Genomic DNA, 72,089 nt, shown 5'->3' on the forward strand with positions numbered 1-72,089 from the left:
CTTTTAAGCAATTGGGAATCATTCAGCGGAAGAATTTTAGAGATCTTTCAAATACTTTTCTTGGAATACCAAATTCCCTACGTTACCCGTCACAACAGTATAGTGCTTTGGTGTCACGCCTATCTTCAGGCTTTAAGTTTGTTTACGATATCTTCCAGCCGGTGAAGTAGGTACTTCCACTTTGAAAATTGTTGTTATCTTAGAAAAGTAACCTGGGCTCAGATGCGAACGTCTTGTTTGGGAATATGGATATCTTTGCCCATGCATGAAAAATTAATTATTCGAACACCGTGAGACTACGGAAATGCAACTTATTTCATTTAACTTTGAAAACATACAAAAAATTCGGAAAACTCACCATGACTTCTTTAAACTGTTACGGTAAATTATTATTAGCATTCTATTGTTCCAGGGTTTAATATAATTGGTTCAATGCTGCTGAAATTGTGTGTAAGAATCATAAACGGGCTGTATGAAATTATTGTCATGCCAATGGTTGATTTACCTGCTTTACTGTCTATCGTTACCACTTGTTTGAGTTTAAATACCCATGCCACTTTACTATAGATAAAACATTTATAACATTATCCTTTAATGTGTTGGTCAATGATTGTATTTATAAATATTGCACTGATATTTATAATTTATTTTCTCTTCTTGTCGAAAAGAACTTCATAGTTTTCCTAAGAATTGTAATATTGTAGACCAATATGGTATGACGGTATTATAATCTCGGCCATTAATCACTCATTAAGTAATAAATTTAGGTACAGGCACTATCAATAGAATGCAGTGCCATATTTGCGATTGAAAACCTGAAATTACTTATTTCAATCCATACATACACCTCCGACCGTGGTGAGTTAAATCTCACATGCACTTAAACAATTATAGGTATCTAGCCAAAATCAGAAGGCACTTGAGGTTGAAAATCATTATATTGCCGTCTACTCAGGACGTCTCGCCGTTATTTGTGCCGGTTAATCCTCAACTACATTAAATTTCTCAAATGTGTTCCTTGAAGATGAACAAAAAACGAATTGGGTGATTTTCGTCTATGATAAAACGATGGAATATAGCATAGTTTTTAGCGGGTGAATTCAGTTCTTAAATATTAATTGTGGATTAACATTTGTGAAGAATCATTCCTTCTTTTAGACTACCACAGCTTATCGGAGGAGCTTAGTGTACTTCCGATGAAATGGATTTCCTTTTCCCTCCATTGCTTCCTATGATTGCCATGGTTAACTTTTCACAGCACAGCTAATTCTGTGGTTGTATTAAAATGTACTGTAAAGATTAGTAGATATTTATTTATGGGAATACTCCTTTTTTAAAAATAAAGGCGAAAACAAATATTAGTTCCACATTCATAAGAAACATTTACATACTGGTAACAAAATAGATAAAGTTGCATACTCGTCATTGAGAATTGAAATATAATTTTGAATTAAAGAAGAATTTTGATTTGGAATGTATGAAAAACATTTTCTAATGGTATACCGGCACGCTAACATATCTAATTAGATTAATTAATGGAGACAAAATAGCAATATTAAATAATATTCCAAATTAAAAATGGAAACAATATTAGAAATATAGTATCTGTTACAGGCCAAATGATTGAACAAAATGATAAATTTTAGTAGTAGTTATTAATTAGACCTTGAAGCATCGATTTTGAAAATTTTTGCAATGGGCATGAGAAACAACTTATTAACGTGTACAGATATTCACACAGCAATAATTAGCATTCTAATATTCTTCAGATATTTTTAATTATAGATTTTAAAGGGATTCCGTTAAATTCGAAAATACGGCAATATAATCACAACTGTTGCCATATCTCATAATCTGGCTTATAGGCGAGTAGCAAGTTTAATTTTTTGCATGACATCTAATTTCATAGTGCTTCATATTAAATGTTACGTGTAGTTACTCGGAATGATCGGAGACCTGAGGAGGGGATCACTTTTGTGATGCAGTAATTTACGAAGAAAAGTTATCTTGTTAATTTTTCTACGTTTATGCAAAGAGGAAAAATTTAGTAGAGGTAACATTTCATGATAACTATAAAAATCTTTGTAAAGATTGAATCTGAATGCAATTTCACCCACGATTTGCTCAATGAACACATTCCATTGCATGATTATGGAGTTTATAGTAAGGTGACCAGACAGGAGATCAGTATTTACAGAGTGAGGTAACTAATGGGATGAACATAACTTGAAATGGCTATATATGTTTAAAGTTTTTACAGTATCGGATATGTAAATATGCTCTCTAACCATGATTGCATTTAGAATGTCTGTGTTCTAGTTTATTTATGGTGTGTAATTTACTGTATCCTCCCAACTTTTTCAAATTCTGGCTACAATGTTCCCCTCTTTCGAAGCTCAGTTTCAAGCATATTTGGATGATAGGATATCAAGCTCAAATTATGAATGCAAGAAAAGTGGTGAAAATTTTATGACACTCATTTTCATGGTAGCTATTTCAAAATTCAACCAATAAAAAAAATTGGAAATTTTTTTATCTCAAATTCATAACGCAACAATGGTATTAGCACCCATTTAGTCCAATCAATTATTATCCACATGATGAGACTTATAAGCCCAATGGGATAATTGACATCAAAAAGAATTGTGAACATTTCATGAACATATGAAAAAGTTGTGGCAAGAATTCAGTGTACATGCAAATAAAAATTGCCAGTTCACATAGGAAATTAGTTCCTTTACTTCTATTCAAACATAGAATGCACTACAAATACAAAGGTAACAGTGTTTCAATTTTGAGTGCAACCTCTTTATTTTATGAAAACTAATGAATTTAATGGTTAAACAAAGGGTCAATATATGTGGCACAAGTTTCATTGATTGAAGACCATATTGGGTCATTAAATTTGATTCCTTAAAGGGGAACTAGCAGGCTGTACTAACACTTATGAGTTAGGAGAGTGAGAACATCTCAAAAAGGGGAAATTGAAAGCAGCCAACAGAACTATAGGAACAGTAAACAGGAAGAGAACGAGACACCATATATGACAGATGAGATTATTAGGATACATGAGGGAAAAAATGGGGAATTATTACCAAGACTTACATAAGAAAGAAGGAAGTACAGAGAGAGAAATGATAAACCCTTGCGGGGACTTACAGGGTTAAAGATGCATGGTGGATACAGAGTGCAACATTATGGAGAGTTCGCAAAAGAGGGAGACGGGTGCAAAATGGTAAAAGCAATATCAGGAAGAGAGAATGGAAAATCCATGTACACTATCAAGTATATTGCAGAAAAATTATTAAAAGAGCCAGGGAATATTTAAGAAAGATGGAAAGGATAGATGGAAGATCCATTTGGTGGTGATATTAATCCTGCAAGCTGAGAAATAATATTGTGTTGATGGGAATAGCTTAAGTCCATGCTTACTTAACGGCAAGTTAAAAAGGTCATTAAGGATATTGAAATCCAATAAGTCTGCGGGGATAGATAAAATTGAAATGGAATTACAAAAAGAGGCAGATAAACCCATGAGACCAAGTGTTTGTGGGTTAAATGGGAGCATTTATGAATGAGGGATTAGGTACAAAGATTAAGTAATATCAGTGTTAGTTCCTATCCCAATAAATGAAAAGGCAGTCATAGCTGAGGACTGAAGTTATACATTTGATTTTACACACAGCCAAAGTGGTACTTAGGAGCATTAATTAAGGGATGGAGAAGAGGTTAATGATTACCTAAAGGATGATGCGTGAGGGCTCACGAATGGAGGGGTAAATGTGATGTGGTTTCTCTCTGTGTACATGCTAAATTCAAATAATTCCTATTTATCTAAGAGTCTATGTCATTGAAGCAAGATGAATGGCATAAACAGTAATCTTTTGAGAAATGTGTGTATGGAAGAATAGAAATATTGAAGTGGTCATAAATGATAATCGTAGAAGTGTGAGGCATGTTGGGGAGAAGAGGTTGGTTGGAATACATCTCAAGGAGATAGTAAAGGAAGAATGTGACGTTTCGATTGGCTAGCTAGATTCGACCTCATTAAGAAGCAATTGAAAGATCACTTTCATACAATTCTTGTGTACTATCTGTACAGCTGACGTATAAGATGGCTTGAACATGCACATAATGGGTTCAATATAGCTTGAACGTGCACCAATTCCACCCGAGGGAGCATCTCAAATACGCCCAAGGGAGAGATATTGGAATGGGTCATATTTTACTTGGGAAGTAATGTAGGCGAAGTTGAGATGTTCGGCAAGGAACGACGCGAAGGAAATAAACAAGAAATTAAATGTTCGTATTCACCATTAGGCTTGACCGTTGGCGACACAAACGTGTACGCTTAGCCGAACGCGCAAATACAGAGGTCAATCGCGATCGTGTGGTTCAGTGGTTTACCATCTATTACGGAAAGAAGATCCGGGAAGTAGAAAGATGACACTTCAGTGAAAACTGCATTAAGATGAAATCCCACACAACTATTTTTGTTAAACGCTTGAACACGTGCATATTTTTTTATAATAACCTATGATGAAGTTGTACAATTTACTCACCGATTTTCCACGGAGTCATCTCGGAATCCCTTTTTCTGAACGTATAATTCAAATCGCTTGTGAAAATATGCTTGGCTCTTTCACCTAAAACCTACGAAATGGAAGCAGAACAAAAATTAGATCGAAAAAGATTTTCTCTCTCTCACACATTACTAATATGATTTCCCCAGGCGTTCAAAATTATACATTCAAGTTTTCGAACTGATAAATGGGTCTCTTTACTTTGCTTCGCGGAGTGTACCGGTCCTTCGTAATCCTTGCAGGCTGTCTCGCCCCAAGCGAAATGACCGGAGGAGTGAGAGTTACATACTGCAGGCGAGAGGTAGTGCTGCGTGCGCAAATTCCCATGTGGAGGGGACTACACATTCTTCCGGCCGAGGGAACGAAGAGGTACGAGTATTTATTCTCGAGATGCGGGTTGGATCCATTCAACCTTGCATTTCAAGCTGACCACATGTGCAGTTTCGACGATTCAAACAGATCCACGCTGGCAACCGAGGTCACCATTCTTAGAGTCCTCATGACGGGAGGGCGTACCGATGCTTGCACGGAGCAAGTGCAAGAAGGGGCAACAAGTTAGGTGAAGAAGCCGAGACGGCGAGAGAGTATGAAAAGGTAAGAATCAAAAACAATTAAAATGGGAAGTTACGCCGCATGGCACACGGATTTCTAGCGGACTACATGAAATTCATTGATATTCAGATTGGAAATAATTAAATAACCCGTTGATTAATCTTTCTTTGTGTGTTATTAATAGTTTTCACCAGTTTCGTACGAGTATTTACTAAGGCAGGTCTTATATAGAAGTGATTTTAAATGCCTCATCATTGAAAAATCGTCAATATTTTCGTTATTTAAGTTGATGTACATTTAAAAGAAAAATTTCGGTAGTAGAAGACTTGTAAAATCATGTCTATTAAATTAAATAGCTTTATACCCTTAAATTGGAAGCGATAAACTTTTTATATTGCAACTATTAAACAGTGATGAGAGACGAGAGTAGTCGTGAGAGACATGAGTACGAAAAGTACATTCGTTCCAGTGTTTCTATTTATATACTGGGATCGCATAATTAGCCGAAAGTTTAAAAAAATCTAGAAAAGTATTTCATTTATCCAAGTTATTGGCAATATTTGTAAAAGAAATATTTGGGTTTTGAAGCTTGATACATTAATTCACTTGAGATATTAATATGTTTTACGGCAAGCGAAGTTCGCGCGCCTAAAATCAAAGCTTGACGTTTTCATCTGGGAGTCATTCGTCGCTGTTATCTTTGTTATAGACAGTAGAAGATCGAAATTCGTTCGAGTGGAGATCTGATAAGGGTGAGAGGTGAGTTTCTATATTGTTGTTCTTGTAAGTGTGTTTTTTCTGAAATGACTGATCCTTCGGAAAGTAATTTTGAAATTGATTGTAAATTATTAAAGGTATTACCTGGTTGTGGTGAGAAGGGTCATACATATTGATGTGGTAAACTGATGTTTTTAACTTCATGCTTTGGATAACTCATTGAATAACAGAGGACTGGGGTTCGCTACAGAAAGTTTTACCAAGGGGAAGAGTCTGCCATGAAGGATGCAGGACGACCTTCGGAATGAATAAGCATGACAGTAAAGAGGATAGGCGAGGTATTACCACACATGGGGTAGGTTGGGTGTGTTAGTTGCCGCGTGTTTATCTGCACTGCAGGAAAGTTTAATGTTACGGCGGGGAAGAGGTAGGGGGTACAATAATGGGGGCAACAGTAGGTCTCACGATGAAAAAAGAGTTCCTATCTTACCCTCTTTTCCATTTGAGCAACGGCAGTTTTTTGCGCCAAGAAATGTACAGAACAGCTTATTTCGGGGCCTAAGTAACCATTCGTCACAAAGGTTATGTGTTCCTCTAGATTCAGCATCAGGGTTGAGCAGCCCTAGATCAGGAGGATTGTTCAACCCAGTACCACGGGGGCTGGTCTTTAACTGTGGAGGCAATGGCTCTCGGTTTCCTTTATCTGACAGGGCGCCAATTCAGTGCCATTTAATTACCTCTCTACCAAACCCACGACCTAACTCTAACTCAACAGGAATGGCATGTTTTAAACCAAAATGGTAGACCGTCTCACAAAGGTATATGTGCTGTTGTTTGTTGCTGTACATTTGGAGAAGGAGATACCATGCAAAGGATATTTAGCTTTTGCTGTAGTGGGTCTCAGCATACCGAAAAGAAGGCAATAGAACAAGTGGTAATGTACGGAAATGGAAGTGGTCTTGAATTGAGGTAGGAAATGCTCCTTTTGAATCACGAAATCACTGAGTCATTAAGAAGTGAATTGCCCATATGTTTTTCCTGTTAATGGCACTCCTTATTTCACTTGCCTTGTCTTTCTTTTTGTGGTATAAATTGTGTGTGTGTTGCATTTCTTGTCCCAATATGTTAGTGTATTACTTTCCTGACATTTTAATTTTTTAGGAAAGTGATTTTCATTGGTAGCCAATCTCCATGCATACCATGTGCTCAAGACATAGTCACCTTTGTTAAATCAAGAGGAGTTTCAATGAACTTGTATTTCACTGTTCTCCAACAGCAAATCAATCCAAGTAGAAATGGTATTAGTTTATTGGCATCTTATGGAATTCCAATGCAAATCGTCGATAATTACATTTGGTCGTACCTAACGTCTCTTCTGGCCATCAGTGATGGAAAGCCAAGGACTAATTTTTCTGTAAGTACAAAAGACTCCTCTTTAAAAACCTGGCAACATAATCATTGGAAAAATATGGTATGATTTGTGGGGGTAAAGAGAGTGTGCCGCTAGAATGTAAAGTCTCTAGCTATTAGAAATGTTTTTGCCATTTTGGCACCTATGAAGTAAATAAAAACCATGATTGTCTGTTTTTAATATGAAAAAACTCAATAATAAAAGTGTAAATCCCTTTGTTACATAAACAATGAAAATGAATAAAGAATCCTGTTATGCCATAGGTCGTACTTTTTTAAAAATCTACTCATAAAAACTTTTGATTTTAAATGTTTTTTTTCTTCATTTTTCAAGGATGGAAGTATGGTGGATAAAATTTATCAAAAGGCTTGGGATGAAGTCTGGTCTCAACAGCTTGGAGCAGTCCTTCATCAGGATCTTCCAAATATTCTGAACCATCAGAGCCTATTTGATATATTTAACCAAGCTAAGAAAATAATGATCTCAAAGGAGCAAACAATTCTCCAAAGTTCTTTCTACTACTGTAGCATACAGTTTATTATATTGTAAAATTAAGTATTATGCGGTTTTTTGGAATATAAAGATATTTTTTTGAGTACTTTAAATAATTGCTCCTTTTGGGAGACATTAATGTTATGTCATTCCAAGAGAGAGTCTAATGAAGGGTTCTCTACCATAGAAGACTCGCGTTGATTAATAAGATAGCTCGGGCGACAGCATAGGGTGACAACATAGTGCTGGATACATCTTAGATTAGGATAGGGAAAGTAGATTATGAATACAAGGAGAAGGGTTTGTATTAAATGAAGAACACAGAGTATTTTTCCACTGTTCATTATTTAGTATGAAAATAAAGAACCGTTAAAAAAAGACTGCTCTTCATTTTATGAACTTAAACTTCCGCAAAGTTCAGCCTGGGACAATTGAATATAGAAGGGTGTGTATTTAGGGGAAGAGTGAATCTCTTGGCGCATTCTCCTCAGAGATATTGGCAATGCTCAAACCTTGTATTTAGAAATATAAGGTTCATTCATGTGGTTATTTATATCACAAGGCTAGAAATTTAAGTTTTGTATGTTTGTCATCATTCTGTGTGTATCAACGGGATTGCTTTGTACCAATTATAAAGATGGCATTTATAAAAACCACTCATTATGCTATTAGGTGCTAAGATGTAGCTTTCACACCACCACATACTAGATCCTGCCCCGCAAAAGTTTTGTACCAAATGGGGTATACTGGAATTGTAGCTGTAGGTGATAACCTCATGATAATTGGAAATACCATTAGAATGCTGTTGTTTGCTGATTTTTTAAAAATAATACTTGCTTGCTGAGGATTGTGATTGTCGTTTTTTTGTGTTATATTTCTATATGTTTGATTGCTGGTCAGTTATTAATATGTTTCTAAATTGCAGCATGTCCTTGGTAATTGAAATTTCTTTGAGAAAAACTTTTAAAGTTTTCATTGGAACCTGCATTGAACGGTATGCATATTTACATGCCATGATGCCCAAAAGCTTCTTCAAATCATGTGATGACTTGTACAATCTATCTTCTGGCATTCTCTTCACATTCCCCAGCCATTTCAATCTGTTGCATTTTATTTTGGAAACAGTATTAGGATAATCATATTAGCTCCGTCGTTGTGGCAAGATGAAGAAATGAGTGAGGGCTAGCACTTTGTCCTATTCATTTATTTTCCTCTCAGTTGAATTGAATATATATATAATCAATGTATATTATATATATATAAATATATATATATATATATATATATATATATATATATATATATATATATATATATATATTCTATGTATTATATATATATATATTCTATGTATTATATATATATATATATTCTATGTATTATATATATATATATATATATATATATATATATGTATATTTTTAAAAATAAAAATTCTCATCAGTTAATATTTAAAAAAATGTTTTCTCTTAATTGCAACTTCAAAACGTTGCAAATGTTTAAGTGCAAGTCAGTGCACTTAAACATTAGGAAAAGTTCATATTCTTTCGTCATCTTGTTGAGCTGCGTTTGGTGGCGTTTCCTTTAACATCTCTTTAAAGTACCCTCTTGCTTCATTCCGTAGGTAAGGCATCATTTTCCAGATGTCCCCTTTTATCTTTTCTGGCAGGCCAAAGCATGTTCTGGTTAGAGGCAAATTGGTATCTTGAAAATTTTCCACCGTCACACTTTCGTTTGGGAAGCTTATACTTTTGCCTCAGTTTGTCAGTTCGCCAAAGTTGGTAACCACTTGTACCTAGGCTGTTAGTGGAAGCTCGGATGCAGATGAAATTCTGGGCTTATTTGTATTCAGGAAGGCCTGGGCTGTTTTCTTGAAATCGTAAAACTCTTCTTCAATCATGCATGTAAATGGATCGTTATGGGCTCCGCTTGTAATTACTATGGCAATATCCTTCAGAGTGTGAGCCTGGCAAATGTTTTTCCTCTCCTTAATCAATGCGAAATCTCTGTCGCAGCAGAGAGAAGTATGCTCTTTTACTGGAAATTTGTGCACAATTTCAGAAAAGAAATTATTTGCTATTAGAAGTGCATCACTAACATAAACTGGTTTTTGTTCTGGCCTCCACAGTTATCTTACCAGCAGATGTTTCATTTTCCCCCTTAGGTTAGCCATGGTCAAATAGTTATAAACACATGATGAAATTTCTTTGTGAGCATCTCCCACCCAAGTTTTTTGACCAAATACTCATGCAACCAGTTCCAGTAACACTGTTGTGGATACCAAAGTTACAGCATGCAACTTGTTTAGAATAGTACATCTCAGAGTGAGTTAGTTGTGGGATGTACATTTGCTGCTGTAGATCAAAAGTTCCAAAGTATGCATCCAAAGATTAAGCATTTTTCTCATCATCACTCATTGCTTTAATGGCAGCGTCAGCTTGTCGATGGTGTTGATCGGCTTTGTATGGCAGACTGACAATGGAGCAACTAATGTCCACGTTGTTGCAGACTGGACGTTACAATGTTTTGACTTGCACTGCTAATTCTAGTTTTGTTTTCTCCCACTTGGGTTAGCACTATCCAGACAAACTGTATTGCCGTAGAAAGACATGGCATTTACGATGTGTTTTAGTATGAAAAGTAATATTTTCCAATTTTGGCATTTACAATGTTTTGGAAATGCACGATGCATATATGTGTGGAAGCCAACGGGAAACCACCACATTAGTCTCCCTAGAATACGCAGTCCTCCATTCAAATGCGACATAATGGCTTTCCTCCCGGTAAAATAGTCCCACAAATGTATCTTCGGGTGGGGGCCACTGAGAGGGAACATCAAAGTGGATAAATGCAGGATGGGGATATGGAACGTGAAATCATTGGAAGTATGCAGGAAGTTGGAAAATGCCAAGATGGAAATGGACAGATTGGGTATCAACATCCTAGGAGTGAGTGAGATTAAATGGGTTGAGACCAACAACTTCTGGAGCCATGGATACAGGGTGTTATACTCGGGAGAATTGCAGGAGTGGGCTAGAAGGGTCAACTCGTGCTGGCAATACATTCTACCTAAAAAGATCTGTTAATCGAAAAAACCGTTTACGTGACCTATCCTTTAAAACCCATTAAAACAATATTTAATATAAACATTTCATATCATTTAGAAGAGCTATGCCGAAAAAATTAAGAAAAAAAACTTTATTCCAAGGGGGGACCTTCGGGTTATCAATGCAATGCCTCTACCACACTACACACGAGCTATCACTATCCTTGTAAGATTTTGTTTTATTTAAGTTGCGTTTACTTTCCTCTGGTTAATTTATTCGAAGGATCTTGAGGTCATCAATCATATTCCTCATCATCCCAACTAATTATACCTAAAAAAACCTCAAAAAAGAATCTATAAAGATCAATACATAGAAAAACATGTTGAGAAAATTTTTAAAAATAACTTCTAATTTTAACATTTTACAATATAGACCAAACATTTTTTTGAGAAATTTAAAAGTTAATATAAATATAATTTCTTTTACGGGAAGTGAATCGAAGATCTTTGGGTTATTATTTCAACGCCTCAACCATACTACCAACGAGCCCCAAGGAATTAAAAACAAATAAAAATACCCAGATTTTTATTATCCGGAAGAGTACAGTAGCTTATATAATTTGATGCATTAAAATTTTTCTGGCCTATAAATCCGCCAATATTTCACATTTTTAGCCATAAACTGCCCTTCTTTTGTTATAGATTACACATTTAGGATTTTAAGAAAGCAAATCTGCCATTTTTTCAATTTCTCCTTGAAAAGTAGCAAACTTAAAAAACTCAGAATTAATCATCCGGAAGAGTAGAATAGAGTAATTAATGTGATGCATCACAATTTTTCTGGACTGTAAACCGGCGAATATTTCACATATTTAGTCTAAACTGTCCTTTTTTGGTAATAGATTAAACGTATATGGTGTTAAGAAGGCAAATCTGCCATTTTTTCAATTTTTCCTTGAAAAGTAGCAATACCTTTAGTCTTTGGCTTCCACGCAGCAAAGTAAATCCTAAAAATTGAACGTAACGGTGTTATAAGTGTTCATTGTTACAATAGTAAATTAAAAAGCCTAGAATTTATGAATCGGAAGTGTAGAATAGCGTAATTAATGTGATTCATCAAAATGTTTCTGACCTATAACTAATATCTGGTTGCAGTGACGAAAATAAATGCCAGGAGCGGACTTTTTTTTTTAATTCTTCTCCGCCAAATTAAAACGCAATTCAAGCCTCCGCATCGGTTTTCACACAATTATTAGTTTCGCTCCGTATTAAATTGATACGTAAGTCATCGCTGCGGTCTCCTTTCCTTCGGTTCCCTTCATGATGGACATGGATATACTATGCATACTTAGTTTTATCTTAGGGTAGCCCAATGAAACCAGTTAATTGAATGAATTCACGCGTCCCTTCTGTGTAACTAAGGGTATTTCATTAATTGCCTGCTATCCTTACCGAAATTTCCATTTGTTATCAAGCTCTCCAAACAAATTTATGGAAGCCTTTACACAGAATTTGTTTTGCTGCTATGTGAATGAAATATTTACCGCTCTTCATTTAGTCTACATTGATTGTAACCACTTCGTATTTTTAACGAGGTCAATTAAACATTGTGCATGCTTAACTATTAAGACCTAACGAGTATCTGGAATGAGTAATTTAATAGTGAAATTAATGTAGCTGATCAAGAGAAACTGTAGCCGACAAGAAACAAGATAACGAGAACATTGAAAGGGATCAGGCTGTTTGGAATGTGTGGTACCTGTTATGAACTAAATATAATAAGAGCCAAGAATGCGTGGGTATGTATTTCGTAAACTTATTTAAAGCCTTAAAACGCTCCCATATCAAGAGGCCAACGACCATACCACGATGAATACACCGGTTCTCGTCCGATCACCGAAGTTAAGCATCGTCGGGCCCGGATAGTACTTGGATGGGTGACCGCCTGGGAACACCGGGTGCTGTTGGCATAACATTTTTTACGCTTTTTTTCCGTTTAAAAACAAATTATAGTAGTTTTTTACATTTTCCACCAATTGGTACCTTAATTTCACAATTTTTAGCAGCCCTTTTTACTAATTTCAGATGTTTTCCTCTATAAGTTCGGACATTTATACATCTTCAAGGCTCTGATTCACGTGAAAGTTAATCTAGAAACTTACCAATCAAGATCTCGCACATCCATAACTGCACCACGAGGACTAAAGTTTAAGCTTTAAGTTTTTTTAATGAGAGAACTCATCCATGTCTTAGAAAATCAAGAAAGGATCCCAAATTTCCCTGAGATGCTGTCATGGTCACGACTACCTTCTGTTTGATCTCCCACTGAACTGGCCCAATAGTGCATTATATAAACCTCAAGTAAAATATGTGCTTTTTCTAACCTCGTCTTCGTGTACACAAAGGGACCCCATTTCCATCGACCAGACATCCATTCCCTTAACACAAAAAGCGACGGGATCTTAAAATGTTTCGGCAGAGAGAGGGTTTTTGGTAGTGCTTTTTACTTGCTAAGTTTGGCTAAACCTTATTAATGGAACAAGAAATGAGAACCAAAGGTGTTAGCTATAGCAGGCAACAGAAATGAGAAAATATGGAACCAACCCATCATTGCTCTCTTATTGAGAAGAAAATGTCACCACTTGATTACTTTTCCTGAACATCCTGTATGTCAATTCAACCCTTTTTTGACCATTGAAAATATTATCACTCAATATATTTCCGTTTCTTGGACCTTTAAGCTCATTTAGTGTCTAATGTGTGTGTGTGTCTCTTTCTTTGTCTGCCTTTGCAGGGAACAATCAATGAGCCTGGACTGGGGTTGCTGTCATGGTGGTCAAGCTAATGAGTCAGTCCAATCTATTGAAGTATCACAGGGCCATTTGGCCATATGGGATCTTGCTTATGAAAGACATGAGAGGCATTGCATTGATGTATCACCCATGGATGTATGGCATTTGTACAGTGTTTTTCCTTTCAAATTGCTGCATTTGAGATGACTTCATGCTGTTTCAGTAAAAGTTGTTGCAAGGTGTGTGTGTGTGCTCGTGAGAGGAATTTAAAATGTGCCCATTTATTCTCTTTGCAATTGGATGTAGAGAAAAGTGGCTCCGAACAAACTGCTGAAAATTCTGTAGTGTATCTTCTGTTTATTCCAAAGAAACTGCGGGAGGTGTCGAAAAACTAACCTTTTTGAGTCATCCGGTAATGTGCCTGACATTGCAATAATTTCCAAAGTGTAAAAATCACTTGCCATGTCCGGGGTGCCAGCTAAGCTTCACCTTTTACACAGTGCTCAGTTCATCCATAATACTTAGATATTTATCCATTCATCCATATTCAAGATGGCTGCTGTGTCGGGTGCCCATGTATTTTCCTCCCTGCTTCTTGTGTACTTTTTGCTAGTGCACCCTGGTTTTTCTGCAAGTTTTCTTTCACTGTTTAATGGTGAGACCTTTCCCGTCACTACCATCATTCATGATACTCATGATTCAGCATTTTTCCTATGCTCCAAAAGAATATTTGTTTTTCCCTATGCTCCGCTTCTTGCCTAAGTCTCGTCCGCTCTCTCTCCCAGAGATCCTGTGCGAACTCTGCAGGTAAGTCGTCTCTCTAAGACCCAAGGAAGGCCTGGATGTCTTTTGTGATCTCCTGAATGAGGCCATGGTGGATTATGTCCACTCACCAGGTATTTCGAAGAAGAGACCTTTCTGGCATTCACCAGAAATGACTCTTGCTCTAAATAGCAAATTCAACGCTTGGAAATTGTGGAAGCGTCACCACAGTCCTCATGCCTGTGCCTCTTTTGTGGCCCTTCAGCATCATACATGCTTTCTCCTTCGTTGTGACTACAAAAACTATGATCATGGAATATCTGAGGGAATTTGGGACCACTCCAAAAGATTTTGGTCACTAATCAACGCCAGACGGAAGTTACATTGAATCCCAATTTCAGTTTTTCATTAGGATGAGTGATTTCTGTGTAGTGACCATCCCTCTGCTTTTAATAACTACTTTTGCTTGATCTTCAACCTCACCTCTCCACATTGCCCACAATTCATCTCCCATATCTCAACCAATCCTCAGGAAGTTCTGAACTATTTAACTGTGTTACCCTCTTCAAAATCTACTTGATTTGACCATATTGGCTCTCTTTTTCTGAACTACACTGCTTCATCACTTTATATTCCGATCTCCATTCTTAACAACTGATTCTCCTCCAGTGGCATCTTCCCTTCTCAATGGAAGACTGCAATTCAACCCCAAAACTAAAATCTGGCCGGAATGTTTATTTCAAAACTACCATCCAATCTCCATATTGCCGGTGTTTTTAATAAATTTTAAGAGTATCATTCATGATCGACTTCTTCACTTTACCCTCCCTTACATCTCTCCCCATCAGCACGGCTTCTCCCCATTAGACCATGCCTCACTAATCTTGCCATTCTACACGGCCATATCACAAACTCTTTTGTGGTTAACTCACAATTGGATGTTTGCTATATTGATTTCTTGAAAGCTTTTGACTCCATTAACGCTGCTGGTCCATAAACTCAAAATATTGGTACAATATATATGGCATTTTCCTTTCTTTAATCCCCAGCTTTCTCAGTAAACAGCATGTTCTTAGTGATGGCATTTAGGCCACTCTTCTTTCTGTACGTTCTGGGGTACCACAGGACAGTGTCCTTGGCCCTCTACTCTTTTCACTCTACTTACACAACATTATTGACTATGTCATCTGCCTTGGATGCAGTATTTTGCTTAATGCAGACGATTGCAAAATTTTCAAACAGATTGATTGCCCATCTGAAGCAGTTTACCTACAATCTGCTCTTAATTCCATCACTGCTTGGTGCTCTGATTGGCAGTCATGCATTAATCCCTCAAAATCAGCTATTATGACCTTCTATTTAAAGTGAAAACCACTTACGCTTTCGAACACTCTTTCGAACAACCCTATCCCATCTGTCGGTTCTCACTGCGATTCTGGTGTAATTTTTTATGCAAAGCTCACCTTTCGCAAGCAAATTTAAATGATTGTCTGGAAAGCAATGGCAATAGTCGGCCAATACTCTTGCCCTTGGGATGGTATTTCTTGGTTGTGTCCTCCCAATTTCAGAATACTGTTCACCAATCTGGTTGATGGCCTACCCAACTAATTTAGAGTCACTCAACAGACCTCTTTATTTCTTCATTGCCATTTCCCGTTATCGCATCCCTTCCCACAAAAATACAACCTGGGACCTTACTCTCTCATCCCTTGGTATTTCACATCTCTATTGCCATCGATTGCTATGCGATATGATATTCTAGCACAGCATCTTCAACGGAACTCTCCATAACAACAACCTTCTTCCTCTCTTCTCAGTTTGTGTTCCCCCTCAACCAGCACGTAACTTGAATCTGATGCAGATTCCAAATTTATGACTCTCAACATTTCCTATTCCATCGACTCTCCGCTACATTTAATTCCCCAACCATTCAGTATCCTTCCCTGGACTTCTCTTCCTCACCGCTTTCGCCTCCTTCCTTAAATGCCAGATAAGCCATTTAGCCCTCTCTGCCTGCATATGTGCTCTCCTGCTATCTTGTAGCAGTTCTTGATTTTTTTATGTTAATTTTTCATTATTGTTTATTGCTCCTACTTCTTTTTTTTTAATGTATATTATATACTTTGCCTGTCAGCCAAAGTGAAAGCCTTTGTGCTGTTTTTGGCTGATTTGTTAAATAAATAAATTAAGGATAATAACTTCATGGAATGGAAATGAATTCAAAGTAACATCAAAAGTTATTTAAAAGTGTTTCATGTATGTACAAAACTATTGAGATAAAAATATTTAACTGCTGGTTGTGAAATTTTACCATGATGTTTCCCATTATAAATGTGATTCGAGTCCGATGCTGCCTTTGCTGTTGCCCAGGCACAGTTCACATGCATGCGAGTGTCTTATGGTTTTACAAATTAAAGTTTATTAATCCTTTTGCTATTGTCAACATACCTTGTCCATTTTCATGGTTGGCTGCTGTGAACCTATTTTGATCTCCCAGTGTAGTGCTGGGGACCAAAAAACTTTCTCTTTTTCTATTTTCCACACCCTTACTCCTTTCCAGTGTGCTCTTCCCTGTCCATTAGTTAATCATACTTTTTCCAATACTTTATTGCGATAAACATTTTATTTTCTTAAATGTCGCAGAGTTTATAGTCCCTCACACAAAGTCCATGTATCTTTGTTAGGTTCATTACCTACCAAGTACAAGGCGCTTGGTACTTTCATCGCCACAGTGCACTGGCGCACACGTCATTGATTGTTACTGAGTTTTTGGCCGAAAACAGCACACCAGTGATCCCCCAGACACCCTACTCCTGATCATGATCCAGTAAACTTTTTCGTATTTCATAAGTTGAAATCTGCCTTGAAAGAACGGTGATTTGAATCTGTTGAAGACATCCAATCATATCAGATTATTATGAAAGAAGCATTACTGGCGGCATTGAAAAGCTGCAAAAAATACTACAAGTGATGTATTTGCAGCCAAGGGCTGTAGTTTGAAGGCGATAAGCATGATTAAAGGGTACCTCATGAAATTGAGTATTTATTTGAACAGTTTAATTTTTTTTAAACAAATCTTGTAGTAGCCTACACATTTCTTAGGAATCGAGAAAATCTAATTTTTTAGCTATAGGCTCATGGTGTCTTGAATAATGTCGAATTTCAGTTTTTCTCCCTTATCACAAGTATTGAACAAGTGCCTTTTACTAAAAAAAATAAAAGAGTGTTTTGTGAAGATGATGTGATGGATATTTAAATTATAAGCATTCAATAAAGTGTGTAAACTGTTTGTAGATTAATATTCTTTCTAATTCTTCAGTAGCATGTGTTATCAACAAAAGTAGGAAATTCTGATAAATGGAGCCCCGTAGTTACTCCCTTGTCTTCCAAAACTGGTATAATTAATGGTTTCTGGCATAACTTTATGGAACCGATTCATTATAAATAAATGAAAGGACTAACTTTGTAGTTCCACACGAAAACTCTCCCCTCCTTAAAGTCCCAATCCTCACGGTGGCTGATGACACCGCCCCCCTCCCCTTCATCTAACCCTCTCTAATCCCCTGACTCACGAGAGCTCTACAATGTAGACTTCTCCCTCCCGCTCCACATTCCATCAACATCGCGGAGGGGACGCCAAACTGCCCTCCCCTCCGGCACGCAAACCCATCCTGACTTTACCTCTCCCAAACCTTCCTGATTATCTCAACCCCATCCCCGCCCTGGCTGTATATATAAGAAGGGCTGCAAATGTAGAGAGCTTACCTGATGATGAAGTTTTACTTCGAAACCCGGGTCGTGTGAATAAATCATTTTCGTGTGGAACTACAAAGTTAGTCCTTTCATTTATTTATTCCAAAACTGGGTCGAGCAACAAGGTTTTCTCTGTGCATGCTCTCCATTTTGACTCGTCCACTTCTGGTATGAAGGAAAATTGCCATTACCAAGAATTGTTATGAAGTAATCGCTGTGAGTTTTCATTTGGCAGCCCCTTGTGATGGATAACTTTGTAATCAGAGACCAATAATTACCATTTGAGTGATGTGAATGTGTCTCTTGTATCTGAATTTATGAATAATTTCAAAATAAAACGGTAATTCCACGTATAAAATAAATTTCAATGCAACATAGGTTTCACTGTGGTGCAGCATCATCGGGCCTGATAATACTGCATCACAGGGAAACCTAGGTCTCATTAAATTTTATTTTATATGTGGAATTACAAAGTTTTATTTTCGACTTAATTCATCATGGAGTATTTTCCAAAAAGTTATGCCTGAAACGATTGACTATATCTGAATTTCATTTTGCCAAGGCAACAGAGAGTTCAAAAGAAGATATTCGACTCTTTATTTTCTAAATATCATTGCAATTAGCCATAAATTAGTTCAATAGAAAGTATAAAAATACCTTACCTAAAAACAGAAATTATAAGAGACTATTTTGTGACTTTTTTTTGAGTAAATAGGAATTTTGGAACACTTTTTTAAAAAATGACAGAACTTAAGGAAATAATTGAATTTTTCCTGATTATTTTTTTAGTATTATATTTTTAAACTAGATTTCCTTATCCCTGAGGGCCTTGGCAAGTGTTTTTGCAACAATACCCGCAGGATAACAGAAAAGTCATTTATAAGTAAGTTTCAGAATCCTTTAAAAGGGAGATATTTGTCTTTGTGTGCATTTTTCCATATCTATGCACACAGGGACTATATTAAAGGCTAACAAGCTGAAGAATCTAAAGACCATAAACACATACTCTACGTAGTATGTATAGTCTATTGCCATCACGTACAGTTAGTGAAAGATAAAATTTCAGCTGTTTATCCAAAGAATGATTACAAGCAAATGAACTAAATTGGTCCCCTTCTTGAACATTCTTATTTACATCTATTGACTAATAGCACCAGATCTTACTTCAGCATTAAATGAAATTACATGTGACATTTTAACTGATTAATGGCAGAATTAGCTGAATATTGAGGCGGTATACTGGCATTCAATGTAGCAATGCAGAAATTAAGAGTTATTTCATTTTTACTTCACGATTTAATTTTATGAATAGATACACACTGTGGACATGTTTTTGTGTTTGGTCACTAAGGTGCTCACTGCTTAACCTATCACAGCCCTTTATAACTTCCATTCAATCCCACTATTCCTCTCACATGTAAAGGGCTAGCTCAAATAAGACAAAGAAACTCCCTTTGGAATTAAAAATAAATTTCAAATTCTTATTTATAAATGAAGTTCCATTTAAAATGAATTAACTGAAAAGTTTTGATTAACCATTAATAAGGAACACTGGTCAAATTACAATTTTTTTTATTAACCAATATTCTTACATGATGACATCTATGATTTCACAAAAAAGACGTAACTATTTAATCGTAAAAGAAGCACAATTCAACTAAAAAAATTGTCCATTCACAATTACTATTGATGAATAAATTCTATGGCATTATTACTTCAATTTCCAATTGCTTGAGCGGAAGATATGTGTCAGCTTCCATCTAAAAACAGAAGAGAGTAATTAAGGAAACAAATTACCTAAATAATTATGTGAATAGTGTAAGAAATTTACTTCAAGGAAAGACACAGCAGCAGCAGCATTTATGATGACATATATTTTCAGGATCATGAATGTTGATTTTACAAGGCCAATCCTTTAATTTGAACAACAAATAATAACTAATACACGGTTTGTATAAAAAGTACTGGGAAAAGTTTCGGAGAATAGATTTATTTCAGATATTACTAAATGCCTGTTCTTGTACTTCTTCAAAGTACATCCCTTGAACATTGACACACTTTGGCCAGCGGTTTTTCCACGACTCAAAGGCTCCTTGGTAGGCATATTCAGGAAGGTCCTTAGGGGTACGTGAGCAAGCTTCTTCGATGGCACTTAGGGTCCCATGGTGGTGTCCCCTAAGGGAAGATTTCACTTTTGGGAATGGGAATTAGCAGAATGGTTTCAGGCGTCACTTTATGGAAGCGATTCATTTCAGAAAAATAAATACTTGGTTATTCCACATATAGTTTTTTATAAATAATAAAAAAAATATGTGGAATAACCAAGTATTTATTTTTCTGAAATAGGAATTATTGCTGGTGCTGGTCTGAATTCAGCACTTCACGTACACTTCAGGAAAAATGATACCGATACTTTTCATGCAAACCTTGTTACACTAATTAAGACAAACAAAATTATAAATATGCATTAGCAATGTAGACATTCAGTCTACTGAGTTCAAAAGATAAGTGCTACGAACTCAGCCTCAGATCATATACTTCTAGCATTAGTTCTCCACCACCTATTGGAAATAAGAGAGGATCTCACGTTGTATATTCATCTGATATTGTGAAGAATTTGCCAGTTTTTCAATTAAAAGAAAAGTTTCAATTATTGCAACCCTCTTTATAGGCGTAATCCTTACAGAAATGCATCAATCACTAAAATTAAGTGATTTGATTTTTTTAAAAACATCTGACTTGACCAATTGACTTTGGAAATAATTACTCCCTTGATCACCTGAAATGGTTGACAGAAACAATTATCAATGAAAATAAAAATATTTAAAAATTATTACTGTGGAACCTTGCTTAATGATCACCTTGTACAGGGAGTAGCAATTTGCATAATGAGCAAAAATATTGGTCCCGAAAATCACTTGCTTATCATGTGACCGTTTGCGAAATGAGTAATGGGAAGAGAGAAATTCCCAGAATACTACTTCAGTAGGCGTTTAGCACTCTTTTGGCTTGCATCTTAGTGTGGCTAGTGATCAAACATATTTCCAAACATGCGTTCAGATATTATTTGAGATTTTTCATGGCAAAGTTTTAAGATGTGTTTTGCATAATTTTAAAAATGTCCTTGGAGAAAAAGCCACAAGAAGACAGCTAGCTATAAGTGAATAAAGATAACAGCAGAAGTGAAAAAATTGAAATCAATGAATAGCATGAACAAGGTGTGAGTGTGGCTGATCTAGCACTGTGCACAACAACAACGATCTTGCATATACAATCAGTCAACATCAACAATTTGCACTCTCCTCACGAACGAGGACAAAACTAAGCAGATAAATGCTTCCAAGGGAGTGACAAGAATATCTACACAACAGTTACATACTCTCAACAATGTTGAAAGGTTGCTCCTCATTTGGATAAACGAAAAGCGATTTGCAATGTGGGAGCAATATTAATCAGAAAATCATTTGTAAGAAGGTGAAAGTGATTTCTATCAACCTTGTTAAGAAGATACCAGGATCATCAATGGCCAAAGAAGTATTTAAAGGGAGCCGTGATTAGTTCGAGAAGTTGAAGAGAAGAACCAGCATTCGTGGCATTGCAAGGCATGGTGAAGCAGCAAGCTCTGAGTCAGTCAAAGGCAGCAGAGATTGTTGCTTCAAGGCAGAGATTGGTGACTTCAAGAAGCTCGTAGATTCTGAGGGTTACTTGCCATGACAACCTACATTTGTGCACATAACGGGAGAGGAGAACACATTGTCCAGCCACAAGCCAATGAAAAGCTGCTATTTTTTGCCAATGCAAGAAGTAATTTTAAGATTAAACCTTCACTTGTTCACCATTCAGAAACTCCTCAAGCCTTCAAGTAGTGTCAACTGAAAAACAGCAGGCTATACATGATGCATAGATCATGGGAAACAGTTTCTACCATGGATACAAAGCATCACCCTGATAAGGCAGTGGCTGTGTGCACCAGGAATTTAATAAATGATACTGCCAAATTTTGATGTGTTGGCAAAAGCAAATGTCTCTAGACAGCTTTCTAGAAAAAAGGAATGAGATACTAACCATACATCATTAACTATTTATTTAATTGGAATCCTTGAGTAGTAATTGGTCCACCATTGCCCAAAATATCTCAGACGAATTGGTCCCCCTCATCAAAATGACAGTTAACCAGAATTATTTTAGTTTCAACCACACCCTTTACAGCCAAACGGATGGGTTAGCTATGGGTTCCCCACTGTCCCCCTTCCTAGCCGAAGTCTTCCTCAATTCTGTAGAAGAACATCTTTTTAATGCTGACAATCAGCATAACAAAAACGTGGGCTATTGGTTTCGTTACGTGGACGATATACTATGCCTATGGACCGGAACCAACCGACAGTTACACTCCTTCCTTAATTTCCTAAACACTCTTCATCGGAATATCTCCTTCTCCATGGAAAAAGACGTCAACGGCACCATCAACTTCCTCGACTTGACAATCACAATTAGGGATAATAGACACGAATTTGCAATTTATAGGAAACCCACATATACAGACCATATAATTTCTAATGATTCCGCACACCACTTTTCTCACAAACACGCAGCCCTCCACTCCATGATCCACCGCCTCCTACACATCCCCCTTTCCCCCAAAAACTTCAAAATTGAACTCGTGAATATCACTAATATAGCTACCAACAATGGTTTCAACTCCAAACTAGTTGACACATTACTACGGAAAAAACAAAAAGCAATGGCCATAAAAAGCATTTTCGTATCACAGCCCGCAGTATCTAAAGATTTTAAGTGGTGCTCGATCCCGTTTCTGGGAGATCTTTCATATAGGATTTCCAACTGCCTACCCACCTCACTCAAAGCAGCCTTCTACCCACCCATAACCCTCTCCAAACTTCTAGCCAATGGAAAAGACACCCAGGATAGCCTTCTCAAATCAGGCATTTATAAACTGAAATGCGAGGATTGCAACAGCGTTTATGTCGGTCAGACCGGCAGGAATATCAAGTTACGAGTCAAGGAACACGCTAGGTGTCACAAAAATCAGAATAACAACTCTCTCTTCGCCAAACATTTACTAGAATTCAACCACAGCAGTGACTTTGTCCCAGAGATATTACACACACTCCCAAAAGGATTAAAAATGGACGCTCTCGGGCAATTAGAGATTAGAAGGCACTTGGTGAACCCCAACACGACACTTTGTAATGAGCAATTATTCCCATACCCCTCCCCACTCCTCTCAGAAAAACTAGCCTGGAAATGGTCAAAACAATCCATCAACGCACCTGCGAGCCCCCGCCCCTCTCAAATCCTTCCAACCCTCCCCGCCCCCACTCTGTCCTGAGGGTATATATGCTTGCTCTGTCTGTTTTGCAAATTTGTACCTGATGATGCCGCTAGTCGGTGAAACGCGTCGTGCCGTATAATAAAATCTGTGGAAAAGTACGAGTCTTTCTTTCCTTTTTAGTAATGGATATTAAATACTTCCACGAAGTGAAGCCTGAAACAATAGAATGTATAAATAATTTTCTGTGTATAAACCTTGTCCCTAATTTATTTTTTTTTGGCATGGAATGCATTATTGTCTTTTACATTAAATTATATGCAAAACATTGTTTCACTTGAAGATTATTGTGCTTTAGGAGAAAGATTTCAGAACGAATTACACTCATTCCATGTGCTTCCACTGTATTAAATATGTATGAATTATGTTTTACAAATTAATAGTGTGATACTATCAATGAATGAATTTCTGGGAACAAAATTTTTCATTATGAAATAATCTTGAAACTTAAAATGGCTTTCAAACAACTTTAGATTATGTCTGGGAGATACCTATAAGAGCAACTATAAAATGTTGTTTTAATGAGAATTGACATCATATCTACGAATTTCATCAAAAAGAAGTAAATACATTAGGAGATTAAAAATAGTCATCCCAGTACTTACTGCTGTTGCTAATAATTTTATTTCCCATTTTTTAGTGTGAATGAAGCCTTGTGCATAAAATATTTGTAATACTTTTCAGAAATAAGAAAACTATTTTCCTGTTTCTTCTACGTCATATGAAGGGAATTTTGGATATAACTTTAAATTTATATTTTCATAATTAAATGATACTTTGATATATCCATAATCTGATGTGAACCACTTGTATTCAAATAAATGGATTGAATGGTATTTTATTACACCCAATTATTTTCTTGGCTTCCATAATTTGTGGCATTTATGAATCCTGGAAAAATCAATGTATCATAACATCCTTCCCAATTATAACATTTTTCCACCAAATATATATATCCATGACTGAGACAGCATGGACCGAGAATATTTTGGCCAAGACATTTCTTAATTTCCCCGAGAACTTGCACTTCTTTCTCCAGTGTCTTCTCCGTATGAAATTTGCATCCTAACAGGGAATTTAAGAGCTTTACTGCAGAGTCCACTTAGCAACTCCCCGACTTTCCCAGGTTTCACATTTGGATGGAAATATTCCCTGAAGTTTCAGTAATTAATAAATATTGTACAACCACAACATGAACAGAAACAAAATATTTTCCATAATACAATGTGTGACAAAAAAAGACAGGACTGATTTTATAACTTGTTTATTTCAAAAGTACATGCCTTGGCTGACGACACACCTTTGCCAACATTTCTTCCAGCTTTTGAACCCTGCCTGGTAAGCTGCCTTAGGGATCCTCTTCAGGTCAGCCGTACAATTAGTTTTAATGTCCGCAATAGAGTCCAATGGGCACCCTTTCAAGGTTGATTTTAAGTTTGGAAACAAAAAAAAGTCTGATGGAGCCACGTCTGGAGAGTAGGGTGGCTGCGGGATCACAGAAGTTCCGGTTCTGGCAAAAAACTCTGTCACGATCAGCGCCGTGGGAGCCGGCGAGTTATCGTGGTAGAAATGCCATGCATTGTTTCTCCACATGTCCGGCCTCACTGCGACCCTCGGCCTCTTCATAACCTTTAAGTAGAAATCTTCCCTCACGGTGTCTGTCGAAATGTCTGTCAAAACTGTCTGACAGGATCCAAAACTAATGTTTACTTCCTCCGCTATCTGTCGAAGTGGAAGGAAGTTCACAAATCTTCATCTGTCGAGGTTTTGCCCGATTTAAAATGACAGTACCGCTCAAAACACTGGCTTCAACTCATAGCTTCATTAACAAAGGCTTGCTGAATCATTCCAAATGTCTCCGTAGTACTTATGCCAAGTTTGAAACAAAATTTGACTCACACACGCTGTTCCTCTAGCTCCTTCATTGCTGACTTTGCACGTGGCGACGAACGGGTTAAGATATGTACCACTGCTGCTGCGTAACGACTTGACGTAAACAAATCCAACACCTCTCATTATAGTCATCAGATGTGTCGCTAGATGGTGCACTGTGTCTTGTTTCGATCCGTTGAACGGTCTGCGCAGAATAAAATCAGTCTGGTCTTTTTTGATCACACCTTGTACATTATTCCTCAAAGCCTCAAAGTCCTTATGCCTTAATATTTACATTTGGAGTTCTAAAGGATAAAAGAAGCAAAAAGCAAACATTTAGCATTTATATTGAATTTATAAATGATGAAAACTGTTAAAAAATTCCAGATTCCTTTTTTTATCCTTAGTTTTTCCTGTTCTCCCATTTCTCCATTTCTATAGCAACCCTGACTCAGAATTGTATTGCATAACACTATTGCCACAACATGGAAATGAGAGAAGTAGCTTTGTAATTCCACTCACACTTTATTTAAAACACAACCAAATGTATTTGTGACATTGGACGTCAACATCAGGAAGTTCCTACAGAAGCCAGTTTTGTATACGTACCTTCCCAGCAGGGAAGGTGGGGATAAATAGAAGGTTAAAAGGCAGAAAGGGAAGTACAGCCTTCAGTTTCAATCATTGGCTGTTGGTGGGGATTTGCTTGGGAGGGGGATGCCCCCTGTGGTAAGCACTGGACATGAAAGAGTAATAGATCTAGAAGGGGGGCGTGGGAGGGATACAAAATTTTGTCAGGGAGTTCATCCCTGCAAAGGACACACATTAAAATTTATAATTGCCCCTATGTTCCATCGAGTCTATGGCTTTTATTTTTGTAATGGAGAATTCCAGGCTCAAAAGATAAAACGTCCAACCTAGGTCGTGTTTTAAATAAAATGAGTGCGTGGAATTACTAAGTTCCTTCCTTCATTTCAACATGTTGTGCAAATTCCATAGAGTTGCACCTAAGACAGCAAATTTGATCGCCACAACATGTGATTGAAGTATGTTGCCATCAGCCAAGGAATTAAAAATATACTCACCTCGAATGATTCTTTTGAAAAGTGGAGACCCCTGGCTCATAGCTAGTGGGTTGGCACTCTTCCCACCACCCTGCCAGCAAAACTGACTCGCATCACTCCACATTCTTTTATTATTAGGAACATTTAACGTGTCTAAAATATAAAAAATAAAAACAATTCATAATGTAGAAGAATACAGCCTTCAAAAATACACAATTGCACTAAACAGTATTTATTTCATCACAGCACACAGTCACCAAAATTGGGTTATTATTATGCAATCACGTGACAGCTATCATGGCACCATTTTCAAAGACAGGTGAATTCTACTGAGAATGAGGAATTCATTAAAATTTTGATTAGTGTATGGCATGCAAAACTTGGAGCAAAGTTGGAAAAATGTAGTCTCCTCATCACAGCAATTATCTCCAGACTGCCAACTCCATGCACAGTTACTTTACCATTATGCTATATAAAATATAAAAAATTGAGCTCTATGGCCTCGTATATTAATAAAATAAAATGAAAACTCTTATATCCATTTTAAGTCATTACGGCTAGTGGAGTTTCCATTTTATTATTTATGCTTTATACTTTCTTTCATTTGGCTATAAATAAAAATTCTTACTGTTATGAACAAGAAGTTGACAATTATTTGCAATATTTTAGAGAGAGACCTTAGGATATAGAGATTTGCATGTCGTAATGCATACAGGGTTCGTCCGGAAAATAAGTGTACTGAGCTCAGGAAAAAAAATTTATTACACTTTTACATATCTTAAGCTAATATTCCTCAAAATAGGACCCTTGTGAGTCGATACACTTGTTCCAGTGGCGTTCCCATTCCTGGAACGCTCCCGCGAAGGCATCATCGGGAACCTCTCGAAGACTCGTCGTCGACCTCTTCTCTGCCCTCCACGAACATCTTGTGCCACCGAAAGATCATGTTTCTGGACATGGCTGACTCCCCGTAAGCCTGGTTAATCATACCGACAGTTTCGGTAGACAATTTCCCAAGCTTTACCGCAAATTTGATGGAATAACGCTGCTCCAAAAACTTCGGCATCGCGTTCCGTGACGTGGGTCGAGTGTGGAGGTTTGCGTTAACAGAGCTCCTCACTACACCACAGCTCAGAGCCGACTGCCTTTTTCAGCGTCGCTTGCCAACATACCCCCCTCCAATCGCAGCCCGTCAGAGCGGTGCTGGGCGCACCTGGAGCGGCGCGCCCAGCCCAGGAGTCAGTACACTTATTTTCCGGACGAACCCTGTACATGGTTTGCATAAAAAGTAACGGGAAAAGTTTAGGAAAAATACATTTCTTTCATATATTGCTACAGTACCTCAAAATTCTTCCAAGTACATCCCTTAAGTGTCAACAAAGTCAGGGTGAATGTCGCCTGGCATAGGATTAAATTTCTCAGCACAAGGCTTTTCTTAACAGGGACTCTCCTGCACTCCCCTGTGAGGGATAACTAATTGGTCTGATGATTGTGGCCCGAGGCTATCACTGACGTGGAGCTAATTAGCCGCAAACAAACACAGAATTTTTGTACCTTCCCCTTGAGTTCTTCTGGCCTATTTGTTTTCTTCGTGAGATATTCTGTGGTGTGGGAGCTTTTCCCCATGTGAATCACCACAGAGGATGGCCTAATAGTTAACCTGGTTCATGATTGATAGTAAATAATCTTACAGTTCATGCACATATAGGCCTTTGTATTGAAAGTATTTTGGATAATATACGTAAGGAAGAAGTTTGCTTTCATTCCCTTATATTTTTTTTGTGCTACATTATTGAGATTGAATTGAAAAGAATATAATTTTTGAGTCTTATGAGCATTACATAACAGGCTTAATTTAAGATAAAGGTTCATTGACGAAAGTATTAATATTTCGGTAGCATATGCCTTGTTTTCCATATTGCGATAGTATTTAGGAAATGATTATCAAATGTTTCAATTCTGAGACCTCTTTGAGATAATAAAACGAACATCTTCCCCCAGAAAAGAAAGGACGCAGGTTGAGTGCATTGGAGGAGTTGGATATTTGGCAATCCCTTACGCAGTCTGACAGGTTTGAGGTGGTCAATGAAACAATACACCTGTCCCCTTCCCCCCTCTTTAAATTCGTGAAAAGACTCCAAAATCATTCCGCGCCAACCCCACCCCCACCAAGGCAGTGATGTCCATCGACCGTCCCTCAATGAAGGTCAAACCTTTGCAGACAAACGTCCCCCCTCCCCTAGCCTACCAATAGGTTGCCGTACCAGCAAACTTACCCCCTCTCTTGGAGCCAGGCTCATCTACCCTCATCATGAAGGAAGTCCACAAAGTTAAGCCTGATTCTGTTGTGTTATAACTTTCAAGCTCATTGTTCCCCAACCCTTGTTTTGTATTGCCTTAGTTTTTTTCAATGCATCACAATATCTGAGTCAATTGCTGAGCCACCATGTTCAAAGAAATTGGCCAGAAGTAAACTCTCAGCATCCCAAAAAACAGCTGCCATGATCTTTCAAGCTGACAATGTTTGAAAACATTTCTTGATTTCCTGGGAGAACTTGTCTCTCCCAAATCCATAGGCTGCCTTAACCACAGTCTGTCTGCTCACACTGCCGTACAGCAGGATGCATTCACTGAGTGTTGGGACGTTTAGACACCAATATGGTGGCTCTAGCCTAACCCACCATAATGCTCAGCCAGAACTTTCTGGACACCCCTTGTACATTTAGAAAAAGGAGAAAATGATTTATTTCCACCTCAGGAATAAGAATAATGCTCACCCAAAAGAGTTGTTGAAAGCTTAGGTATGATGGGTTGCATTATTAAACCACAAATACGAAGTGATTCCATTGAAAGCGACAGGGTTGTCCTCAGCACAAACTGGATATCGGAGGCACCTTCCTCCTTCGAAGTGGATGACATCTTTCGCAGTTGTTTGGCAGCATCCCAAGGTCGATGTGCTTCAAAAAATCTATTGGTATTCCGAAGGACACCCATCACTGCATCCACCACTCTGTTGAATTCATTGTGTGAATAATATGTTTTGGCTTTATCTACAGAATAAATAAAATCATGCATTTAAATGCCTTTGAATGTACATTACATATCACCTAAAATGTAGTTTACTTAAGGGTTTTCCTTTCTGTTAAATCGATCAAGGATTTCATAACTATGAAGGTATATACATACAAATGAGGCCCGTATTACACTATATTTCAATGCTCCACAGCCCTCTAATGTGTATCCAAAAAATTACATGACAGCAGTAATCCCAAATATAAAAAGGGAAAAGTCATGCATCAACCATAAAATTTTTAAATCTTACAGCATTAATTACTTAATACGTAGTACACTACATAAGTAATTTAGGTTGAATGCTCTCACTGATGAAAATAAAGTGAAGGTCAAATAACAAATTCACAAGTTTTGAAAATGGCAAAGAAAGTGTGTTACTTGTGGACAGAGTAGACCCTCACTAACATGGACTTAATGGGATAAATGGTTGTCCATATTTGGCCACATCAGGACAACCAGGGGTTTTGACACACCCAGATAACCCCTTGAAACATTTTCTCCCCGTAAACTCCTCTCCCTCACTCACTGTTAATGGCTGATGAATTCTAATGAGGAATTTAGAGCCCCGAACGGTTAGAGAGATCCCATCTAGATATTACATAAACCTATTTTAAATATGTTACTGATTTTCTCCACAAATTACATTGTTAGTATTCATAAGCAACTTTGAACAAAAAAATGTTACTGTGCACTAAATTTCATTATCCTATTTCATCTATATCAATTATTGAGATAACTAATGATTCAAGCCTTTTATTTCAATGAAAGCTTAACAAAAAGTTTAACTTTGCAGGACAGGCAATAGTTCCCCAGCATACTTAAATGCTACCATAAGCCATCAAAATATATTTACCCATATAATACATTTGTATTGCTAAAAATTTAAGAGTAATAGTAGTGCTGGGGGTTTATAGGGTGCTTCGACAGCTACGGTCAATTTGCACCACTGTCAAAATGATTAGAACCTCAGCTCCATTTTATTAATAAATAAATAAATAAATACATAAATAAATAAGCAAATAAATAAAAAAATAGATAATTGTTTTAAACAAAAGGCATTAAAATTATAACAACCCAAACTAAAGCTGCCTCATTTAACCAATTTCCCCTAAAAAAGTTAAAACTCGATTTATACAGCCGGAGTCATCCCCTAAAATATTACTTAAATCTCCTCTTATATTGAACCTTTCTCTGGCCCTTTGGTAATTGCTGCATTGAGTCAGGATATGTTTTACTGTCAGGGGTTGGTCGCACTCATTGCAGCAAGGCTGCTCTTTTACCTCCGTGAAGAGGTACGAGCGAGTGAGGGCAGAGTGCCCTATCCTCAGGCTCGTGATCATGACATCTTCCCTCCAAATATTCTGGATAGAAGAGGGCCATGACGAAACAATCCATTTTATGGCCATAGGTTTATTGTTTTGCAAGGACCACCAAGCTTCCTTCCACTGGTTCAGGACCAAACTCTGCAAGGCAGCCTTTACATCCTCCACATGAACCAACGTGGAGTCGGTCTCAGGTTTGCCCAGGGCTTCCTTTGCTGCTTTGTCAGCTTTTTCATTGCCCGTTATTCCAACATGACCAGGAGTCCATATAAAAGATACCCTGTTCCCCTTTCTCTGAAGGGACAAGAGGGTATAATGGATGTCTTGAACTATCGGGTGCATTGGTGCAAAGATGGATAATGATTTTAGGGCGCTCAACGAGTCCGAACAGATGAGGAAAGAGCCATTGCTTTCTTTTATTTCTCTTAGGGCCGTCCTTATGGCTGACACTTCGGCTGTGTATACACTGCAAAATGTGCGAAGTTTTTTCCCCACGACTCCATGGTAGCATGACACGACCGCATAGGCACATGGGAGATGGGGCATATTTGAGGAAAGGTAAAATTAACCTCATGAATAAAATCATTAAAACGAACAGCAAGGGGCCTAGTTGCCATTCTCCGCCTGTTAAATATGTCTAAAAACTGTTGGTTAAAAACAATGTTAAAACAAGGGTGATTGGTCTCAGATAATACTTTGCGGGCATAATTGCCCATCAAAATCGTCCTGCGGGTTGGCAACGGAGCCTCCCCTGCGTCAGCAAGTAGGCTTGGGACTGGGCTGGTTCCAAATGCCCAAGTGGCCAACCATATCCTGGCATTGTGGACACATGTAAGTGGACTCAAGTAAGACTCTTGACCTGACGAGTATATTATGGAACCGTAGTCCAGTTTCGAACGGACCAAGCCTCAGTACAATAAAAGCATGGTAGTGCTTTCTGCTCCCCATGTGGAGTGAGTAAAAAACTTTAAAACGTTGAGGGTTTGGCGACACCTCTCGCGTAATACGCAAATATGCTCCCGCCAGTTAAGCTTTTTGTGCAGGGTCATGCCAAGAAAGCGCAATAGGAGTCCGCAAATGGGACATTCCTAACCAGCATGCTTAGAGTCGGATTGATGTGATGTCCGCAAAGACGGTGAAACTGCACAGTTTTCATTTTCTCTGTGGAGAAACGAAATCCGTTCCTTCGCCACCACTTTCCAGTTTATTTAGGGTCACCTGAGCTTGACTGGAGGCATTTACTAATCATGCCGACCCGCAAAATATGGCTAGGTCATCCACATAGAGCGATGCCATCACCAGAGCATTGATGCATTCTATCACGTCATTGATGGCGACGGCAAAGCACATCACACTCAGCACTGATCCCTGGGGTACCCCATTCTCTTGTATAAAGGATCGGGATAAGTGCTTCCCAGTCCTAACTTTTAAAAAGCGGCTTGTTAAAAAATTCGTGATAAACAGGGCCATATTGCCTCTAAATCCCCACTTGTGTAACGTATTAAGGATTTTCCAATGCCACACATTATCATAGGCCTTCTCCAGGTCGAAGAAGACTGCTATGACGTGTTGACGTAGGAGAAAGGCTTCCTGGATGAAGTTGTCAGTGCGCATTAGATGGTCTGTTGTGAACCTCCCATGCCGAAAGCCGCACTGAGCATCAGAGAGCAGGTGTCGTCTCTCCAGGCACCAAACAAGCCGTCGGTTTACCATCCTTTCCATCACCTTGCATAGGTAGCTGGTGAGAGATATGGGACGGTGGTTATTCGGGTCATTTTTGTTCTTGCCATGTTTCGGAATTGGTTTCACAACGGACTCTCGTCAGGAATTTGGAAAACTGCCCTCATTCCACAATTGGTTGAGGGTATTTAGGACTTTCCCAAATGCTGTTTCCAGAATATTCTGGAGAAAAGTGTTGTGGATTTGATCCGCACATGGCAAGGTGTTATAGGAGTCCTGGATGGCAGATTTAAGCTCCCAGGGTGTGAAGGGCACATTGTAATCTGCTGGTGTTGGACCTACACCAAAATCAAGAGGGACTCCCTCGCATCACCTCTTTATGTTTGCAAAGTCCGCGGCATAGCCCTCATCACTACTGTTGGCTGCGAACTGCCTGGTGAATATGTCACTTATTTCAGCGGGTGAAGTAATCACCCGGCCAGCTATAAGTAATGGCGAGATGACGAAAGAGCCCTTGGACCCGGAGATTTTCTTCACTTTGTCCCATACCTGAGCAAGTGGCATACGATGGTTAATGGTGGAGACGAATTCTATCCAGGAAGCCCTCTTTGCCTCCTTGACGGCCCTTCGAGCTCGCGTTCGCAGGTGGCGGAATGATGCCAGATTTAGTGACGTGGGGTATTTTTTAACAATATTCAACGCCTTTTTCCTCGTCCGGATAGCCCTGTTCTATTCCCCGTTCCACCAAGGTGCTCGATCAAGGTTCCCGGACGTACGAGGGACACTTTCAGCAGCTGCAGCCAGGAGCGTCACAGTTAGTGTCTTGACGTTGTGCAACTCATCGAAACTTGCGTCGTGTTTATATGTAAAGATACGCTTGAATAGCGTCCAGTCGGAGGCCATATACGCCAGTTTTCCGGAGGTTTGGAAATGTTGAGAGAATTGCTTTCTTTTGCGATTAGAAGTGGAAAATGGTCACTCCCGCAGAGATCATTATCCACAGACATGTTCAGCTTTGGGGCTAGACTTCTCGAGCATATAGAGATAGAGATCTATTGCTGAGAATTCCCCATTGAAGCTGTTGAAGCGAGTTTTTTTGCTGCTATTTAATAAAAACAGGTTAAAGTCCTCAATAAAATTAGATAAAAGCCGTCCTGTCCTCTCCTATTACTTGTGGTTGTTGGCCCTCCCCAGAGAGGATAATGGGCATTTAAGTTGCCCATCAGAATAAATGGCCAAGGTAGCTGACGGACAAGGGCTTGCAGGATAAAACGAGTCACCGGTTCACCCTCCGGCAGATAGACGTTACATAACGTTATCGTCTCCGGGGTGAGCACTGTGACAGCGACTGCTTGAAATGGAGAGTTCAGTTGGACCCGGGAGGTGTAAAGGGCCTCACGAGTCACAACTGCTACTCCACCTTGAGCTCATTGGCCACTCGTGCCATCCATTCCAAAAACAGTGTACCCCTTTAGAAATACCCTTGCCTTCGGCCTTAAAATGTGTCTCTTGCAGACAAATGCAAGAGGGTTTAAAATCATGGAGTAAAACGGCCAGTTCCTCCTTGTGCCGATAAAAACCATTGCGGTTCCCCTGCATTATAAAAGACATTAAAAGTATAAAATTAAAATAAATAAATATATAAATAAATAAATAGTTCTATTAAAAGGTGGTGAGATGACCAACTGTTTTGTGCTTATCACATGAAGCAATATTTCCTCCTCCACTCGCTTGCAAAGACCTCATTATCCGAGATACTAAGGTCCTCTTCCATGACCTCCAGCTTTTTTGGCTTTACTGGAGGTGTAGGGGAAGGTGTCTTCTCACGCCCTTTAGGCTTGTTCCCCTTGGTGGCTTTTGGTGGGCTCTTCTTTGAAGGGCCCACTGGAGTAGGTGGCTCGTTGTCCACCTTACTCTTTGTCTCTTTCGCACTCTTGGGTTTGAGCACCCGCGTGTCTGTAGCGGTGTCTTTTGAGACCTCAGTTTGCATGGCGATGGTGCACCTTAGCAATGGTGTGGTCTCAACAGAAGCAAAGGACCGGGAGAAAGTTGGGGCGATTAGCGCCCTGTATTTTCTCCTTGCTTCCACATATGGGATTTTTTCCAGCGTTTTTATCTCCATGACCTTCCTTTCTTCTTTCATGTTTGGACAGTCACGAAAGTACAATGGGTGTGCACCCTCGCAATTGACACAAAGAAGTTCCGAAGAGCACCCTTTATCCTCATGCGCGTCTTTGCCACAGCGTGGGCAGGTTGCCTTGCCCTCGCAGCACGACGCAACATGGCCACACCGTTGACACTTGAAGCGATGCACAGGATTTGGAATGAATGGCCTCACTGGGACTGATTCATAGCCAAAAAACTCCTTGTTGGCTAGTCTATCGCGCGCAAACGTCAAGATCACGGAGGTGCTGTTTATGTTTTCTCCGTTGCGCCTCATGGTGAGTCGACAACAATCAGTCACTCCCTGAGAGAACATTTCTCTCTTGATTTCGTCGACATCCATGTAGAGGAGGTCGTAATGACTGATGACTCCCCGACAGGTGTTAAGAGTGCGTGGCACCTCCACCTTTATTGGAATATCATGGAGCATTCCCATTGCTAATAGTTTTTTGCTCTGTTTTTCGTTTAAGGTCTCTATGAGCAGTGTACCGTCCCTCAGCTTCTTCACCCTCTTAGGGTCCCCAGGTACGATCTGCAATAAAACTCTGCAAATAAAGAAAGGAGAAACCTTTTTCAAGGTCTCACCTTCCTTTACACATGACATCATCAGGTATCGCTTGCACACGCCAATACGCTTATCTCCCCCACCCGTGTCCGGATGGGATCTCTTGGGTGGTGGAAAAGATTTTTCCTCCATAATAATAAATTTTTCGTTCCTTGGCCTTCCCACCCACCACGGAGCCACACGTTCGGGACGCCGCTCCGCAGGACCGGAGCAATCGCCAGGGCTAACTCGAGGGATATAGCACTTCAGGAGTGGTTGTCTGTTTCGAAGTGGATCTTCGATGCAAGGGCCCACCAAAACCCTTACATCTCCGACCTCCCTACGCAAACCCTCACAACCTTGGCACTCGCCACCGGAGCGAAAACACGACAGAAGCCGATTGACCAGGAGTGGCTGGCTCCTGGCCTTCCGTTTATGTGAAATCTGGGGCCGAAGATAGATATCGCTCTCCGGTCCATATAGGGTATCCAAAACCCTGCTGGGAACCAGAAAGATCACCCTCCAGGATCCACTTCTCTCCCTTATGGGTCTCCAGGCACGGCAAACACCTGGGCGGATCGCAGGCCAGATGGTATGGCCGCTCACAGACAGTGGATCCACAGCACTGTCTGGACACATCCCTTGCTGGCTGGGGTTTTGCTTTCAGGGTTTTCTCCCCGCCCTTTTAGTCGCCTCTTACGACAAGCAGGGATACTGCGGGAGTATTCTCTATCCCCCTACCCGTGGGGGTGTAAAAATTTAAGAATATTCCAGGTAATTTCCTGTGGCGTTGCAACACAATTCAGTTCACATGAATTCCATTAGATATTAGTGAAGGTTCCACAGATGGATATTATAAATGCAGTTAATCAGCTGTTGACCAATGAATTCCAACATGAGAGCATTGGTTTGCATTTTCTGAGATTCATCATTTCAACAGAAGTTAATGATCTGGGATAATCACTAGTTTCTGGTGCTTATAAGCAAGCAATCATCTTTCCATTAGGAATTCCCAGACCAAGTGCTTGGTACTTTGCAGCTTAGGGAATGGAATAATTGTGGAACCACTCTGTTATTCCACACCTAAGAGACTGCATTCATCAAACTATTTTATGGTTGAGAGAGTCATTGATTATCCTATTCAGTGTTTGAGGATGTTGATAATATCTCACTGCAGCACACTTCAACTTGGGGTTACGATCAGCATCAGCACACAGAAGCATAGATACCCTACCTTTACCAACATCCTGTCAGGGAGCCTTGGATTCACTTCATAAGGGTTGCATGTTTTCCGTTAAAGCTCTTCAGTATATGCCCATTTCAGCTGTAATATCAATCTGATGTTACTGTAAATTATACTCAGTCATCAATGCATGCAAATGCTCAGTGAGTGGTTCAATGGCATCACTATCAGCACTCATGATGCAATTATATTGTAAGAATTATGCTTCCTCCTCAAACTCCCATAGGCTATCACCACTTGCAATGAAATTCTCTACATGCGAGTATTTGAAAATTTGTTCATACCAAATCAGCCACCCTTCTTTGGCACTACTGACGCAGTTTTTTATTTTTTCTGACAGATAATCTCTGAATCATTTGGTACCTCGGAACATGGAAAGTCAAGGAATCATACGGACAGAATTAGCCATCTATTTCCAATTAATGCAACAATTTCAGAGTGTAAAAATCATTCGCCTTGACTGGGATTCGAACCCAGATCCCTCAATATCCGGTCGAGTGCTTTAGCCAATTAAGCTACCGAGGCATCCTCTTAAACTCTGAAATTTTGGGGCTTTTAAAGGAACTAGATGCATTGAAATGCACATTAGCGGATGACTCCGTTAAAAGTTACTGTTGCGGCATCTCCCGCAGTTTCTTTGGAATTTGTCCAATTAATGCATGGGCAAAATGTGAGGTGTATAGGTAGTTAATTGGTGGAGGGCCTCCAGAGTCCTCGGATCAATGCACATAAGGAAAATGTGGATCAAAATGCATGAAAGGAAACCATCTGGCAAATTTCTTCCCCATAAATACTGTGTAACAGCTCATAAATCCCTTTCTTCCATGGTTCCCCAAACTATTTAATCATTCTGTACGGACATCATCCATTCCTTCTCCTGCCTTCTTCAATGCTTTCAGTGCCTTCTTTCAATGTCATTTGAATTATGGTGTTGAGTTATGGGGTCATTCCCCTCATGTTAAACAAATTTTGCTACTGCAAAAGAGAGCTATTCGCTCTCTTGCTAATATACCACCACGTGATTCCTGCAAACCTTTTTTTATTAGGTATAGAATCATGACTGTATTTTGTTTGTATATCTTTAAGGCTCTGATTCATGTGAAAGTTAATCTAGAAACTAACCAATTAAGATCCAACCTCCATAACTATTCCACAAGAGGTAAATCGAATCTAAATACTACTTATTGTAGATTGTCATCAACTTACAACACATTTCACAATATGAACATACGACTGTATAACTATCTGCCTACTCAGTTGAAATCAGATGGTATCCAGAGTTTCAAGAATAGGGTATATACCTGGTTACTTGCTCACCCACTTTACTCATTGGATGAATTCTTTTGTGACAATCTTCATCACATTTAAGAACTTATGTTTGTATATTAAGTAATATTACGATTGACGACATTTAATGTGGTTGTACCATTTTTAAAATGAATAAAGTATTATTATTATTATTATTCCGACTGCCTTGTTCCATTCCATCACCCTTAGTGCTTTTTTATTGTTCTATCTAGTATTCCTTGACTCAAGCTCCCCTTATCGATGTCACAATCCCTATTTTTAAAATTGCCAGCCAAATATATTTATCATAAAGCTCTTCAAATTGTTCTTTACATCTTACCTGACTCTATTCTGATTATATTAATAACTTTCCTGTCTTGCCTCACATGGTCAGTATGCTCTCTTTTCTCTCTCTACATTCTGACAATTACCTTCTCATACAATTCTCCTTCTTTTCCACTTACCTGAAATTTCTCCATTTTTTCAGCTTGATCTTTCCACCACATTTCCTGGGTTCTATTCATTTCTTGTCCAAGTTTATTATTACTTAGCTCTTTGTGCATTCTTCTCCCCACATCAATGCCAATGTCTTTCCATTTTCTTCTTTGACCATCCTCTCAATCATCTCTCTCATAACCCAAGGCTTCTTTATCATTTCTGTTTCCTACGTTCCTCTATCTATCCAGTTTTTTGAAATTCACCTGCCTTTCCCAGACTTTATTCACTTCCTCATCCCCATTTACACATTTACCAAGTTTTTCTTGCTGCCACTTCCTTTAATTCTTGTTCGACTGTCTAGATTCCAATTTCCACTTTCTATTTCCAGGATTCCAGCTGTCTTGGTTAAAATTTGGCAAACAGCAGTTTCACCTTCATTCCAGGAGAAGTCTTCTAGTCAAAGTCTTTTGTAACAATTTTGAGGTTCCACTCAGGCATTCTTTCAAATCTCCTCATCATTTTGAATTTTAAACTAATAAACACTAAAAGCATGCGGAGACGGAATAGTAATGAGTGAAGGCGGAGTGGAGCAGTGGTGCATTCAGTTCAAAAATGGCCACAGCACCAATGTTCACGACAAAGACCACAGTGGTCAGCCTAACTTTATGCTGGATAAACTGACAGAGCGCCACTTCTATGGTTATTTGCCCAATCACTCTTAAACTAGCAACACCACTGACAAACAACTCTTGTCACTCATCACATTTAGTCTGTACAGAGCACAAATTTCCCTATGAATGTCAGCAGCTTTGAAGTTTACTCCCAGGGAAAACCTTATCACTAAACAGATTTTTCATCCGGTGGGATTTCCAATTGTATTGCTCATTTTGACTTGCTCCTGTACAAAAACGATGAGTGCATAGCCTTCCAAACACTGCACCTCGAGGCGTACTGCCCAAGTGTGTGTGTGTGTGTCAACACAGCAAACATTCAGCTCCCCCTATTACTTCACTCACTACACACAAACGAAAATTACATTCTGGGCAGTCCTCGTATTATCAAACCCTTTTCTCTCCAGCAAAACCTTATTGCTTTCTCCCACAAATCATTTCTCAATCCCAACTGGTGGTGCCCTCCCACCGCTCTCCCATCCTTCCCTTTGTCTCTCACTGTAATCCCATCCCGCATTATATATAAACTGTCTAATTCTTCCTCCCACTGACTAATGGTTGGTATGTACACCTGGATTATCACTGGAATGGTCATATCAAATTTTATTTGGGATATGAAAATACAAATACAACTATCAACACAAGCTCATTAAAGCATGGAATTGGAATGACCCCCTTGGAAGTAGAGTCATTCCCATTTCATGCTAATGGATTATCAATTAGAAATATAAACACTTTATAATATAAAGATTAACATTAGGTATCTAAGGTTTGTCAGAAAATAATTCATATTGTGAAATATTTATCTACCATGGTGTTCTCACAAAATAAGTAAATAACAGTTACTACCATCCTGTATCGCTGGACGATCAAAAATGGCAATGTAATTGGTCATTAAAGAACCATGCAACAATACACACAATAAAATGTAGAACAACAAGAACTTAAAATGCAGAGATGAGTCTATACAACTACAACTGTATTAATTAAATCAAGAATACAATGTATCTTTCCACTGTCTTTTATTCACGTACAACCAGTTTCAATGCTCAAGCGTCATCGGTGACATGACGCTGGTTGTATGTGAATAAAAGACAGTGGAAAGATACATCATGTTCTTCATTTAATTAACATGAATTTCCACAAAGTTGAGCCGGGAAAAATTGAATAATTACAACTGTATTGTTTATAATTGATATCATTAGGATAAATTTTTAAGTAAAAATTGTTGGAAAAGTAACTTCCTAAATTAGGGAGGAAATAACACCTAAAATGTTGTATTTACATTTGATTTGAATAATAATGTTGATATAAACTGATGAAATGTTACATTACCTGGCAATGATAGCAAACTCTCAAGCAAAGCATTTGCAGTTTCATTTTGAATTTGATTGCAGGAACAAGAGCATAAGTTGTCAATATCAGTTTGATCCAGTGAAGGGAATTCCTTTTTTGGATTAATGGATGATCCAGTGCATCTGTTAAGAAGATTTCCAAATGTATCGGCAAGTTCAGCATTCAAAATCGTTATAACTTTCTCATCACTATAATCTGGAATACAAAACAGATATGAGCATCTCAATCTTACATGTGACACACCTTTTTCAGCTCTAACCCATTTTCTTCTGTTCCAAGAGTTCAAAAACAACATCTGGCAACACTAGTATGGCCCACTCTTCTAACTTACAAATAGCAAAAACTCAGCAATGGTCACTCCCCTGGCAATTCCAAAACTTCTCAAATTTAAACACGCTCTAGATTTGAGCAATTGGAGCAGAGGGATCCAGTGCCATAAGGATTGCAGGAGGGTAAAAAGAAAGGGTGAGAGCAAGAGAGCATTCAGAATTCAGTACCATATTCACTCACACCAGCATTAAAAAAATGCATGACCCATTAAGTAGTAGTTGTTGCAGTTATTAACGGAGGCATCCGAGATAGCTGAGGTCTTTTGAACCATTAGGTATGGTTGGGAAAGGAGGAAGGGTGGAGGGAAACCCAGCATCGGCATTAGGCTACTCTTACTTAAAGGTGCCAAGGGATCTGAAGTTTAACGTCGCATCTGATGGACTTCATACTAAATCGGTGCATTCCACTAAGCACCTCAAGTAGGGATCAGGACACCATTGAAAAAGATCTGCCATCTCCAGGATTCAAACCTGGGCCCTCTGGGTGGGAAGGCAGTATGCTAGCCACCACACCATTCTATTAAAAATGGAAAAATATCAAAAAGAGAAATTTAATTAGGCATCAAATTTAAATTTAGAGAGGCAAAACATTTAGTATCATTATGCAAAACTTCCACAACTGATGAAGACAAATATCAGGGTGGCCAATCATTTTCTCGATTCCCCTTCCTTGCTTTTTCCAGAATTCCCAGGCACACACCCCATTTTTTCTCCCACATTTTTGACACCTGATTAGAAATATTTCACATGGATCATCCCTAATGAGTGGCCCTGGAAGCTCAGAAGTCAGTCAAATTAGAGTTTCAGTTCTTACAAGCAAATGCAATGGCCTAAAGCAAACATAAACTGATCTCAAAAATAAAAATAACTCTATCACAACAGGAATTGCCAACTGTCATCCCATAGCCCCCATACAAATATCAAATTCCAGACTTGTTCATAAATACGAGGGTAGGCTGACAAGTAATGCACACATGCGCTTGTAGACCACAAACAAAAACAAATAGCAAGATTGGGCAAAAAGTACATTTGATTACAATTCTAAAGTTTCAAAATCATATATTATGTTTCAACATGGCCACCATTAAGGCTTACAAATTTCTCCCAACGTGTTAAAAGTTTTTTTCATTTCTTTGCTGAAAAACTCTTCCGACTTTTCTCGAATCCAAGACAAAGGAAACAGCTGCCTTCACCTCATCACCCGAGGTGTAATGATTGCCCTTGAGGTGTCTCTTGAGTTGAGGAAAAAATTGGGGGAATAAGGAGGGCGTGGCTCAAATTTCAGGTTTCACAGAGCCTCTTCAGTTGCGAGTAAGGTGTGTGGACGATTGTTGTCATATTGCAAGATTATTGGCACCAGGCTGCCTTTCACACAACAAACTCGACGTCGGAGGTGTTTTAGAGTCTGTATATACTGAGAAGAATTTACTGTTGCCCCTCGTTCCAGAAAATCTGTCACATAAACTCAGTGAGCATCCCAAAACACAGCCCAAAGAAGTTTCGTCGACAATCATGGCTTTTCCAGGCTTGCAACCACGAAATTTTACTACCCATCGATTTACAGTGGACCTATCAACAGCATCGTCACCATAAACAGCCTTTAAAGGACGATGAATCTCAATAGTAGTCGCTTTTTCAGCAGTTGAAAATTTGATAACAGCATGCTGTTTGACTCGTGTTGACACAGCACTAGAACACGTCTCCATACTTCCGCTTCTCGAAATACACTGGATGAATGAAACGACATCAAACCTGTGCATGAGTATTGAGGGTGAATGTTACTTCCACCTGCCACTCTTCTCAAGGTCATTTCGTTTGCACTCTACAAGTATGTGTGCATTACTTTTCAGCCCACCTTCGTACGTACATTTTCATATAGTCTCAAATACTTTCAAAGCAAGTGAGCCATTCTTGCACTTTTTCATGATTTCCCAAGTTGCCTGACTTAATGGCCAACATGACAGTGGAAAGAATACAAGAATTTTTCCATCATCATTACTATATTGTGAATAATTTTCTCCTTAAAGCCATATTTACTGGTTCTATCATACTACATATATTTTTTATCTATAATTGAGTATTTGTATTTTTTGTAGAAAACTACTGTCCTTCTCATCACATTAAAAATTTTGTCAGTTAAGAAACTTTTCTCAATTTATATGGGATGAAAACTTTTCACAAATACAATTCAAAGTTTCAGGACCAATACATTAACTCACTGGACACTCACTTCCATCACTGTGAGCCACCCCTTCTCTCAGGAGAAAGTAGCGCAACCCATCAGGAGTGTATTGGTCTGCGAGGTCAAATGGATTGACAACATTCCCCAGGCTCTTGGACATTTTGACTCCATCGACAGTCCAGTGAGAGTGAACCAGCATGCTTCGTGGTGGCTCCAACCCCACCGCCATGAGCAACGATGGCCAATAAATCCCATGAAACCTGCCAATGAAACAAACATGACATCTCTACTATAAAGGGACTCACTATACATTAGCAGCAATAAAATTAGTTTGAATCCCAATCATGGATTTTATCTTACTTCAGTATGTCCTTGCCAATGATTTGAAGATCAGGAGGCCAATTATTCAAATTCATTTCTAGGTTCTCGGGGCTCTCGTCATAAACTTTGGCTGCAGTTAAATAGTTAGCCAAGGCATCAACCCAAACATATATGCTTTGTGAAGCATCTCCTGGGACAGGGATTGCCCACCGAATTCGGTCAGATGGGCGAGAGACTGAGAGATCACCCAAAGAGACATCTTCAATCATTGATTTCAAAATTTGGTGAAATTTTGCTGGCTGGACAACCCTCTCTGAGAGAAAGAAAGAAAAGCATTAAGCTGCATGCATATTTTTTTACGCTGCACATCATATAATACATAAGATTCATCAGGGCTACTTAAAGAAAAATCTCTGCCGAAGGAAAATCTAAAGGCCTAAGTGCTTTATTTACTGGTCATTTAGACACACTTTTTTCACTCCAAAATGTACTCTAAAAGCAGCCTGAATCTTATGGGCCCATGGTATATAGGTATGATTTTGATCTACAATATGAAAGTCAATTTGCCACAAAAAATACAATTTTTTCCCACAAAAGGCACAGAAAGTTGCTGCATTTGTTACAAATTTTAATAAAATCACAGCTTTGAGTCAGTAATAAACAATAGGATTTGAATATTTCATTGAAATCACTTCCTTAAAAAATTCCCAAATAAATCACCAGGGATATCACCCTTCTGTTAATGCACAGCATTTTTACAGATAAACTATGAGTTACATGATGGTAACATTTTCTAGTCATCATGTGGAGTAATCTTTATGGGAATCACTAGTTCTGTGGCAAAGGCCATTTCCAAGCAAAAAAGGTCTTTGAATGCGATGGGAAAAGTATCCATCAGAACTCCTGGAAGGCCAATATATCTTCAAATCAAAACAAAAACACTACTATGCATATAGCTTTTTCATTGTCCATGCCTCGTTAAAAAGTTTCTTCATGCCTAACTCCTCTGCATATGGTTACTTCACTTCCCTTTAGACTTATGAGAGTTTGCAATAAAATTACCTTTTTGTTCTGGAAAATACAACAAACACTAACCCTTGAGAACAGTGGGTTCAAATCCAGAACTCAGCTTCGAATCTCTCCCAAATTTCATTCTGCCTGTACGTATTTTGAACCTATAAAACTCCACACTATCTTCATTATGTAACCAGAGTTATCAGGCATTCAATTCTTTACTTTGCTTTAACTAGTAGCAGCAATAGGTCATTCTACCCTCACAAATGCACTTTGAATAAAGATCGATTGGTAACAAAAGGAATACACTCGCAAATTCAAGGATGAAGTTTTTTCATCTTTCTACACGAATTACGTCCTCCGATGAGTTGATTATATCATTTAAAATGTACAAATTTACACTAATACCTGTTACTTAGGGCAGTGCTGTTGTGACAGTTCCTTAGGATTGATGCATAGTAAATTTTGGGTCAGCCTAGACCAACAAAGGCTTTACCATTATATAAGACCTTAAACAAGCATTTAAAGTCAATGAAGACCCTGCTAAAATCTAATTGATTACTGTCTACAATTTGATCCATGTAAAACGGTACTTAACACTCACAATAACATGCTCATTGTCCTAAATTATTGGTAGATGCATGTATAAGAGATATTACTTAAAATGAATCAATCAATAGTCTATTTTCAATATCCTGAGAAGAATTTACCTATCTGATCATCAAATAATGAAGTGCTACTTACCATCTCTCAACCAATGCAGTAGATCATCCTTAAAAGAACTCAATCGAAACATGTAATTTTTCTCTTCAGTCCATTCCGCTGTGTGTCCGGATTCAGTTGAAACCATTTTTGATTTCACTCCGCTTGACCCCTCTGATTTCACCTCTTTTAATTGGGAGTCTTTTAAAAATGCCTCCTCAGACACACAATACCAGCCTTTGTAGGACCCTTCGTAAATATGGCCGTTATTCTTAAGATTTTGCCAAAATTTGTTCACAGTTAACTTATGCCGAGTATCAGTAGTCCGTACAAAGTCTGAGAAATCGATGCTGCATTTCTTAAACAGTGATGAAAATTCTGTAGAAATTTTATTGCAATAGTCCAAGGTATCCTTCGGCGTGAATGTAGTCTGCGAGTTCTCATTCTGTCAGATTGATTCACAGTAACGAACGACATGAGTAAGAACATTTTACACAAAAACTCATACAAACAAAAGCGGTGGCTATGATTTTACCTTTCTAGATGCACGTTCTACTTTTAGACCATGTTCATCTGTTCCCGTAGAGAATATGTCATTTTTCGAGCCTGTTAAAAGCTGAAATCTAAACGCAGCGTCTGCGATAGCAGCCGAGTAAAGGTGACCAACATGAGGAGCTGTAAAACGATTCAATTAGGCTCATGCATTCACTGGCAAAAAATGATTATCAAAGAAATTCTTGAGAAGATGAGTTTGCAATGAATTATGAATTCTTGTGCATACTCATGAACACTTCTTCGTCGATACGCTTTGAGCGAATTTTAATCGACATACCACACATTTAAAAACGGCTATACCACTCACATGCATTTACGTAAAAAATAGGAGTGCTGATGTAGTAAGTTCTCACAAAGATTCCGTAAAAATACGGCACATGTAACTTCGAAATCCTAGACCTCATAGCAAATCAGCTGTTTTTCACATATGACTAGCTATGCTCCTTGTAAACCATTTTAAATCCGGCAGGAGCACTGCGGATAGCGATCCACAGTTGTCTAAAGTACACGTGAAGCGCCTTATTCAAAGACACGATTACTTGGGTATATCGGAAAATAAAAACGTCGAAAATTGGATGACAAGATACCATTCCCCATCACTTATCCCAATTAAATCGTATCACCAATCAGCGTATATATATCACACATTTAACATTAACTATAGTTCATTATTCATAGTTAGTCAAAATAATTTAATGTTTCGGTCCAATATTATATTGACGACTTAAATAGCCGATGGAAGCTATTTGGAAGAATTAGTATTTGAAGAAGTCCAGCCAATTTATTATTCATTTCAAATACTATTATATTAATAATTAATATCAAGCCATTTTCCTTATAACAACTTTGACGGCACAATATTCAATAGATGCAAGGTCATTTTTTATACTTTAAATGTATTGCTACGTGAAATCTTAACAAAACACTCAAATCCCAGACAGTGCAGCATACAGCGACACCTTGTATAGTGAACATTATTCAGTTAATCATCCTCGTAAAGAGAAGCAATGTTTCCCATTTCATGAGATGAGTATCAATTCCCATCTATAAAAGGGAAAAGCATCAGTGAGTGACGAGTATAGGACCATACATTGGATTTCACATTCAGCAAAGTTTGTCATCGTTGTGTCATCAACACAATAATGAAGAGGGCAATTGATCAATGGGGGAAGATCAGTTATGACTTACAAAGGGCAGGTGTATAATCTCATTGAAGTAGTGAGGTCAGTAATAGGAAACAATCAAGACCTTCATCTTTTCCTCTATTGCAGAATGAACCAACATGGAATGTGAATTCGATTCGTATAAAACAAAAAAGAAGTTGAATAACTAATTTATTGAAAATGATACATACGTAATTCTTTTGCCCTAGAGAGCTGTCAAAACATTCATTAACTCCATATCACATTTAGCTTGCTTCTATGGACAATACAATCCACAAAGACTCACTGTGTTTCTAAATGGTAAATGAGCAGGAGTTTTACTTATAAATAGCCGTTTGCATTGCCACAAAATAGCAGTGCCAGACAGTCTTACATTGGCTTATGGGGGGTAATTCCTTCTCCTCTGCTGTTCTATAGGTCCATTTTGGTTTCTTTTTCCAAAAAGACCCATCTCTTCACAATTACAAAACTGTACAGCAGGTAACCATCAGAATCAATGAGCTTCTTGAAATCACCAAAGAAATACTCTGCTGCCTTTGAGTCTGAGCTCGCTGCTTCACCATACCATGGATGGTTCTTCTCTGAAACATCAAGAACCATCCACGGTATCCCTCAAATACCTACTCCTTCAGTCATTAACAATTCTGGTGTCTTCTTAATGAAGTCAAGGAAAAGGACTTTCATCTTCTCACAAATGATGTTTCCATTAATAGCATTGTCTTACAATTGCCTTTTGTCTATCCATATGAGAATCATTCTTTCCACATTGTTAAGAATGCATAGCTGCTGCATAGATATTCTTGCCACTCTCTTTGAAGCCTTGAATCCTTAAATTTGTAATTGTTCTCAAGGATAATGCAAATCATGCATGTTAAGTGATTGTATGTGCATGATAGATCAACCATGCTCATTTTAACTTTTCATTTATTTTTACTCCCTCGTGGTAATTTTCTTGTGGCTTTTTCTTCCAAGGCATTTTTAAAACTCAACACAAAATATTATTAAACTGCACAAAAATGTTACAAATTATGTCTGAACACAAGATTGGAAAATGTCTGATCACTAGTGACACTAGGATGCTAGCAGAATAAGTTCTGAACGGGGGATCGAGATGGTGCGGGGGTTAACGTACTGGCTTCCCACCCTGAGGGCGCGGGTCCAAATCCCGGCGGTGTTGAATATTTTTGAGATGTATCTCGATCCCTACTTGAGGTGCTTTGTGGAGGGCACTTTGAGTGAGTACGGCGTCCGTCGGATGGGACGTTAAGCTGCGGACCCCTTGGCGCCTTTCGTAAAGAGTAGGCTAATGCCGACGCCGGGTTTCTCTCCACCCTTCATCCTTTCCTGTCCATCCCCTATGGCGCAAATGACCTTAGCTGTCGGTCGCCTCCCCTAAAAACTACTACATAAGTGCTGAATATAAAATAAAAGGCACTCAAATCATTTCAAGGAATTGCCCATTCCTCATCAATCATTGTGCGAAAAGTCACTTGCTTGGCGAGTCATTTAAAAAAAAATTTTCTTAGTTCATTGTGTAAATTACTCACTCAGCAAGCTGCTCAATATGTGGTGTTCGACTGTGCTGCTGTTTTATGCAATCATGAAGGCTGAACCTTTATCCATGTAAACAAATACATGCTATCTAACTTTTTGATGAGGTTGCAAATACAGCCAAAGTTGAATATGTACCAATGTGGAAATGCTACTGCGACTGTGCACATGTAGGCTTTCTGTAGTTTGGCAATATTAACCTCACTACTACTTCACAGTTCCAAGCTTATATGAGCTAAAAATGCATTCCAGCATGTTGCAAAGGAAACTCAAAGAGGGTTTATTTATTCCAATAAATCAGAGTACACTTTAAAGTTGCCATAAGGCATAACTGATGAGATTGAGAAATGGACCACTGTTAAGAGTTCTTGCTCTTTTCATATCTATGCCAAAGTGTTTTGGCCCTTCTCTCTTCAGCTCACTCAATGTGCCAGACAAAGACTGTGGTGTAAATGCTTTGTTACAAGCTTGTGTAGCATTATAATTGCAACCTTTTGCCTTCATATTGTTCACCTCCATGACATTGTTGGCAACATTGGCATGGTTATCACAGCCTTAAAGTAGCACAGCTACAAACTTTCATGCCCTGTGGATATACCTTGAAGTATCACAAACTTCGAATGCACTTAAGCTATCTTAAGAACACTCTAAAAAGACCTTTAGTTAGAATAACTCACCACAAAGCAGAGGATTCATTACTGAGTTAAGCCAATTTGTTCCACTTTGAAGATTAGAATTGTTGTTATCCTTTGAAATTTTTTTGGAGATATATGGTCCAAGAGTTCCCAAAATTGGGAAGTGGCTGAGCTTTTTCCGTTCAAAAGGATGAAGATTTAAACATTCCACAGCTTAGCCAGTGCAATTATCAATCAGTGGTTTTGGACACTTGCTTTAGAAAGAGAGTTGGAAGTAGGATACCCAACTTGTAAATCAGCCTCATTAACTTTTACATGGAGATGGCCCCAAAAGTAATCACATAAATTGGTAGAAGTATGTCCTCAAGACTTGCTCCCAATTTCTATAGCCTTTTTACATTCTTAGATTAGCATTAGTGTAAATTAAACAATCCATCCCTGACTACCTAATGGAACTGTTCAGGTACGATTGTTTAAATTAATAATTTCTTGGATTTCAATGCAACAATTTCAGAGTGTAAAAATCATTCGCCTTGACTGGGATTCGAACCCAGATCCCTCAATATCCGGTCAAGTGCTTTAGCCACTTAAGCTAATTGTTGCATTGAAATGCACATTAGCGGATGACTCCGTTGAAAGTTACTGTTGCGGCATCTCCCGCAGTTTCTTTGGAATTTGTCAAAGGGAAAACACCATAAGTGTTAAAAGTTGGCTTTAACCTCGTGGACAGTGGCGCCTCGCGCACGACTACGAATGCATGTGACATTGTATGTACGGTATTTCGTCACAACATCTAGTTCCTTTAAAAGCCCCAAAATTTCAAATTTTAAGAGGATGCCTCGGTAGCTTAAGTGGCTAAAGCACTCGACCGGATATTGAGGGATCTGGGTTCGAATCCCAGTCAAGGCGAATGATTTTTACACTCTGAAATTGTTGCATTGAAATGCACATTAGCGGATGACTCCGTTAAAAAGTTACTGTTGCGGCATCTCCCGCAGTTTCTTTGGAATTTCTTGGATGTTTAATATTATGCAATGAAATAAAACAGTATTTAAACAGCAGCACATAATTGCATCTTTTTATATCTTAGGCAAAACAAATTGAAGCATCTTTCATGAGAGAATGCACATGTTTAGAAATAAACGCAGATCACAAATCAGGGTTTCCCTTCTCATGGTATCTTTGATGATTCACATTTGCTACTAGACTCTGTTTATACTTCCCTTCGACACTGAAGTTTATTAATCTATGCCACCAACCAAAGTAAACGACCTAGCAGTTGATTTGATTGGTAAGGGCAGAGATCGCCTAGTGCAACATAGGAACTTGGGTTGTCCAAATTCACCAGTATCTAAACCCAAATTCCAAATACTCAACCTGCAGAGCTACACTTACAGCACTCCTTAATTGCCAAAATTCCTTTTTTTTTATTAAAGGAACATGGAAATTAAGTGGAAGTTTGAGGGATGACATAAATTAGCATACCATGATGACCATTACAAATTTTATTTACAAACAATTAAAATAAAAATATTTCAAATTCTCTCCATAGAATCACAGAACACACACATTTTTTACAGTAAATTTCATCAAAATAAATCTATCATCATCAGATTTATTTTGGCATTTGTTTCTTGTGAGAAGTGAAGAAACTACAAGACAGTCATGGCATAATAAAATGAGATACTGGTATGAATTATGATGTTATTTTAATTTCTACAAAGAATGAAAAACTTTAATATCCTTTCCGACCTCTGAACCTTTGCCTACCATCCAACTGTAACAAAATAAAGATAAATAGTAAAAATAAGGAATTAAGCAATTACTTAATAGAATACAAAGGCAAAATGTACCAACATTAGATTACATATATGTAGTTGAATGTTAATAGTAAGGATCACAAAAAAATCTCACATACCAGTGATCGTTTGCACTCAAAAAAGGTAGTTCGTAGAGCGTAGCACTCATCAGGCACGGAAGGATCTTTGATTTTAAGACATTCCCTAGGTGTTTTTCCAGACTGTGGATTTAAATGGTAATTTGAAATAGTTTTACGGACTGTTACTTTCATATATTCAATCCTTTGTCCACTAAAATCCGATCTGCAAATTTATCCTGGCATTCCCACATTAAGGAAATTTTTTAAGATCAATAAAATTCTGTATCAACTAAAACATACAAATATATCCTTCGCATCATGCTCGCAAAATTCTCGGATGAACATTAAATTTTCCCTTCATCTAATATTGTGATTTCATTCGATAATTGTTTATTTGATATGGTCGGGGAACTGCTAGTACCCAACTGTGCTAACTTGACTCTCCAGGGTGAAATTATAGTACATGTGCACTATAATTTCACTCTGTGAAATGCGTACATCTTCATCACGGTAATGAATACATATATGTTTTTCTTTGGGAATCAATAGTGCCAAGCTCTTTGATGAATAACATGCAACAGGCTCTAAACTCGTCAATTTTTTTTTAAGTTCGCACAGATTGACGCCTTTCACCTAATCTTGAAAAGCTTCAATGGCTTATATGATCAATCGGATGAGTTTCTTGGCACATTCCTCTCTAAATTTTTAGTTTTCTACCTCAGCCGCAGCTTTGTGACTTCCCACCTTCCCATTAAAATGTTACAAGGGCAATCCGGATCACCTTTCCTGCGACATTCCTCGAGACTACTCATTGGATACCATATTTGATGAATGCACGTTCGTTAAGTAATTACGAAAGTCATTCAATCGCGTGCAAAATAGTATTGAAAAATTAAGTAGTATTGTATTCGGATGTCAGTAAGTTAAACGCATTTCTAGATTTGTTCCAAATATAGTAACTATATTAAATATTGCAATACTTGTTCATTCATACCCTTGTGTTTATTGCAATACAATTTTAAGCAGTTTCACCATGTCATTATATGGGTTAATTTTGGTTAATTCTGTGCCCTATTTTTTTATCATTTGATTACTGTTAATTGAAAGTTATGTACCCACATTACTGTTCACATAAAATGCCCCGAAGGGTCTCGTACTTGGGCATAGGAAAAAAATTATCCCTCTATATCCTAGAGTAACGTTTGCAAAAACATTTGATGGCATTTCTCATTCAGGGGACAAAAATATCACAATTTTAACTTCATAATAACGAAATAATAATACCTTCTTTACACAATCGCTTTCCAATAGACACATCTTTAAATCCGCACGTATACCGCTGCATGGACTTTTGTCTTTTAATTCTTGAGCTGTCTCTCCATCATATTTCATCATCTTGACAGGTGATATCTCAAGAACAGGGTCTCCTCAAGATAAAGGACCAATTTAATTAAAGGCTGAACTTTCAATATCCCAAACGAAGTTGAACACGACCACAACTCAATCACACAATTGGTCAATAACAATTGACCGGCGTTATGCACATACGGTTTAGCGGGCGAAATGTGATTTGTGTATGTTATGTTTTCAAAAAGAAAATAATTTCCATGAAAGAACTTAACCTTCTTTTGAGTTGTATTGATGTATTTATACATTAATTGTGCATCTTATTGATCGTAATTTCGTTTTGTTATGTTTAGGAAATGCATATCGCACGCACGTGTGGGAAACGTTTTCTAGAACAGAGAAGTCGGATACCCGATTTCTTTCTTAATAGATTATATTCTGCATTTGGCAGCGTTTGCTCAAATAACGTGTTACCACAAACACGATTGGAAAGAATAATCCGAAGGGAAGTAAATGGCAAAAATGGTAATAGTGATTATAATAAATGGAAGTTACCCTCGGGGTATAAAACAGATATATGCATCTATAACACTATCATAAAATACAAAGTTCCTCTGGTTTTGAGAAACAAATCGTTTGTTACATGGTATATGTGTGGACCGACAGTATACGATTCAGCTCATTTAGGGCATGCTTGGTGCGTGTATGGTTGATTATTTGAGTTTATTTATATCAATTTCTGGCACTTATATGAAATTCTAATTCTATATTTACATAGCTGCTATGTCAAATTTGATGTAATCCGAAGAATTTTGGAACAATTTTTTGGCATAAATGTTGTAATGGCAATGAGTGTAACAGATGTCGACGACAAGATCATTAACAGGGCAAATGAGGTGAGAAATTAAGCATAAAAATGGCAATTCATATCCCGCAATCGACGGACATTTCAGCAAAGTTCTTTGTATTATTTTATGACTGACTTAAAAACTGACATGGAATTTCTCCATCGTGGTCATGGTTGATATGTTGCCTGAGACACTTACTTCGCCGTGGAATCCATGACTATGTAGGAAAAACTCAAAATTTAGTTTCCCATTTTTTTGTCTGGAGTACACAGTGATGAAAGAGTTGTAGTTCAGCGGGTGAAGCTCTTAGCTTCTGACTGGAAGGCGCAAGTTTTACTGTAGACGATGTTTCTGGGCACTCAAGTTCACCAAGGCAGTGTAGCTTTTCGAATGTCATAGCTTCATGAGAAACCAAGGATGGAACAAATAGGAATCATGGTCTCCCATTATTACTCTATTGATTTGGATTCAACGTCTGTAAGGCATGTTCATGTGTGAGATCTGCCCTCACCTAACATACCAACCTCAAGGTTGTTTACCTTTAGTATGGGTTTGGTAGAGTTATGGGCTACTCAGCATTAGTATCTCAAAGAAGAGGTCTTTTGTATTCACTATTTAGGCATTGGCATTCTATTATTCATTTTTTTAACCATAAATGGACCACCCCCTATTACTATGACAAATCTCTCTAATTAATACTCATGTATTTAATCATTGAAATATTGATACATGTATCATGAAAATGCATAAGATAGCAATAACATATTGGTATTAAGTGTAGTGTAACATTAGAATATGTTATCTCAATACGGGTATGGTAAAATCAACTAATTATATTTATGATCTCAATTACTCTTTTATAGAGAAAAGAAGATATTACAAATGTTTCACGTCACTTTGAAGCTGAATTTTGGAATGATATGAAACTCTTGAATGTAACACCACCAAATGCAACCCTCAGAGTGACCAAACATATTGATGAAATAATTTCTTTTGTTTCAAAATTAATTGATGTAGGAATGGCGTACACAGCTGTTGATGGTAAGTATGTAAAATGATTCCCTTAATCTAAATGAAATATGGGCAACATTGGGGCCGTTAGGAGGGGAAGGATAATCTAGAAATTAGAATAGTGCCTATGCTTTCATGTTGTTGTGGAAGAGAAGCTCCACTGGATGGGTATGACGTTAAAACTCATCCCTGTTTGTGCACAGTGTTAGATGGAGAGGTTGAGCTTCTACTTGGTGATAGCCAACTACAGATTCAGGCTCAAGTGCAGGTTTCCAAGATCCATCATATGTTACTGCACACTAAGTATCTAAACATGCATATCATGTTTGAGTGCTCGTCCAGTTTACGAAATGGTGTACTGTGCAGTTGAACCTTTTTCCAAATCATCTCAATTTCGTCTCTTTTCATACGTAAAATGTCGCATCCAAATGTGATCCCCATCATCTCTCTATCCTTCATCCATTCCTTGGAACATCCCACTCCCCTGCCAGATTACCCACCCATCCCTCCTGGTGCAAATGACCTTGCTGCCTCCCCTAATAATTACTGCTGAATGGCTTTTAGGAGTCAGCCTCTCATATCTGAACTGTCAATGATGTCTTTTAGGTCATTTGAAAAAGTTAAGGCCAGGAATTCCATAACTGTGTGTGGCTGTGATGCAAAGTTCAGCGTGTAGAATTAAATCTTGACTGCATTGGGAGATGTAGGTTTAACTTCTGATGGTTCATGGGATAATTCTTTAATAAATATTTCTGAAATCTATGTTTGTTAGTTTGGCAGCAAATATTGCTGATAACCAGCATAAAAGGTGTTGGAAATATGGGAATGGAGAAATACTTTTTTCTGGAAAGCATGCTTTAAAAATGAGGTGTTCATTTAATTGAGTTCATTTGTTACAAGTATGGGTTGCGGTAGTCCAGGTGTTAGAGTGTTGGACTACTGACTGGAGGGCCCGGGTTTGATTCCCAGGCAAGCCACTCTGGGCACCTGCAGCTCCACCCAAGCTATGTGATTTTTCTGGGTACCAGATCTTCCTGGGAAACCATAACCGGCACAGGGAAAGGAACTGGCCCCCCTACCATGATGTGTGAATTTCACATGCCTTATAGGGCTTAGTACTGGGTGAACTCTACCATCACCTACCAAACCAACCTTTCGGGTTGATCAAATGAGTATCGTTTAACACTTTACCATGCCTTCTTTCAATGTCATTTGAATTATGGTGTTGAGTTATGGGGTCATTCCCCTCATGTTAAACAAATTTTGCTACTGCAAAAGAGAGCTATTCGCTCTCTTGCTAATATACCACCACGTGATTCCTGCAAACCTTTTTTTATTAGGTATAGAATCATGACTGTATTTTGTTTGTATATCTTTAAGGCTCTGATTCATGTGAAAGTTAATCTAGAAACTTACCTATTAAGATCCAACCTCCATAACTATTCCACAAGAAGTAAATCGAATCTAAATACTACTTATTGTAGATTGTCATCAACTTACAACACATTTCACAATATGAACATACGACTGTATAACTATCTGCCTACTCAGTTGAAATCAGATGGTATCCAGAGTTTCAAGAATAGGGTATATACCTGGTTACTTGCTCACCCACTATACTCATTGGATGAATTCTTTTGTGACAATTTTCATCACATTTAAGAAAGTATGTTTATATGTTAAATAATACTTATATTGATGACATTTAATATGGTTGTACCATTTTTAAAATGAATAAAGTATTATTATTATTATTACTGTGTTAATGGTGACATGTATAGATAGTATACAGCCTACAAGATTGAGGTATATGTGAGAAATAAATAAAGTAGAACATACTAGTAGGTTGGTGCGTGCAGGATATGGCTTTGACATGGGGAAGTCGTCTTGAAATCACTTGATTGTTCATCAAACATGGATGTGACGCAATGATAAGAATTTAATTCTGAGAATACACTAAGAAAATTGTAGATCTAGTGTCCTCATAACAAAGGGTACAAATTTGATCATAGATCATGGTTGAATAGTATCATTGAGGATAATAAAAATTCTTAAAATAGGCCTACTATGAATAAAGATTAGTGTGTCCTGCATATCACCGATAATACATTAATTCCAAAAATATTTTAAAAACATAAGTGGATGTGCTTAAATGTGAGTTGACTGTTATCCCAGAATGTAAAAATTTGTTCTTAATTTTGTTAAATGAATTCAAGTTTAACATCTCTTAAAGTGGAAAAAATACTATAAATTGTAGCATTAAAATCCTTCATGATGCATGGTTTCTTCCATGGTTGACTCAAACAGCTTAATTATTATGAATGTTGATTTATTTTCAGGTTCTGTGTATTTTAACACTGGCTCCTACAGTAATTATGGCAAATTTGTGTCTGTATCTCCTGAGGAAGCAGGGGGTTATGATGAATCAAGCCATAACAAGAGAATCATTGATGAGAATATCAAATACAAAAGGTCACCAATGGATTTTGCATTATGGAAGTCGAGCCCCGACACCAATGAACCAGGCTGGCAGAGTCCCTGGGGCAGGGGGCGCCCTGGGTGGCACATTGAGTGTTCAGCTATGGCCAGGTGATTTGGAGGATTTGATGAGTGAAGGGCAATTATGTTTGCATATTACAATACATTTATTATAGGTATTATTTTACAACAACACCTATGATTTTAATATGTGGCTAAAACTGCTGTGTCGTCACTTGAGTTTTGAGACTAGACACGCAGAATATTGATCTGATTTCTTACAGTTATTATTATTTGCTGTTAACTTAGTATAAATAAACATTTAAGAACGTACAGAAAACCCCTACATAGTATGATGGTTACATTATTTGAAACTGCCAGATTTTGTGAAATCGTACTATTTGAAAAACAACTGAAATGAAGGATACGGGGTTGCCTTTGGGTTGCAAATTATTGGATTTGGTTCAGCAATATATTTTATGCTCATGCAATATTGTACCTGCTGAAAATAATTTCATATTTATACTTCCAGTAATGTGTTCACCTGATGATGACGTTTGAGCGTTGAAACCGGTTGTACGCAAATAAAGGACAGTGGAAAGATACATTGTATTCTTCATTTAATGTGTTCATTATTTTATCTATTTATAAAATTCATGTTGTCTTTATGTACCTTGGCATTTTGCAGCATAGTTGGCTGCCCTGGGGTACTATCGAGTATGTAGTTTGAAAAAAATAGAACCTTAAAAGACAAGGTTTTCTCAAGATGTTGAATCTCTGACCTGGGAGGGTACAAATCAAAGTGTGAACCAGTCTGTGAGAAATACTGCAGTTGGTCAAGACCTTGGGTTTGATTTTTTTGTAGGCAGAGGTATTTTCACACTTAAATCATGCTGGCTTTCAACATGATAAACTAGCATTTGCTTACCAATGAAGTCACTGGAAGTATTTGAACACAACAATATTGTAAGATCTTAAGCAGCCTGCTTCTGATCCCTCCTCCTTTTAGATGTGCGGTGGAACCTTGTACAATGTGTGTGTGTGTGTGTGGGCTTGTGCATTCCAATGACCCCTGGAGCTGTGCCACTCACATTTCAAAAGTCTCCAATCTATACCTATCCTCCTGCTTTTGTGACCATGTTTCCACGCTATACATAGGTAAGCTCCTTATCAAAGTGTTGATGAGCCTTTTCTTAGCATCTTTACTGAACATCCCTGTCATCAACTCTCTTCTCCTTGTGAAAGCGTCTTTGCCTAGTGCAATTATTCTCCTTACTTCCCTAACCTCTAACCATTTTGGTCCAAAACACTTCACGTAAACTGTTCTACCTGCTCTAGTTTTTACCCCAGACCTTCTGGAATCGGTCTACCAGGGAGCCTTTGAGTCATGAAAAAGCCGCTGGCAAAATGGTGTCGATGCTCAATGGAAGTTTTTTGAAGAATTTTGAGGCATTGTAGCAATATCTGTAATAAATCTTTTTATGAAATTTTTCCCGATACTTTTTACACGAACCATGTATACTGTCGTTGTTTTATACTTGTTTTTGACAGTTTTATAACATCGGTATTACTTTGGTTTCAAAATCTTGAAACAAATTGGGGCATTAAAAGAATTTAAATTAAAAATTTTGTTTAAGCAATGGCAATCACATCTTGTTGAAAATGACGACTGCAACTAATGAAGTTGGGTATGCAGAGGTAAACTGAATCTTGGCTCATGAAATCATGATGTATGAATTTGCTGTGTGTGTGTTTACTGTGTGCATTTTTGAAGCCATCAAAGTATGTTAATATGTGTATCATGCTTCTATCCAACAGTAAGCTTTTTGGCTCCAGAGTCGACCTTCATTCTGGTGGTGTTGACTTGATATTTCCACATCATGAGAATGAAGAAGCTCAAAGCTGCGCACATCATGGAGTCTCTCAGTGGGTCAACTACTGGATTCACACTGGTATGTACCTTGATGGGTTTAAACTGAGGTCAAGTTAATCTATTTATTTTTTTGGAATTCTTGGCTGAGAATGATTCCAACGCCCTTTGCAAGGCCCACGACCCACCAGTGATGTCACTATCACAAATAGATCCTCTTATTCAACTTAATCAATTTGAATTTGATTGTATGAGGCTCTGCTTTGTGAACATTCATGGATCCTGAATAAATAAACTGATGATGTTGCCCATGCATCAAAACTATTAGTATTCTAATAAAGTTTTTTGTGTGGAAAAATAATAAGTTCTTTGTTATTCAGTGATTACCAATTTGATAAGGGCAATTTTACAAATAGTTCCAGATGTTCTCTAACACGTTTTCTAGAGGATTATATCTTTCAAAACATAACCTGGGTTAGTCATTCATGTTGCCCTGAAATCATTCGAATTACTTGATCAATCAAGTAGGTTCTACACATTTAGACTTGAACCAAGCATGAAAGTAATTACCACACGAACTGATATATTGTGACTATAGGGAATCAACAACAAAGGAGTAAATTTTTCAGGATTTTCTCTTTGGGTACAGGCAAAATATAATAATCAATGGAATTAGTTCTGATTTTGTAAAATCAGCCTCTGGTGTCAGTGCAGTGTATTGATCCGCCCCTTTTCTCCATTTTTATCAATGACCTGTAGCATCAGTTAATTTTCCCATCGCATGGTCATCTGCCAAAATATTAGGAATAAACACAATGATGTTCTTCGTAGCAATCCAATGATATTATTGCATAGTAACAGGAGTGGGGTCTCCAATGAAATGTGTCAATGTGTGCAGTTATGAGTTTTTGGGAAAAGACATCCAATCAGCCCGAATGCCATAGACTAAGATAGGAATACAGAAATCATGTGGAACTGGTAAAATTCTTGTTAGTCACATTAGCTTGGGAAGGAAGCACATAAGAAACATGATCAACATAAATTTCTCTTTCCGGAGGAATAGTTTCAAGGAAATGTTTGATTAAATGAAGAACACGATGTATCTTTCCACTGTCTTTTATTCACGTACAACCAGTTTCAACGCTCAAGCATCATGTCACCGATGACGCTTGAGCGTTGAAACTGGTTGTATGTTAATAAAAGACAGTGGAAAGATACATTGATTCTTCATTTAATTAAAATGAATTTCCACAAAGTTGAGCCGGGAACAATTGAAATGTTCGATGTTCAGATTCTGGGGATACTGCATTTCCGGGCCCATAGGATAATGCACATTTTTTGCTCTAAAATCAGGCTGCATCATCTAATAGGCTGAGGGGGTATACAGGTATGACTTCCTGGTATAAGTTGCAAGCAGATTCCCTTAGAAAATTACTTTCTATTGAGTATTTTTCCCCATATCAGGCATAGAATAAGATTATCTTTGTGACAAATTTCAATGATGACACTGTTTTGAGCCAGTAGTAAGGAATAGAGCTTTAATATTTCTGTGATAGTACATCCTAAAAAATGCCTGTATCAATGATAAATGTATACAATGTAGGGCATTTAGTTTCATCTCACTTGCCATGGAACGTCTATGCATTGGGCTAAGGGGGAAGTCACTCCTCAGCTTAAGCATAGTATTTCTCATAATAAACTCGGATTTCACAAGCACTCAACCTTAAGTAGGAAGATGGTTCAATGCGTAATGTGTTCCCTTCTATCTATTGTACATTTCTGCTGTTGCGCACAGAAACTAATTGTTGCATAAAAATTTAAATTTAGATTAAATGAATGAGATCAATAGAGAGCAGAGTTAAATGAAACAGTTTCTGGCGTCACTTGGTGGAAAATCTTCATATTGAACTTGAAATTAAACCACTTGGCTTTTCCACATAGAAAACTTTTTATTTACTACCCAGGTTTCATTATGGTATAACATCATCAGCCCTCATGACCTTTGACCTGATGATGTAATACCATAAAGAAACCTGGTAAGTAAATAAAAAATTTTCAATGTGAAAAAGCCAAGTGGTTTAATTTCAAGTTCAAGAGAGCAGAGTGTCATTCATTATCACATTTAAACTTGAAGCTGTGAATTACATTTCAGAACACAGAAACAAAGCAACTGAAAGGCTTTTTGGCCCGCCTCTGACATAGGTGATGATATGAAAATGGAGGAAGCAGAAAGTCGATTCAGTGAACGCGAATAGGAGTAAAAGAAAAACTTTACGTCCATGTAGCCCTAATGGTCAAAGCTCGAGGAACATCTTCAGAACTGGATAATAAATCACAGGAAGAACAGGATTACTGTTTCAACAAAAATCATTTTAATTGATTTTAGAAAATTAGTCTAGTGATAGTATGTGTATTGTTGATTTTTCTGGGAGAGCATCATGGTGGGAAGAATTCACGGAGAGAAATTTTCTGTGCATGCATACCAGAACTACAATAGCACAAAAACTATCACTTGAATACTATGGAAAGGTTATAGAATTCCCCTGAACATAACTGTGTATGTGATTTTAGCAGCAGAGATGACAAATTTCTGGGATTCTATGCTAAATAAACGTATAAAACCATAAACACAGTAATCAACCCAAAGGGTGGTTTGGCAGGTAGGTGATGGTAGAGTTCACCCAGTATTAAGCCCTATACAGCGTGCAAAATTTACATATTAGGGTTATAAGGGGGGACAGTTCCCTTTCCTTGTATCGGTTATGGTTTCCCAGGAAGATCTGGTACCCGAAAAATCACACGACTTGGGTGGAGCTGAGGGTTCCCAGAGAGGCTTGCCTGGGAATCGAACCTGGGCCTTCCAGTCTGTAGTCCAATGCTATACCCCTTGACTACAGTATCCCCAAATTTTCATGTAATTGCTAACTTTTTAATGAAACTACTATATTTCCTTCTTATAAATTGTTAGCATTAAAATACTTTTCTGTCTGATCCAAGTATTTTCATGAATTCTTGCCTAAAAAATCATAATGCATCTTGGGCAGTGGTGCATCTAATAGGCCAGGAAAGATTGCTCATTCAAAATGGTGGGCAGTGTTCCTGAATTGTTGAAACCAATGTTACTTGCTGGTAATTCACTTGTAGGTCATTTGCAGTGTATGATTGATCATTAAGTACATCATGAACTAAATCCAACTATTCACTCCAAGGCAACCCAATAATTAAATTCACAAATACTCTTCAATGTTAAATGATCTTATATTTTTTGCAATTTCATAAATATTTCTCTCTTCAGTTCTTATAATAGATTTTACAAACATTTTGGTGCTATTTTGTTAGCTTAATGTGTACCGCATATGCAGTACAACTTGAATTGATTTGGCGGGTATTGCATGAGTGTCAGTCATTACTAGTTGAAATATGTTCGTTTTGCCGACACCCGCACTTGATGATGAAAAATCCTCTTTGCATAGGGTTAGGTCCGGACTATAGGCATAATGAGGAATTTAATTTTCAATATCTCTGCTAGCTGCATCTCTGCTATGTTAATTGATCTCATTTTAAGCTGAGGTTTTCACCACTACATTCATAATTTGCAATAATATTCTCATTCATTAAATAAAATAGTGTACTTTCAATTAATGGGGGGACTTATATAGCTGAAAGCTGTGTCAAGAATAACTGATATTTTAATTTTATCAGCTTTCACGTAGTTTGACTGTATTCTTGATTTCCTTATGGAAGGATTTCGATTGTTTAATCTAAATGAACCATGTAACTGAAGTTCTCTTCAAAAAATATCAAATTATCTAATAAAACTTTGTCAAGAATCCTTCACTTTACCTATTACCAATATAGCCAATGAATCGTTTCTAACTGGGCAATTTCCTGAAGAATTAAAAATAACCAAAGTTATTCCACTACACAAAAAGGGAGCCAAAGACCAACTGAATAATTACAGGCCAATCTCACTAATTTCATGTATTTCAAAAATACTTGAAAAATTGATGGAAGAAAGACTATTAAAATTCCTCATAAAAAATAAAGTTCTTTCTCAGTCACAGCATGGCTTCACAAAAAATAAAAGTGTAGAAACTGCATGCAGTGATTATGTCACTAAAATTGCCCAAGCTTTAAGTGATAAAAAGCATGTTATAGGGGTTAACATGGATCTATCAAAAGCCTTTGATTCTGTAAAATCTAGCATTCTTTTAACTAAACTAGAACATTATGGTATCAGGGGAGTAGCTCATCATTGGCTTACATCTGTTTTGGAAAATAGGAAACAGTATGTAGAAATTGTCGGAAAAAATGGTGCTACCTACAAATCAAAAATGAAAACTATTAAATATGGTGTTCCACAAGGTTCTGTATTAGGGCCTTTACTTTTCCTGGTGTATGTGAACGACATTGAAAAAGCTATAATCTCTCCAGAGAATAATAACGTGGTGCTCTATGCAGATGACATAAGTCTAATAGCAGGTCATACTAAATCATCTCAATTAGAAATAGACATGTATGCTATGGCGAATTCAGTCGCTCAATGGCTGCATGTAAATAATTTACAACTAAATGCAAGAAAAACAGTTTACTTGGTATTTAGTAATAGAGACCTTCAGTCAAATATTTCTGTAGAAATAGAAAACCAATTGATTTCTGAGTTAGAACATACCACTTTATTGGGTTTAGAAATAGACAACAAGTTAAGTTGGAGGTTTAAAATGGAAAAATGTAGTAAAAAATTATGTTCAGCCCTATTCCTTTTAAAAAATCTTGCCAACTATTGTAATACAGAAGTATTAATCCCAGTATATCATGGTATATTTGAGTCCATAGCTCGATATGGCATTGTCTGCTGGGGGAGTTCAGCACATGGAAACATCAATAGAATACTCACACTTCAAAAACGTGCGTTAAGGGTTATATTTAAACTAAATGCAAGAAAATCCTGCAGGGAGTATTTCAAATGTCACAAAATCATGACCATTCCCAGTAGATATATGTATAATGTGATATTGTATGCCTGCACGAAAACACCTTCACTGATCAGAAATAGGGACGTTCACAAGTACGACACCAGGGGCAAGGAAAATCTTCATAATGGCCATTGCAGAGTAGCAGTACTAAAAAAAACCCCTGAAGTTTCAGGAAGACTACTGTTTAATCGGCTTCCTGAAGAGTTAAAACGAATACTCCCCCAAGAAAATAAATTCAAAAAAATGTTAAAACATTTCTTTTTAAATAATGTTTTTTATAGCGTCCAAGAGTACACAGAAAGAGCCAATGTAGGAAATTCAACTTTTTTAAATCCTTAATACTCATATATGTCATGTACATTATTATTCCTAAGAACCTGTATACAATTGATGTAATTGAATTTTTGACGAAGCCCATACAATTATGTATTGTTCTATGGCGAATAAAACTATCTATCTATCTATCTTCTGTAGCCCTTATGCATTTGCATAATTAGTTATTGTTAATAAAATTGCTGTTTAAGACTTTTGATATTGATTATTCCACATGCAAACACAGTATGAAAGTCTTAGAAAATATACCCAAGGATCTGTACATTGCTATTAAAAGATGGATGTAATGTGGCATTGCTGATTACATAAATGGTGCTATTTTAATATATTTCAGGGCATTTACATCTGAAAGGACAAGAAAAAATGTCAAAGTCATTGAAGAACACATTAAGTATCCGGGAGTTTCTATCAGACTACACAGCAAATCAGTTTAGGATGTTTTGCCTGCTCTCTCATTACCGCTCAGGTTGGTGTTGTGACCTATTTTATAAGAATTACTATTTCACTGAAAATAATTCAAATTTTATGCAATCTTTTTTGTATCAGTCAGTATAGTTTAATTGGTTCACCAGTGGATAAATGGTTGTTAAGGGCTCACCCACTTAGAGTACTCGTTAGAGAAATAATCAGATTCAGTGGCTTTTCAAAATTTTCAAATGGTCAAGTATGTTTGATGAAGTTGCCACAAGGAATTTCCGGCATTTTCTAAAACTGCCAACCAATGTGATCAATATTTGACGGTCAGAATAATGCTTTGGTATATCTGTACAGATAAACATCGTACTTGTAATTAATCCTAAGGCTTCTGCGACATCTATCTGATGAAGGATCCATGCTGCTTCCGGGAATTGCCATCGTGTAGGTTGATTATTTTGCCCCCAGTCCTGGAGGTGTCTATGGATACTCATGTAAACACTCTTAAATGAGCAACAACACTGATGCACAATCCTTGTCACTCATCACATTTGGTCAATACAGAGTACAAATTTCCCGATGAATGCCAGCAGCTTTGAAGTTTATTGCCAGTAAAAACCTTATCACTAAGCGGCTTTCACATTTGATAGGGTTTCCAGTTTTAGTGCTCATTTTGACCAGCTTCCGTAGACACACAACAAGCAGCGTGGCCTTCACAACACTGCAGCTCAAGGCGTAGTGCCCTAGTGTGTGTGTCTATAGACCAAACATTTGACTCTTCCCACTAACTCGCTCGCCACACCCAAGCGTAAGTTAGTTTCTGGACAGTTCTTGTACATGAGCAAATCAGGGAATACCCTGTGTTTAGTACGCCCATTGGACTTGTCAATATAATAGAATGAGTTGTGGCCTTTCAATCATCCCCCCCCCTCCTCCTTTTTCTATTTAATGAGCTATGTATTGGAAGGAATGGTCAGCAAGGGTTGCATTTGTAATTTATATGATATATTACACTGTTTTAATCCTGAGAATAGCCAGTCATTGTCGGGGAGGAGATGGGATTGTTGGGAGAAATCAAAGAGAGGTAGGAATGATTTTTTTATTAGATGGATGCAAAGTATATTGATCGGTAGTGGGATGTTGAAGACTGATAGAGGGGAGAACATTGGGCGAGTGAGGAAGGGGTGAAAATAGGATAGGTATGTTGGATGGGGTGAAGGGAGGAAGGAATTATGTGGAATTCAAGAGGGGCTAATTGTAGGTTCGGATGTGTTTGTGTTTTGCCAGAAGAGGCAAGGAAATATATCAATATACAACTGTAGTGTCCATCCAAAGCCTACAACGAGTGGTAGAATACCAATACTTAAAGTAAGATTTAAAATTAAACATTTTTGTGCAACTTCCAGTGCTGTTTACTCAGTCGACCCACAATATTAGAGAATTTTACTGGCTGGAGCAACAAGAAGTATTTGAAATTGTATGAAACTACCCTCATGAACACTGATTGCTGAGATTTCCTGATTTCATATACATGGTTTGAATAAAAAGTTTTAGGAAGAGTTTTGGGAAAATAGATTTTTTTTCAGATATTACTTCAATACCTCAAAATTCTTCAAAGTACGTCCCTTGAGTGTCAACACACACTTTTGCCAGTGGCTTTTCCACAATTCGAAGGCTCCCTGGAAGGAGAATTCTAAGGGTACCCGTGCAAACTTCTTTGATGGTACTTAGGGTCCCATGTTGGTGTCCTTTGAGGGAGGGAGGATTTTACTTTTGGGAATAGGAACAAGTCTGCTGGTGCCAAGCCGTGACTGCAAGGGAGTTGAGGAATGGTCGTGATGCCATTACAGAAGGTCATCGCAAGCAGACACTGGACTCTGCCTTTGGTCATCATCAAGACCTTATAGGATGAGTTTTGCGCAGATCTTTCGTAATACCAAATTTGCAGTGATAATGGTGTGTACTGTCTTATCAATACCAATATGATCTGTGATCATGCGCACACTTAACTGCCATTCTGAATTCAGCACTTCACGCACACATCAGGAAAAAATATTACTGATACTTTTTATACAAAACTTTTAGGTACTATTTTTTTGTTTTTAAATTTTTGATGATATCTATTGTGATATGTAACCATCTGATGATAAATAAAGAATATTATTATTATTATTATGGTGGTCATACAAAGAAGGTAATATCATGCCTTCAGGGTCTAGTCCTATTTAACATTTGCTCTCAGTAAAAAGTGCACCAAATGGCTTTTTTTTTTAAATTGAAATGAAATGGTAAAAGTTTTCCAAATGGATTAAATATTTTCTAAGAGTAATTTTTGTGACAGTAATTGAATTTAATATTTTCTTTCTTGCTAGGGGTGGCTTACACCAAGGAAACAATGGAAAATGCTGTTGCAACAATGAATAAAATAGAATCCTTCCTGGCTGAGGCCAGTGCATACGTTCTTGGGAAGAAAGAGCCAGTATACTTGGATGAATTGGAATTGGAAAAGGTGCTTACTCAGGCATAGATATACCATTTCAAATGCTTGAAGGGGAATTAGCAATTGTCTCAAGAAAGAGTTATTTCCTCTCCTTCCATCCAATCCTTTCCACAATGATTGTGGTTGGTGACAGTTGTTTACCCACTTGGTTTTAGTTTTCCCCCCTTCACTCACTTCAGTGCATGGCTTATGAGAATGCAATTACACTGTGGTGAGTCATCTAAAATGTCATGTTATCATGTCCTGAGAGAGGGACTGTGTACTCAGCTGACGTTTGCATGGTTTTATTTACATTGAAATCAAAGTACACTATTACAAATGAATCTGTGCCTAATTTAGCTGTAAAAATTATTTGGAATACATCCATCAAATGTTCATTACATAAGCACAATGAAGGCAACGAGAGGGGTTAGCTGCGTTGAATGTTTGCTGTTTCCAGGGATGTTGGTGAATGGAATGTGATTTGAGGCATCACGTTGTGGAAACCATTCATATTGGAAAAGAAAATAATTTGTTCTTCCTCCTATATTTTACTATTCACGACCTTGGTTTCGACTTACAAAGTCCTGATGATGACTTTGTAAGTCTAATTCTAGGTCGTGAATAATACAATATATGTGAATGAACCAAGTATTTTCTTTTCTGAAGTTGGTGACCTTGCTTGTTTTGGTCGGGGAATGTTGTTGACCTTGACTGCATGGGAGTGTGGAGTGTCATATCAGAGGTGAGGGGGGGATTAGGGGTTGGGGCTGCTGGGGTTTTTAAATGGCTATATAATATTGGGCCACTCGCTGCAGTTTATCGAAGCCAGAGGATGCCATTCTCTGTCTCAAGAGTTCCTCTTCGGTTTACTGCTTTTGGGAGTAAGCGGGCACATGAGGATGGGAACAGTAACACTAGTGCTGAATGTTCCCTGACTGCCCTTTGTCAGGGATAAAAGTCAATGGGACTATTTACTGATTGGTACATTTTTGGGAATTTTGTGCAAATGGGTGAAATAATTTAAAATATGTACGTACTGCCAAATGTACATACAATATACGTAAGAGGAACTTGGATGAATTTTCGTGATTGGCAATGTAATATGTGTACAAAACTTAGCTATGGATTTTGTTGTTTGCTGATGAAGTGTAGAAATTGTAAATAATTGACTATAATCAAAAATTCTTAAACATGTTAAATTTAAAAGTTAGGAGAAATATAGTGAGGGATGAGTGGATTGGATGTGCTGGTGATGGATAAGGATAGTCGATTCTTCTGGTACCCCAGATCAACTGTTTACCATATTGTGGCTAAGTATATAACTTTGGAGAAGTCTGGGGCAGGTTTCACTAACCTGGCGAGGGAATTTTATTCGAGGAAAGGCGTGCTGGTCCTGATTTAAGCACCACACCCTGTATCTTCTCTCACACATTCTCTCAACATGACCAAGCCAGCCAAGTACGTGTCTTTCAGACTCATCTATCCGGTGAATGCATTCAATCCACATTCTTCCATGATCAACTCAACTCGCACCTCACCTGGTACATTTCCAACAGAAGCACTCTAGACGGCTACTTGCCGCAAGTCGGTGAAGTGCGTTGTACTGTGAAATAAAGTCTGTGGAAAATTACAAACCCTGAATATGGACATCAAACAATGCCACAAAGTGAAGCCTGAAAGTTTTAAATATATCTCTGCTTAAAAGGCTGACCCATGGAAAGGGTACACAGCACCAATCTTTTAGGTTTGTCTATTGATGAGTCCTTAAACTGGGGGATCCATACCAATGCCCTATGCTTCACTTTGGCAAAAAATGGATTTATTCTACAAAATATTACAAACATTGTTGATTTAAATATAGTGAAAATAGTTTACTGTGGGAACTTTCAGTCACATGTGAGCTATGGAATTATTTTTTGGAGAGCATCTCCTGGCTTACGTAGAGTTTTTATAATGCAAAAAGGATGTATTAAGTATGTAACAAAAATACCTCATGGCAAACTTCATTTCAATGCAACAATTTCAGAGTGTAAAAATCATTCGCCTTGACTGGGATTCAAACCCAGATCCCTCAATATCTGGTCGAGTGCTTTAGCCAGTTAAGCTATCTAGGCATCCTCTTAAATTCTGAAATTTTTGAAAAGCCCCAAAATTTCAGAGTTTAAGAGGACGCCTTGATAGCTTAAGTGGCTAAAGCACTCGACCAGATATTGAGGGATCTGGGTTTGTATCCCAGTCGAGGCAAATGATTTTTACACTCTGAAATTGTTACATTGAAATCACATTAGGGGATGACTCCATTAAAAGTTACTCTTGCGGCATCTCCTGCAGTTTCTTTGGAACTCATTTTAAAGGATTGAAAATTGTAACTTTACCTTGTATGTATATTTATTGCTTATGTATGTATGTTAAGGATAATATCACCAACGCTCAAGTATATGGGCAGAATACTCGACAGAGTGTTGATGTCCATTTGTTCTGCCACTGCTCTGCTATGCATGCATGTTTCTGGAGTCTTCAGAACCCTGAAACAACTGATTGTTTTTTTCTCTGACTTGTCCTACATTTTACTTAGTGAAGTCCTGGGACCAATAAATATTTTTATTATTATTAATACCATCTTTGCCACCTCAGCATCCAAGCAAGTGAGTATTTGCATTGCAAAACTTGGTAGCACTTGTATCTAGAGTCCCTTTTCAATGGAAGGGTTCATTCTCGAAACATTTGCTCTCTGTGGGAGAGAAAGGCAAAGGCAATCATCGCTTGGGTCTGTTGGGGTTCTTAAACTCGCCTTACTTCACTTCCTACTCTAAATATCTCTCTCTTATTCTGTCTGACTAGTAATATGTTTCTAAAAGAAGAGATAATACAAATAATAGCTACTTAAAATCACACATCCATTTATCATTCATCCAGAATAGTAATTTTCAATAACTAGCATTCAGGACTTATCCCTTGATTGCCTCTGGTAATTGATGTTATTGAAAATGAATCTTCCCTAAATTAGTCAATTTCCTTTTGGTTTGCAGAATGTAAGTCACTTTGAGGATAAAATGCAGAGCTCTTTTGCAGATGACTTCAATACTCCGACAGTAGTGTCAGCACTTATGGAACTGATTTCTTACTGCAATAAGATTCTCAATCCAAGCAGTGTAAGTTATGTCTTTTCTTCAGTGACTATATGTATTCTGAATGCATGAAATAAACAATTCATGAGCTGTACTTTAATTTATTTTTCCTGTTTTCAGAAACTCTCCAAAGCAAATTTGAGCTTGGAAAAGAATTCAACCATCCCAATTGCTGCAGTTGCTATTCTAATTATTAGAACTTTGGAAAAGTTAGGCATTGATTTAAGATACGATCTAAGGAGTAGTTATCACGAGCCAGCTCATGGAAAAGGGCATAGTATCCATTGGAAACAATTAATGGATGTTTCAATATCGTTTAGAAATGAAGTACGTGGAATAACTTTAGACGAACTCAATAAACGTCCAAAAAATGACCCTGGTAATGATTATTTAAAGAAAATTTTAGCTGTCTGTGATGCTTACAGAAAATCTCTAGCTGCAGAGGGAGTAACTGTGAAAGTAAGTATGCTCATTATTACGTATGGCTGTTCACTCCATGTTAATGTTAGATCTCTCAAGATGCTAATTATTTATCCCTGCAAAAAATGATTTTTTTTCTCTGAAGTAGAATAGCTGCATGTACTTTGAATAAGGATTCGAAATTTCCATAAATATCCGGAGTAATAGTTACTATTAATGTTTTGTGGATAGAGTGCTTGAATGCCTTTATCTCAATTACACAAGATGGAACAGAATTCCAGAAAATAGTTTTTCCCATACGCATAATGAGAGTGCAGTAGGAGGGTGTAGATTCTAAGCATAAATCTTTCTTCTAATGAGTAATGGTCCTGTGGTATATTACTAGAAAGATTTTTGATTTAACGTATTGGTCAACCTAGTAACAGACCTGAAAAACATTATTTGTTTCCTTGCTTCTTTATTTACATGCCAAAATCGATAATTGTTGGTGTCCAATAGGTGTTTTTTTTATTTTCTAGAGAATAACCCCATAGACATATTGGCTAATTTTCATTATGAATAGACAGGGTTAGGGTTACTGCATTTTATCTTTTGTGGGAGTAATATGCTGCTTGATATGTTTTGTATGTGAATAAGGTCTGCCTCAATATGTTGTCTTGTTATTCTTTTTAGGATCATGAGAAGTCGTCTACATGGACAGTGGCTAAAGTTGATGGTAAAATCAAAAATTAACACATAAGCTTTTGATTAACATAGTGGGAGTATTAAGCTCTATGTGGTTGAATTTAGTATGCATAGAACAATAGCATTGGAAGTGCGGCGACTATATTATGATTAAGAGTGGTGTAAGTTTTATTCTTCTCTTCTATGGAATCTTATGCTTTTGTCAAGTGCTATCTAATACAGACCTTAAGATTTCCCTTTCTGTAAAAGTGGATATTACCAATTCATTTATATCATGGAATGACCTTCCACAGCTTTTTTATGTCAGTGAGTGTTATGATTTGCAAATTTAGATAAGCATTTTTTTTAAATTACGAATCTGGTATAAACTGTGATTACATTTATACAAAAACATTTTTTTGTAAACTGATAAGTTTGGGAAAAAAATTAAAATAAATGGATATTTTTTAACAAGAAAATGATTGATGATTTGTGATTATTTCTACCCAAATTACCTTTGACTTGATAATCTGCACATGCCTCATCTTAGATTTGTAAAAGAATTCCAAGAGTTCTCAATGGCATTTCCGAACTAGCCCTGAACACTACTGCAAGGGTGCATGGAAGTGTGTAGTATGCCATCTGTGGAAAAGGAAAAGAAGTCTATGAAGGGAAGAAGTGAGTGTGTGTTTATAAGTGCATGTATATGTGATTGCTCCTGCCTCTAATTCAGTGACAATTTGTAATGCTTTTTTGTGTTCTTCCCTCATGAGTTTATCCAGACTCAGTGACCGAGTTGGATCCCCCAAATACTTAAAGTGTTCCCAGTTGGGTCTAATAAGAAATAGTATATCTTTGTTGTATATTCATGGCAATGTTAACAAATGTCTATGTTTTCATGGAAGCATATGTAATACTTGTGTTTTCCCCATGGGATTGATGTGCTGGAGGGTGCCAAGTACTTACATATTTAACATACTTCTTTATGCTCATTTAAGAAACTCTGTAATGTATTAAAAAACGATCAACACAGTAGTTAACCTGAAGGTTGGTTTGTCAGGTGATGGTAGAGTTCACCCACCCAGTACTGAAGTAATTAAAGGTATACTTCTATTCCTAATTAACGAGTCATTAAGAATGGGTTTATTTCCTGAATGGTTAAAAACATAAAAGTGATTCCTCATCATAAGTCTAAAGGTAATACTTCAGATCTAAATTCTTATCGCCCAATATCAATCCAATCTGTTTTTTCTAAAATATTTGAAAAGGTATTTTACAATAGACTCGTATCATTCTTGGGAAGTAACAACCTCTTGTCTTCTAATCAACATGGTTTCCGTCAAGGGAAGTCCACAATCTCTGCTGTTTGTGATGTAATTAATCTATTCTGTTTGCTTTGGACAGTAAATTAAAAATTGCTGCTATGTTCTTCGACCTCAGCAAGGCTTTTGATACTGTGAATCACCCTTGACTCTTAAAAAAACTTTATTGTCTTGGTATTCGTGGTGGAGATAATAATTGGATTCAATCATACCTGAGCAATAGATCCAAGCAAGTTGTTATCAAATTAAATGGTTGCTTTTACCCCTCACTTAAAAAAGGGGTAACTCAGGGTGTC

The 72,089-nt window shown here is 37.7% G+C and overlaps 4 protein-coding genes and 1 non-coding gene across 7 annotated transcripts; 3 read left to right on the plus strand and 2 right to left on the minus strand.

Moving 5' to 3' along the window:
* The first annotated feature begins 5,154 nt into the window (after window positions 1–5,154).
* On the plus strand, window positions 5,155–8,205 carry LOC139687861 (uncharacterized). 2 transcript variants are annotated; one of them, XR_011700673.1, is made up of 3 exons: window positions 5,155–5,177; window positions 7,014–7,266; window positions 7,597–8,205. XR_011700673.1 is itself a non-coding variant. In XM_071585194.1 (3 exons), the coding sequence occupies exons 1-3, from the start codon at window positions 6,718–6,720 to the stop codon at window positions 7,810–7,812; spliced, it is 573 nt and encodes a 190-aa protein (XP_071441295.1). In that variant the 5' UTR covers window positions 5,901–6,717; the 3' UTR covers window positions 7,813–8,205. The 2 variants fall into 2 exon arrangements, 1 of the variants encoding a protein (XP_071441295.1); XM_071585194.1 differs by lacking the exon at window positions 5,155–5,177 and adding an exon at window positions 5,901–6,821.
* Window positions 8,206–12,652: 4,447 nt separating this feature from the next.
* On the plus strand, window positions 12,653–12,771 carry LOC139688460 (5S ribosomal RNA). The gene has a single exon (XR_011700763.1). It is a non-coding gene; the product is annotated as a 5S ribosomal RNA (ribosomal RNA).
* Window positions 12,772–19,713: 6,942 nt separating this feature from the next.
* Window positions 19,714–45,725, minus strand: MetRS-m (Methionyl-tRNA synthetase, mitochondrial). 2 transcript variants are annotated; one of them, XM_071585199.1, is made up of 9 exons: window positions 45,581–45,725; window positions 45,254–45,393; window positions 44,761–45,163; window positions 43,042–43,315; window positions 42,730–42,941; window positions 40,150–40,365; window positions 29,172–29,444; window positions 26,416–26,547; window positions 19,714–19,868 (listed from the first exon to the last, which is right to left on the minus strand). In XM_071585199.1, exons 1-9 carry the CDS (start codon window positions 45,675–45,677, stop codon window positions 19,858–19,860), a joined length of 1,758 nt encoding a protein of 585 aa, XP_071441300.1. In that variant the 5' UTR covers window positions 45,678–45,725; the 3' UTR covers window positions 19,714–19,857. The 2 variants fall into 2 exon arrangements, with proteins under 2 accessions (XP_071441300.1, XP_071441299.1); XM_071585198.1 differs by lacking the exon at window positions 19,714–19,868 and adding an exon at window positions 24,783–25,635.
* Window positions 45,726–50,120: 4,395 nt separating this feature from the next.
* LOC139687864 (cytochrome c oxidase assembly factor 5) lies at window positions 50,121–52,010 on the minus strand. Its single transcript, XM_071585200.1, has 3 exons — window positions 51,786–52,010; window positions 50,541–50,642; window positions 50,121–50,399 (listed from the first exon to the last, which is right to left on the minus strand). The coding sequence occupies exons 1-3, from the start codon at window positions 51,894–51,896 to the stop codon at window positions 50,358–50,360; spliced, it is 255 nt and encodes an 84-aa protein (XP_071441301.1). The 5' UTR covers window positions 51,897–52,010; the 3' UTR covers window positions 50,121–50,357.
* Window positions 52,011–52,044: 34 nt separating this feature from the next.
* Window positions 52,045–70,905, plus strand: CysRS-m (cysteine--tRNA ligase-like protein, mitochondrial). Its single transcript, XM_071585201.1, has 11 exons — window positions 52,045–52,075; window positions 52,202–52,545; window positions 52,627–52,744; window positions 53,560–53,737; window positions 56,047–56,296; window positions 58,004–58,137; window positions 63,699–63,830; window positions 66,151–66,287; window positions 69,290–69,412; window positions 69,509–69,847; window positions 70,481–70,905. Exons 2-11 carry the CDS (start codon window positions 52,205–52,207, stop codon window positions 70,538–70,540), a joined length of 1,812 nt encoding a protein of 603 aa, XP_071441302.1. The 5' UTR covers window positions 52,045–52,075; window positions 52,202–52,204; the 3' UTR covers window positions 70,541–70,905.
* Window positions 70,906–72,089: the final 1,184 nt, after the last annotated feature.

The sequence above is a fragment of the Hetaerina americana genome, unplaced genomic scaffold (assembly GCF_022747635.1).
Source record: "Hetaerina americana unplaced genomic scaffold, ioHetAmer1.1.p SCAF_2, whole genome shotgun sequence".
Lineage (NCBI taxonomy): Eukaryota > Metazoa > Arthropoda > Insecta > Odonata > Calopterygidae > Hetaerina > Hetaerina americana.

Excerpts from the sequence above, each read along its gene's own strand:
- MetRS-m (XM_071585198.1), bottom strand. The coding sequence starts at position 45,677 with ATGAGGTCTAGGATTTCGAAGTTACATGTGCCGTATTTTTACGGAATC. Across the intron at positions 45,394-45,580 it reads TATTTTTTACGTAAATGCAT|CTCCTCATGTTGGTCACCTT; the intron begins GTGAGTGGTATA and ends ATCGTTTTACAG. Across the intron at positions 26,548-29,171 it reads GCTTTCAACAACTCTTTTGG|ACACGTTAAATGTTCCTAAT; the intron begins GTGAGCATTATT and ends TTTATATTTTAG.
- LOC139687864 (XM_071585200.1), bottom strand. The coding sequence starts at position 51,896 with ATGATGAAATATGATGGAGAGACAGCTCAAGAATTAAAAGACAAAAGT. Across the intron at positions 50,643-51,785 it reads AAAGCGATTGTGTAAAGAAG|TCTGGAAAAACACCTAGGGA; the intron begins GTATTATTATTT and ends TTAAATCCACAG. Across the intron at positions 50,400-50,540 it reads TTGAGTGCAAACGATCACTG|TTGGATGGTAGGCAAAGGTT; the intron begins GTATGTGAGATT and ends ATTTTGTTACAG.
- CysRS-m (XM_071585201.1), top strand. The coding sequence starts at position 52,205 with ATGCATATCGCACGCACGTGTGGGAAACGTTTTCTAGAACAGAGAAGT. Across the intron at positions 52,745-53,559 it reads TCATTAACAGGGCAAATGAG|AGAAAAGAAGATATTACAAA; the intron begins GTGAGAAATTAA and ends ACTCTTTTATAG. Across the intron at positions 69,848-70,480 it reads CAGAGGGAGTAACTGTGAAA|GATCATGAGAAGTCGTCTAC; the intron begins GTAAGTATGCTC and ends TATTCTTTTTAG.
- LOC139687861 (XM_071585194.1), top strand. The coding sequence starts at position 6,718 with ATGCAAAGGATATTTAGCTTTTGCTGTAGTGGGTCTCAGCATACCGAA. Across the intron at positions 6,822-7,013 it reads GGAAGTGGTCTTGAATTGAG|GAAAGTGATTTTCATTGGTA; the intron begins GTAGGAAATGCT and ends TTAATTTTTTAG. Across the intron at positions 7,267-7,596 it reads AGCCAAGGACTAATTTTTCT|GATGGAAGTATGGTGGATAA; the intron begins GTAAGTACAAAA and ends TCATTTTTCAAG.